The sequence below is a fragment of the Mesoplodon mirus genome (assembly GCF_964341445.2).
Source record: "Mesoplodon mirus genome assembly, chromosome: 2".
Lineage (NCBI taxonomy): Eukaryota > Metazoa > Chordata > Mammalia > Artiodactyla > Ziphiidae > Mesoplodon > Mesoplodon mirus.
Window position 1 is genome coordinate 48210251 of NC_138977.1, and position 72089 is coordinate 48282339.

Below are 72089 nucleotides of genomic sequence, written 5' to 3' on the forward strand. Positions count from 1 at the left end.
AGCAAAGGAGTTTCACTAAGCAAGTCTTTTTTCTAGGGCACAAACTGATACTTTAATGTCTATTTTGAGGGGGTGCAAAATTATTTTAATTATTATTTGTGCATATGGAAATAGGGATATATATTCTTATATGAGGCAGCAAGAAGTACAAAACATCACCTTGGATATTGCTGCCCCAAATGAATCTAATCATGAAGAAATATAAGCCAAATCTAAGTTGAGGAAATTTTGTTTCAGAATAAAGAAAACTAAAGACATATGACAACTAAATGCAATATGTAATCCTAGATTTGGATCCTAGAATAGTTGTATCTTTCTCTGTCTCTGTCCACCAATCCATTCGTCATTCATCTATCTATACATCCATGTATCCGTCTATCTATCCAACTATTCATCTATGTAAAGAATATCACTGGGACAATTGTCATAAAATGGATAAAGTTTGCAGATTAAATAATAGTATTGTATCATCTTAATTTCCTAGTTTTGATCATTGTAACGGCTTAGAGGAGAATTTTCTTGTTCTTAGGAAATAGAATTCTTTATACTCTTCTTACAACTTTTCTGTAAGTTTAAAGTTATTTCATATATAAAATAGATAACCAACAAGGACCTACTGTGTAGCACAGGGAACTATATTCAGTATTTTGTAATAACCTATATGGGAAAAGAATCTGAAAAAGAATGCACACACACACACACACACACTCATATATATATGTAAAACCGAATCACTTTGCTGTATACCTGAAACTAACACAACATTGTAAATCAACTATACTTCAATTAAAATATAAATGAATTAATTTTTTAAAAAATCCTGCATGGGTTCCACGAGCTGCAGCATTTGATTAATGTGTGAACATATTTCTAAAAACAAACTTGAATGAAAATTTCAAGACTGTGAAACGTTTTCAAGAATGGAAAAAGAAATTTAAAAAAACAACAAAACAAGTGGTAGTTTCTTAAAATTTGTGCCTAAATAAACCATATAAATAAATTTTTCATACTCTGTTCCATTAAAAAAGTTATTTCAAAATAAAAATATTATACAAATTAGGGTTATAAATACAAATAATCAGATTGAGAGATACGTACTGTGATGGACTGAATGCTTGTGTTCTGCCCCCAAAATTCATATGCTGAAACCTAAGCCCCAATGTAATGGTATTTGGAGCTGGGACCTTTGAGAGGTGATTAGGTCATGAGGGTGGAGCCTTCATGAATGGGATTACAGGCATACCTTGGAGATATATGAGTTCTGTTCTAGAAACCCCCAATAAAGTGAATATCTCAACAAAGCAAGTACACACTATTTTTGGATTCCTAGTGCATATAAAAAGTATGTTCACACTGTACTGTAGTCTATTAAGTGTTCAACAGCATTATGTCTAAAAAAACAATGTAAATACCTTATATTAAAAACACTTTATTGCTAAAAATGCTAATCTGAGCCTTCAGTGAGTCCTAATCTTTTTGCTGGTGGAGGGTCTTGCCTTGATGCTGACGGCTGCTCACTGATGAGGGTGGTGGTTGCTGAAGGTTGGGGTAGCCATGACAGCTTCATAAAATAACAATGAAGTCTGCATCATGAATTGACTCTTCCTTTAACAGTTTCTCTGTAGCATACAATGCTAGTTGACAGCATTTTACCCACAGTAGAACTTCTTTTCAAAATAGAAGTCAGTCTTTTCAAACCCTGCCGCTGCTTTATCAGCTGAGTTTACATAAAATTCTAAATCCTTAGTTGTCATTTCAACAATTTTCAGTGCATCTTCAGCAGGAGTAGATTCCATCTCAAGAAGCCATTTTCTTTGTTCATTCATGAGAAGCAACTCCTCATTCATTAAAATTTTATCATGCAATTGCAGCGATTTAGTCACGTCTTCAGGCTTTGCTTCTTAGTCTAGTTCTCTTGCTATTTCCACCACATCTCCACTGAAATCTTGAGCTCCATGAAGTCATCCATGAGGGCTGGAATCAACTTCTTCTAAACTCCTATTATTGTTGATAGTTTGATCTCTTCCCATGAATCGTGAAAATTCTTAATGGCATCTAGAATGGTGAATTTTTTCCAGAAGGTTTTCAATTGACTTTGCCCAAATCCACCAGAGGAATCACCGTCTATGACAGCTATAGCCTTATGATATATATTTCTTATAGAATAAGACTTGAAAGTTGAAATAACTCCTTGATCCTTGGGCTGCAGAATGTATATCGTGTTAGCAGGCATGAAAAACAACATTAATCATAATCATACATGTCCATCAGAGCTCTCAGGTGACTGGGTGCATTGTCAATGAGCATTAATGTTTTGAAAAGAATCTTTTTTCCTGAGCAGTGGGTCTCAACAGTGGGCTTAAAATATTCAGTAAACCATGTTGGTAAATGTATGTATTGTCATCCAGGCTTTCTTGTTCCATTTATAGAGCATAGGCAGAGTAGATTTAGCATAATTCTTAAGGGCTCTAGGATTTTCAGAATGGTACATGAGCCTTTGCTTCAACTTAGTCACCAGCTGATTAGCCCTGAGAGTCAAAAGAGTCAGCCTGTCCTTTGAAACTTTAAAGCCAGGCATTGACTTCTCTCTAACTCTAAAGGTCTTAGATGGCATCTTCTTCCAATAGAAGGCTGTCTCATCTACTTTTAAAAATCTGTTGTTTAGTGTAACCACCTTCATTAATTATCTTAGATGGATCTTCTGGATAAGTTGCTGCAGCTTCTACATCAGCACCTGTTGCTTTACTTTGCAATTTTATCCTATGGAGACGGCTTCTTTTGTTAAACTTCATGAACAAACCTCTGCTAGCTTCAGACCTTTCCTCTGCAGCTTCTTCACCTCTCTCAGCTTTCACAGAAGTGAGGACAGTTAGAGCCTTGCTCTGGATAGGCTTTGGCTTAAGGGAATGTTGTAGCTGGTTTGATCATCTACCCAGACCACTAAAACTTTCTCCATATCAGCAATAAAGCTGTCTTGCTTTCTTGTCATTTGTGTGTTCACTGGAGGAGCACTTTTAATTTCCTTCAAGAACTTTTTCTTTACATTCACAACTGGGCTAAGTGTTTGGCACAAGAGGCCCAGCTTTCAAGCTACCTTGGCTTTCAACATGCCTTCTTCACTAAGCTTAATCATGCCTAGTTTATGATTTAAAGTAAGAGATGTGAGACTCTTCACTTGAAGGCTTAGAGGTCATTGCAGGATTATTAATTGACCTAATTTCAAAGTTGCTGTGTCTCAGGGAAAAGGGAGGCCCAGGAGAGGGAGAGAGATGGGGGAATAGCTGGTCGGTGGAGCAGTCAGAACACACACATTTATTGATTGAGCTCACCATTTTATATGTACATGGTTTGTGGTGCCCCAAAACAACTACAATAATTACATCAAAGATCACTGATCACAGATCACCATAACAAATCGAATAATAATGAAAAAGTTGGAAATATTACCAGAATTACCAAAATATGGTACAGAGGCACAAAGTGAGCAATTGCTTTTGGAAAAATGGCGTCAGAAGACTTGCTTGATACAGGGTTGCCCCAGACCTTTGATTTGTAAAAAAAGTAATGTCTGCAAAACACAATAAGGCAAAACACAATAAAATGAGTTATGCCTGTAGAGCCCTTATAAAAAAGACCCTAGAGACCTCTCTCACCCGTTCTGCCATATGAGGACACAGTGAGAAGAAGGCTGCCTATAACCTGGAAGTGGGTTCTCACCAGACACCCTATCTGCTGGCACCTTTGTCTCGGACTTCCCAGCCTCCAGAACTCTGAGAAATAAATGTTTCTTGTTTAACCCACCTAGCCTATGGTATTTTTGTTACAGCAGCCCTAATAGGTTAAGACATGTACATTAAACAAAATGGTTTTATACCAAATCAGTTAAACTTTAAGCATGCTGAAAATTTTTTGAGACCTAGGAGTGTTTGTTTGGGTTAGTTTCAAAGTGCAGGGGGACATACTGGATTTTGTGTAATTTCCAGTGACATAGTGCAAAGATGAGGTCCCACACACCTTTAGTGTTGCAACAATATAAAAAGCCTCAGGAGCACTCCAGCCAACACAATTCCTCAGAGACAGCCAAGCACACCAGTGTCTGGGGCTGCAAGACACTGGAAAGAAAGGATCCAGTGTAAACATGACTTCCAAGCTGACCATAGCTCTGTTTCTTTCTTGGCAGTTCCATGCTTTCTGTAGCACCGTGTGAAGGTAGGCAGATCCTTCTGATCACTAGAGCTTTCTTTTGTATAACTATGATCCTCAGAAAGCAAGGGGCTTTAAATCTGATCAAAATTGCTTTAAGTACAAACATTTATTTTTATTCAAACAAACAAAAAAAATCATTTAACGTTGACAGGGCTGCAAAATGACTTCCATGGACCCTAGACAATTTTACCTTTGTGGGGTTCTCCCATCATAATAATATCAATATTAAAAATTGTTTTTGATATAACTTTAAATACTTCACCTTTTTTTCTGCTTCAGGGAAAATTTAATAGATTTTTGTGGGTCCAAAAAATTTCACCTTTTTCTGCTGTGAGAAAAAAATAACACTTTTTTTGACTCTAAATCTTTGTTTCTTTTTTAATTTTAAAAGAAATCAAAATATTTTCAAAGTTCCCTAAAATTATTGTGGGCCCTAGACACTGTGTCTACTATGCTTAATGTACAAGTCAGCTCTGATTGAATTAGATTTTGAAATATTTAGGCTGTATCTCTATTCTTCTAAGGAAGGTGTAATATTTGAATTGATATAAACATTTCATTGCTAAAAATATATGTCTGAATATTAGTTGAATTTTATAGACCTATGTATCACTATATATACCTAAATCCATTTATAATTTATATTATATTCCACTGGGAGCCACAGTTGATAAATATTGTCCATTAACATCAAACCAGGTAACCCATATATTTTTACTTAGCAATCTGTTAACAAAGGTTCAGACAACTATCATTTCCTATCTGTTTTGAAGACCCTATGATGGATCCTAGACCCTTCTGAGATCCTGTTCTATAACAAATAATATCTTGTTTTTAACATGCGGTTTCTGCACTTGAATTTTTTCTTTTATTAGCATTAAAGAATTTTTCTTAAACATAACACATCTCTGTGAAATAGTATATGTTTCTATTAATTCTTTCTAAAGGTGACTTCTTTGTTGATGAGATCATAGCTGACCTGTAAATACCATTATGGTGTCACAGAGGATTCTGCAAAATCAAGTAGAAGAAAAATTGTCATACGGAGGTTCAACATTAATTTTGAAAACTACAAATATTAATCTTCATACAGAAAGTTATTCAAAGTAGTCAGTGAAAATCATTTTTTAAAAAAGGAAATGGATGTCAAGGCCTGGCCAAAAAGTAATCTTTTATTTGTAGCAATCTGTTTCTTAAAATTAAGACTTTTTTTGTGGACCTCGAAATCATCATATTAGAGTTTAAAGAGTATGTAGCAGAGTTATGACTTTTAATGAAACTGGTACCTGTTCCCTTATTGTTTTCACTGCTTCCATTGTGTCAAGTATGAGTGCAGTGTTTCAATGCCAGTGGGTGCTGACACATTCCCCTCCTTTCTATCCAAAATGTAGCAAAGAATGAAGAAAGATTCAGAATAGATCACACTATAAAAGTTGAGAAATCATGTATTTTAAAGTGCTGAGTTATCTTCTTCTGCAAATGTAGAATATCTAGGTGCTGGGTGTTCAGTGGTAAACAAAAATGAGAAATATCTCTGTCTTGATGAAACTTAATGTGGTACTGATGTCTGTTTAGTTTTGGCTCCAGTGTTGCCTTATTTCTGAATCCTAGAAGAGTAGTTTCATTTATTTAATATAAGCAGATTCCAAAACACAGCCTGGGGAGTGGGTTAACCTCCATCCTGTAGAGTTAACATAATTGGAGAAGCAGGACAAAATTTCTGAAATAATTATTAAGTTTGAATTGGGAATTAGTGTGATCAAAGCAACTTTAGGTGCATGCTGGCTAACCCTAGCAATCTGACTCCAGGTAATCTGGGAATTCCTTTCCCTGTGACTGCTGGGTCCAGTGGCCTTTGGCAATATAAGTGAAGTGCTGCCGTGGCTTCCAGAAAATTGTGAAGAAATCCTGTTGGCACCATTTCAGTTCACCGCTGAACTCAAAGGACCAAGATTTCAATAACAAAGGAATATCTAAAACAGGTAAATAATTCATCCTCCAAATCTTTTTTTTAAGCTCATTCACAAAGACCTGTATCTCTGCCTAGACCTTCAGCAAAAGTGGGTGCAGACAGTTATACAGATAGTTTTGAGGAGGTGAGCTGATTTTTCTCAGTTAAAATTCTTTATCATACAACTAATAAGGAAAATTCAGAAAACTCAGCTCCTCAGTTATCTGATGGAATCTTACTAACTCCACCCCTCCTTTTTTTGCTGCTGCTTAAAAGTTTTCTTTCATGTATTTGCCTCTTCAATAATAGAAAAAAAAATAGCAGCAATAGCAATTTTGCTTTTTTAATAACTGAAAATGTAGAACAAATCAGTAAACCTAAAACTATTAATTTCTCAAAATAAAGAGAAAAGCACAACAAAAAATTCCTTTACCCTTTTTTTAAATTAATTAATTAATTTATATATTTTTGGCTGTGTTGGGTCTTCATTGCTGCGCATGGACTTTCTCTAGTTACAGGGAGCGGGGGCTACTCTTCGTTGCGGTGCGTGGGCTTCTCCTTGCGGCGGATTCTCTGTTATGGAGCACAGGCTCTAGACTTCAGTAGTTGTGGCGCACAGGCTTAGTTGCCCTGAGGCATGTGGGATCTTCCCAGACGAGGGCTCGAACTCGTGTCCCCTCCATTGGCAGGAGGATTCTTAACCACTGCCCCACCAGGCAAGTCTAAGTTCCTTTACTCTTAATTCACTGTTTTCTATTGATAGCTTTGAGGAATGAGAAAAAAATGATAAAAAAAATTAAAGGATAATTCTTCCATGGTTTCCAAAAATTTCTCAGTGAATATGCTCATGAAATTCAAGTAAATAAAATCAGAGCTCTAGCCAATTCTGTTCGATCCCCACCCACATTACCCTATCCTCACTACTTCAGTACTCACTGTATTTAGTCTTTCAGGGCTTTCTCTGGCCACTGGAGTCCACTATAACAGCAGAACCAAAGGCTGGAAATACTGGGAAATTAATGCCCCTGGAAGCAGCCTTTAACTAATGACTCACTAGAGTAGTGTGTAGATAACCCAACTCCCTCACCCCTCAGGTGGGATAGCTCTGAAACATGCTATATGTGGTTTCCAGTGAAGTTCCAATTAACCCATAGCAGTAACTGACACTTTATTGGTTGCCTTCTCTTTCCTTTGCTATTATCCCCGTCACCAACTGCTCTTGTTTACTGGGATCACTTCCAAAATAAACTACTGACACTTGAATCCATACCTGAGTGACAGCTTTTAGGGATAACTAGACGGAGACAGTAGCTTTGAATGCTCTGCGGGGCTGGAAACCAACCACTGTGTTTAGTTTCTCCTGAATTTCTAAAGTGGGATAAAAATATGCCACTTTGGGCTTCTCTGGTGGCGCAGTGGTTGAGAGTCCGCCTGCCAATGCAGGGGACACGTGTTCATGCCCTGGTCTGGGAAGATCCCACATGCCGCAGAGCAGCTGGGCCCATGAGCCATGGCCACTGAGCCTGTGCTCTGCAATGGGAGAGGCCACAACAGTGAGAGGCCCGCCTACCGCAAAAAAAAAAAAAAAAGAAAAAAGAAATGCCACTTTGTATCACACAAGAGAATTGTGAGGACATGTAAATATTCTTTAAGTTTTTAAATAGTCATATAAAATATTATTTTCAAATGTAACTTAGCTCAAATACAATATAACATATGTACTTAGATTGTAGGGTTAACTAAAGGTAATATAGACAATTATAAAGAAAAAATATTAATAGGATAATATAATGGCCCAGCAGAACATTTATATTTCTTTTAGATTCTTAATGATGTTCCATTAGAGAGCTTTTGATGCTGCTGCTCTCATCTTTTCTCTGCTGGTACCCTGCTTATCCTGGTTTCATTTTTACTCAGTTATAGCTTGAACCATGAGACTCTTGTTTTAGAGCAATACCCCTATAATAGTTTCATTATATTGAAACACAAAATAGCAAGGATTCACTTGACATTGTGTTCAGTGTCATTGTTTATTGGTCAAAAGTATTTATTCTCTACCATAGGTTGTCATTATTTTATTCAGATAAATGTCATTTGTCAACATCAAGTTTTATTTTTTTAATTTTTTTTTTTTTTTTTTTTTTTTTTTTTGCGGTACGCAGGCCTCTCACCGCTGTGGCCTCTCCCGTTGCAGAGCACAGGCTTCGGACGCGCAGGCTCAGAGACCATGGTTCGCGGGCCCAGCCGCTCCACAGCATGTGGGGTCTTCCCAGACCGGGGTACAAATCCGTGTCCCCTGCATCGGCAGGCATACTCTCAACCACTGCGCCACCAGGGAAGCCCTAAGTATTCTTACATATGTACAGACATACAGATATATAGAACTACATGTATATCAAGGCAGATTAGAGTTGATGGGAGTAGTTTGGTGCAATAGTTAGGGGAAAGACTAGAAACTGTGAATAAAGGTAAAGCAGATTAAAGAGTATTCCTGTTAAGACTTAGTACAGTCAGAGATACTTTGGGTACATCTGAAATGTCTCCAACAGGTTAATTTAAAACACGATGAAAATTTCATTTTTCCACAATGAGTTTTCAGCTTATTCAGTTAATTAGTGATAACAAAGCAAGAAGAAAGACAAACTACTACAAAATGTGGGAGAACAAATATTGACAATTCACAGGGAAGTAAAACTTAATGTAAGCCAATATGCATGTGAGAAGATGTTAATGCTCATTGCCCATCAGGGAAATGCAAATTAAACCACAATGAAGTACTAAAAAATCATATATATCGAATAACTCTGAGCATTAGTATATGGAGAAATGGGAGCTCATACAGTGCCCAAAGGGGAATGTAACTTTATATATCCACTTTGGAGATGATGAAGTAGCTTTCTAAATTACTTTCTATCTGCAACAGAGCATCTGGATATATAGACAGGGTATAGCTGATGGAGAGTGAGGTGTACTGGGTTTCAGGGGAACTGTCCAAGGCAGTAAGAAGGGGGATCATCGGAACTTATCTGTAAATAAGTGCCTATGAATACCTACTTTCAAAGCACTTTTTAAAAGATTGTAGAAGCTAGAAGTTGCAATTGGGAGTGTGATAATGTCCCTGGTAGAAGTTTTGAGGTCTCCAAAACAAGGTATACTTTGGAGAAGATAAAATTCCTTGAATAAATTGTAGGATTAAAGAAAGAGATAGACGTGGTTACTCTGGTCATATAGATCTAAAATTTATAGTAGGAAGAAGGGGCATTGACTATTTTTATTCTCTTTAAAGTCCAGGTATATTAGTGCCACAACATGCCAATGAAAATTAATTACCTCATAGAATATAGAGATGGGGAAAAAAATAAAGCATGCTCCTTTTCTCTCCTGGGCATCATTATAGAAAACCCCATGAGTTGGATCTAAATAGATTTTATTTAAGAGAAGCTCAAGTATTTGGGAAATAGAAAGGTAAACTAGAGGGGAAGATTTGTGCTAGGGTTGAGGTATATTCTCTAGATGGAAAGAATACTGGATATATATATATATAAGGGAAGCAAGAAATGGTAACATTGAGTAACTGAAGGCTATTAAACAATCTTGGAGAATTATTTTTGGTAAAGACCAAGGGTCTAAGAACATCTATTAATGAACAGTTGACCAGTATAATTATTATGGTATCTCATCATGAGAATACGTTTCAAGTTGTCATAGTGCAAAAGAATCCTGGGAAAAATGTGGCTGACTGTGGGTTTCCATACTTCTATTGGTCAACTAAGGCTGGCTGACAAATACTTAGTTTCCATACCCTGTTAGGAACAGTTCAGCTTGTTGTGAAGCCAGGGTTTCATAGTTAGATTGTGAGATGATAATACCAGGTACCAAAAGCTGTTAAAAATAAGAAAGAAACCCCACTTTTTCCCTTTCAAAAACATTTTTATGAGTTTTAATAGATGCTTCTGGGCTTATCTGAGAAGTCCCAGTAGGATTCAGTACCTAAAGAGAAGATGGTCTGTGTTGAAACTCACTTGGAAGAGCTATCTTAACTCTGGCATTGGGTGGTAGCAGAGGCAGCTGATGCCTTCCTTTTCAGATGCAGCACCAGAAACAAACACTTTCATGAAAGCAATCACTTTTTAGGAGTCCAGGGGTCAATGGTGCAATCTGTGGTGTCCCTGTCCAATAAGGAAGAGTTGTATTTGTCAGCCTCATTCTGTTGTGAAATTCAGGTGAGTTTTTTTTCCAGCTATGGGTCCTCTGGGCCAGACTTTCTGGCACCTGAGGAAATTCTCTGAGCTAATCAATCTCTCTCTCTCACTTTCTCCAGCTTTAATGAGGCATACTTTTCCTACAAAAACTGCACATATTTAAAATGCAGAATTTAATGATCTTTGATATACATGTATGTCTATGAAACCATCACCAGATTGTTGCATTACCAGAAACTATTCTTCTTGGTAATAAATATATCCATTATCCTCAAAAGTTTCATCACCCTCCTGCCACTTGTAATCTCTCCTTCCAACCCTACCTCTCAAGTCCCCGGGAAAACACTGGTCTGCTCAGAGACTCCCAGGAAGAGTGGTCCTAGGGATTAAGGTGAAGCTGCAAGCCTTTATCTGTTCTAGCTCAAAAGTCATGTCATATCACTTGTACCACATCCTATTTATTAAACAAGTCGCTAACATCAACTCAGTTTCAGAGGGTAATTAGATTCTACCTTTCAATGGAAGGAGTAACAGAAAATTCTCAGCCATCTTTAAATTATCACAATAGGACTGAAAACCACTGTGAATAGCCTAGCCTTCTCATTTTATAGATAGAGATACCAAAGCATAGAGTTTTGATGTGACATCAATTTTGAGTAAACACAATTAACTCTAAAACTCCAAATGTGATTCTCAGGACTGAAAACTTTATGTAAAAACTTTGTTAGATACCTGCCACATTGCTTTTGGCCTCTCAATAAAAAATACCTTTAGCTGTCTGCTTACAACTTCTCAGGAGAAAGCCTTCCAATTCCTATCTACTTCTCATGTGGGCTAGAAAAAAGAAAAACCTAAATCTTCAAGGTGCATGAAAAACATTCACAGACCCCATTTTAAAAAAAAGAGGGTGTGATCATTGCAAATACTCTGCATTATGTGGTTTCTGCCATTTTTCAATCTCACAATTTCATATTGCAAAACTGTTCAGGGTATTACCAAGAAAGAAGAGCTGCACTTCAAAACATCCGAAAAAGATTTAGATCATTAGAGAAAGTATGATCACAGACTGACTTTTCAGGAAGCAGATTCTGATGAAAAAGTTTTGGAGATCCATTGAACAGCAACGTGCATACAGTTAACACTACTGTAAGGTACACTTAAACATGGTTAGGTAGTAAATTTGATATCATGTGCTTTTTCTCACAATAAAAAAACCAGGAGGCAAATTCTGAGATGATTTTGGAGTTCAAGACATTTATTAAGGATCAAAACCTAAGAAAAGAAGTGTGAGGAAGCTGAATTAGGCAGAGGAGAATAGTCGAATTGCTTTGCAAACCTTACATAGACATAGACAACCCAGCAGGGCAAGCCCCAGAGCAAGTATTGTCATCCCACCTAGAGCTGAAATGACCCACCTTTGCACTCTCACTGAGCTACTGGATGCAGGCAGCTCCAGGAAGGCCACGACCTTGGTCAAAGCAGCTCCCTGCAGCAGAAACAGCAAGTTCTTTTATAAAGGGGCATCTGGGCAGTGGAACTCCATGTCTACTGCCATCACTGGAGATAGGAAATTCAGACAACATAGGGGGAAATTAATAATTCTACTTTTGAAGATGTTGTCTGCAATTCCTGAGAAAAAATATAGGACACATGATTCAATGACAATTCCAGTACACTGAAAATAGAAATCAAGAGTATTTAGTACTAATTTTAACTAGAAAATATGTGCTCCTTTGTTTCACACACACACACACACACACACAGATCATCTTTTAGCATGACAGAAAGGGCAAAAATAGAATCTTAGGTGTATAAGTATAGGGCATGTAATTATTTATGCTTTTTAATTTCTATTCTGTTGAGTTTATTCATAATATTATCAGTTCATTGGTTTTCTTCCAGGATTTTTGCATTTTTCTGTTATTTTGTGCATTTATAAATACAGAGCCTGTAATCCAAACTATGCTAATTAAATGCAATTTGAAGCTTTAAAATGTTACTAAAGGGTAATATGTTGATTTACTTCTTAATACTTTTATGTCATTTTTGCACTTTCATAAAGAACAACTTTTTTCCCACATCTTCAGCCAGAGTATTTTGAGGCTTCCTAAGATCTCTCTTGCTCTCTTCAAGAACTTACACAAATTATTTATTCTCTCTAAACCTCAGTTGCATCAACTGTAAGATGGAGATATGATGGCACTTACTTCATAGGATTGTTGTGAGCATAAAATGATATAATATATGTAGATGGCTTATGGCAGTGGCTGGCACATAGAAATAAGTCAATATGTGTAACTGACTATAGCATAACACTGGTAATCATTATGTCATTAGTAAAAATCAACCATTACCATATGAAACCCTTTTGCAAAATATATTTGTTGAAAGGTAACAATTTAGTAATTGAACCCAAAATTCCGATCCCAGGGTTCAGTCTCCAGGACTTTTCTAAATCTGTCACAAGGTGGCCCCAAATCCATATCCTTCATGGCTCTGCATTCATGGAAAATGAATCAAACAACAAGAAGATATTGCAGCAAAAATCCATGGTAATAATAATCCAAAGTGTAGGTGGTCCACCTAATAATCAATTGTCCATTGTCTGGAAGAAGATAGAAAAGCAAGCCTTATATGTTTGAAATGAACAAGGAGGCTGTTAAATGATTTTTTTCAAGGTTAGTCTCAATAAAAGTGGTTAATATATCATCCTTGACATCGAACACTTCAAGTAGTATATGGCCTAATATGCTTTGTTGAGAAAAATCTCTGATCTTTACCTTCTTCCTCTTTTATAAATTGGTTAGTTAGCAATTATTTATTTTTTGGTTTTTATCTGAACACTTGTAAAGCAGTTTCAGAACCATTTCCTCTTTATTTTCTTCTACCTGAAACAGAGAGAAAAACTATAAATTATAAATCCTATAAGATCCTGTCAGGAAAGCCTCAGATTAAACATTTTACAAGATCATGACTAATTCATTACTTCTTCCTCTTATTTCTGAATCCTTGAAGTCTCAAAACCTTCCTTCCAGACAGTGAAAAATGCTTTCCAGGCTAGGTAATGTAATTCTAGAAGAAATGCTTGGCAATTGATTGCAACTGGTAGGTGATACTTGAATAAATGGTAAAAGAATTAATACCATGGGACTGAGCATTTAAGAGCCACCATATTGTAGTATACTGGTTACGAGTCTTAGCATAAGAGTCAGAAGTTTGGTATTCCAGTTTAACCCAATAGTGGAGTAGCTTGGATAAGTCACTTCAAGATTATCAAACTTTCTTCATGGAGGTTTTTGTGAGAATTGAATGTGTGTGTAAATTGCTGAATATTCTGCTTGGAACACAGTAAGGACATAATAGTACCTTTTATTACCATCACTGCTTTCACTCATGATACCATGGGATAAAGGAAAGTATTAACTGAATCTTCAATGGAAAGATCCAAACACATCCCTGCTGACATTTTCCAACTGATTCTGAATTGAGCTTCAAAACCCAGCTCTAACTGACACACCATCTTCCATGTTGGTTGGTTTGTTTTTGCAGAGCAAGAGGGGGTCAGCAGTATGGGCAGTCCAGCACTGCTTGGAAGAGGGCAGCCTGGAATTTAGTAAGGTGGTCTGAGTATACACTTTAGCCAAAAATACAGAAAATTATATTTTTTCAGTGAGCTCATAGACTTTTCAAAGTAACTGAGAGAGACCTGACTTGATGTGCACACTCTACTACATATTTGATTTTTATCTCAGGAAAAGAAGCAGAAATAAGATAAAATAGTTGAACTTAGTAATCTACAGACGTCTTTCCTGCATCTATCTTTGTAAGTAAGAAGGTAATTTAGACAGTCTAATTGTAGTGTAGATAAATTACAATTCATAATCAAATGTGACTCACTGTATGCCCAGGATTTCCAACTAAATGTTTTATGTGAATTGTTAAAATTCTATTTTTGCTTGCCTTATGGCAAGGGCTTGCAGGTAGCCATCAATACTAAGACCTTAGACAGCATTTGTAACACTAGATGGAGGACACGCGTCTGATATTCTCCCTACACTTTCGAGAAGGCTATTCAGCGCTTGTTTCCCAAGATAAATGTGTTAAGACATGGCCACTTTCATCAAGAATGTACTTGTAATAGATAACTAATAAGATCCTGCTGTATAGCACAGGGAACTCTACTTCACTGTACAGTAGAAACTAACACAACATTGTAAAACAACTATACCCCAATAAAAAAAAAAGAAAAAAAATGCAAATTCATTCTTCATTGTGCATTGTATTAAATTAAAAGCAAATCAAGAAAAAAAATGTACTCCTAAAACATTTCAAGATGGATTCAAATGCAATATTCATACATAATCTTTTGAAACTTACCAAAAATTAAATTACACTTTTAAAGACCAATTTTAAAATTGGAACAAAGGTTAGCATAACTAGCTATATAAATTATACACACACATCAGGCACTCTGTTGCATATTTCATCCAATTTTAAAAACAATTTTATAAGTATTATCTCCATTTGTTCTGAACCATCAATTTCTTCTGTGCATTTCTTAATGTATTGCATGATAATTACAAAAGATTAATATTTGGGGATATGTATCCTAATGTTTTTAATATACTGGTAATTAAGGATGAGAAGAGGGATATGCTTAAACGCTCGTGTGTGTGTGTGCATCGTAATATATAGAGTTTTACTTTTACAGATCTTTTTAATTAACCTCTTTCTCTCTTTTCCAGGTGGGGACCAAACTCGACGGGGAAAACTGGGATGAGTTGATAGGGCGGAGTTTTGTCGCCTTCGTACTAACCTGGACATATTGTGAGTTCACTAGGCAAAATTACCAAGGCATGATTGTTAAACAATTTTTCTTTTTGTCACCTTCCTACTTTCATTCCCAAGCCTTTTTGCTTCCTCCTTGTCCTTGCATCTTGGCACCTAGAACTTTGTCAGAGCTCTCTGACAAATCAAAGCCTGCTCTCCAGAGCCTCTGCCTCTCCTTCCAAATAAAGATAACCCTTACCACCACCCGTCCCCATTTCCACCCCCACCTCAGTGTTGCAGATAAAATAAGTCACTGATCTGGTTATAGTGCTTGATGCTAAGAAAACTGAACGGGCCATAGCTTTTATCAACGAACTTTAAAGAGAATATGCAGAACTAAAAGCGATCTCTAATAGAAAAATATATGGGGGTTAATTTTCATTGCAGACTACCTCTTTTTTTAAAATTTTTGGCCGCAGTGGGTCTTCATTGCCGCGCGCTGGCTTTCTCTAGTTGCGGTGAGTGGGGGGAGGGGGGGCTACTCTAAATTGTGGTGCACCGGTTTCTCATTAGGGTGGCTTCTCTCGTTGCGGAGCACGGGCTCTAGCATGAGCTTCAGTAGTTGTAGCACGTTGTCTCAGTAGTTGTGGCGCACAGGCTTAGCTGCTCCACGGCATGTGGGATCTTCCCGGACCAGAGCTCGAACGCGTGTCCTCTGCATTGGCAGGCAGATTCTTAACAACTGCGCCACCAGGGAAGTCCTGCAGGCTACCTCTTAAGAACAACTTAACAGTGCACAAACAGAAGCCGCCTCCCACCCCACACGCACACTCCCATGCTGAAAGTAAAATGACAGGAAAGGAACTTTTCCAACATGTACAATCCTTTGCTTCCACACGTCTCCTCTCTTGCCCACTCTATATTTTCATACGCAGAGCTTTAGTGCTGGAGAGGTTTATATGTATGTTCTAACAGTGCACTCTTAAATGCCATGCTTCACTTACTAGAAATGTCCTGTAGATTGATGCATTGTTTTATCCAAAGGAATGCATCCTTGCTGTTAGAAAGCAATCTGGTATTGATTTGGTCAGGATGAGGTTCAGAAAGCGATGTAAGGAACTAACATGCTATTCAGTATTTTAAATGATTTTGTTTCTCTCAGTTATAAATAATTTAATCGCCCTGCATCAGAATTCAACTGTTAAATAGAAGGATGAAAGATCACTCTTACTTCTTTTGTAGTCAAAGTATATTTCCAACCACATCAAGATAAAACAACTAATAGAAACACTTTAGATTTTAAACACGCGAAAGTGCAGTGGAATTAGGGCCATTTCTAATTTAAGCTTCTAAGAGGCTCCTAGAACTATTATTAATTCTGTTTTCTTTAGTCTGAGATACGGGTAAAAGCTGGGTAGCTCCATTACAGATGGAAAAACTGCCCAGAGAGGGTAGGAGATTTCTCAACATAATAAGTAGAATCGTAAAAAGGACTCAAGGGCCTCTGACTCAACAGTCCAGTGTTTTCTAAAGGCAGACCACACTTAGATGTTTAGATTCATTGCCAAATACCTACAAACACAACTAACCACAGGGACTGTGAGATCAGGCCACTTGGGAAAAATACATCAGAACTGTAACCTCTTGAGCAAGTGTAAAACATACCCCAGAAGTATGGTGGTGTCTCAGCTTTGTTCACTGTAACATAAAATTAGGGGAGGTGAGGGACAGAACATCTGGGGCTGCACTATCACCATCCTGTGACCAAACTACGATCAGTGTCTATGGGCAACTGGCTATTTCCTAAAAGAGAAGACAACATAGGATCAAAGAAAGGCAAACCAAAGAACTTTAATGTGGATAACTGGATAATGGAAAGCTAAATATTTTTACAATCCATAGAACTCCCAGAAAGAGATGTATTTCTGTAGAAAAAAGAATATTTTTGCATCTCTCTCTTTAAAAAAAAAAAAAAAGAATTGCTATAATTTTTGCTTTCCTAAAATCAGAATCTGAAACGAGGCCTTGGGTGCTGGTAGTTCATCTGTGAAGGGATCCAGGACACCAGAATAAGGAAGTAGAGAAGTGGACCAGGGAACGGTGGAAAGCCAGTGTAAGTAAGTATGCCTCACTGAATTGCTGCTATGGGCAACAGGGAGGGTCTCCATTCCCCTGGAACTTCCAGGAAGTAGACAGAATGCCTCCTAGAATATTCTCCCTTAAAGGCGTGGAGTCTGGAGTATATAACATCAGTTCTCCTCACCCAGTGGTTGAGGATGGCCCTCAGGGGCATTAACTCCTACCCCCTACTTGTAGCTCTTCTTGTGCACTAGTGAGACACACTCCCACTACCTTGGGGAAAGCTGTGAAAGCAGAATGCAGAAAAATGCCTGCTCTTGAGATGGGAAGCTACCAGTGCAAGATGCACCTGAGATTATTGTATAGAACTCTTCTCCACTGTTGTGACTGAAATCAGAAGAACTTTTAGGGGTATGTGATGTGGAAAACAATAAATGCATGTTGAAGGCTGCCTCTTGTACTACTCAGATGCACTGGAGCTCCAAACTGAGTTCACTTGGTCAACTGAGTCTTATTGGAATAAGCTACACTCCCCATGACTGCCTCTGGTCCTAGGTAATTATTGATATTAGTCATCTCCTTCCTTCACATTCATTCTAGACTTTCATTATCCTTGGTCTGAAATTGAGCTGATTCCATTTGCTCACCTGGTAGAGGGAACTAGACCTTCATCCCTGAGGGGTTTGAGCTTTTGGTTGTCTTTGCCTTATCTGGCCAGTTTTTGAAATTGCCTATTTCCCATTTTCCCATGGCATAGAGACACCACAAGTCCCCATAAGTGTCCTAACTCCTCATGATAATCAGGGTCAATTATTTCAATCAGGAAGTTAACCCATTTATTTATCTGCTGGTCCACAAGGCCAAAGTGACCAGGCAGCAGTTGTAGTTTTAGATTCAGTGGAACACAATTTTTGTGCCTTGGTACCAACATTTTTCTCCTTGGAACCAGAATCTTTGAGTTGTCAGAGTTTAGCATCATGAGTTCTGGAAGCACAAAACCTGCAAGTGGGTAGCTGAACATGGTGGTTAGAGAGATCGGTACTACTGCTACCCTTTGTTTCCCAGATCTGCATATATATTCTAGCACCATTTACAATGGCCATTATTTGATCCTTTTCTGAACGTTCTGAGTTGCTTCTGTCCCATAATGTCTTTGCAGAAATGTCTATTTCCTGTTTTGGACCCCATATTATTAAACCATGATAATTCTTATACTAGAGCTTACACATTTATTTTTAAAAAATCAAACTTCAATTATTGAGTTGTCTTTATTCCATATCCTTTGAAGATTTTGCTGTCCTTCAATATGATCTGCAACATATTGCACAATGCCTATTGTCTTGGAAAACAGTTGTGATTTTGCATGTCTTTCTCTAACACAAGCTCTCTATGTTCTCTTTGGAGAAAGAGGCCTCTGCCACAGGGAGTATTCTCAGCATTGTGTGACAATGTAAGGAATGCCAGCAGTAAGTGTCAATTCCTATTTGGAGTACAAGCTGGAAACACATCTTCATTTCACAGTGTCACATTCTTTCTGTGAGTTACCATTAAACACCCCCTCAAAGCATTAGTTAGGGTTGTTACTATTTGATCTCCTTCATGTCTCAAAAAACTTGAGCAACACTAGTGCAGATTCTATGCATTTATATTCTTCAGAAACTGTTATCTCTTTACAGACAGCAGATAAAAACACGTAATTACTATTTGACAGTATTTCTTATCTTATAAAATCATGTATGGGACTGATTATAAATTTACAGACAACACTTTTAAGCTTAGTTTAAAGCCACAATATGAAGAAGTTTTTGTATTTTATTACAAAGAACAAAGTGATTGATATTGTCGGAAAGCAATGGGAAGGGAGAAAGTAGAGACAGAATTGAAGGTATGTGCCCCTCGGCTCTCCACCTAAGAGGTTTTGTTCCTTTTGAGGGGCAGCTGGAATAATGGGGGAAAGAGGTTGTAAACAAGATCAGGAGAATGGAACTGAGATTGACTTGATCTCAAAGAAACATCTGGCTATTTGAGCAGCTATTTTCATTTGTTATTCTCTGTTTTATCAGAACATTACCAGGTTTTCACTTTGAACAAGCCAAAGCTCATTATCCTAATTCTCTCTGAACATTTTTTCTATTTTGGCAAGTTTTTCTATTGGCAAGTTTCTACTGCCAATAGCCAGGTTCAAAGCATTGAATATTGGAGTAGCTCTATAGGTCGCCATGTTTGTCCAACAGAAAGAACTTCCATGTGATTGTACACCTTTCATCATCAAATTCAAAATAAGGGCTACCTCTGGAGGTGCAATCAGGGAGAGTCCACAGGGGCTTCAACTACAGTAGTAATTTTTTCATTCCCAAAGGGGAAGAACTATTTACTAGATTATTTTTACACTGTTCTTAATTTCCAAAATATTTTACAATAAAAATGTTTAAGCTACTCAATTTAAAAAAAGGATTATATACTTCTTCATTGTTATTTACCTGTCAATACTGAGAATGTCTTATTAGCTCTACATCCACCTATAAATGGTAATCAGTAAAACAATACAATAGTTCTTGCAGCGATTTCATGCAAGTTCTTTTGTTCATTTACTTAACAGGAAAGAATAACTACATGATTGAGAACAGGTGATGAATATTCTTCGAAAAGAAGCCTTTGCAGAATATATGACCTCTCTTTAAGCTTCTGCCTAGCTAAGACGCTACACCATATTTTTCTTCACAGAATAGATGTACACATCTCCCTTCCAAAGTATGTCATTAACCTACCTTTGGCTTACCCTCGGTATTTTACTTTTTTCTTCTCCTTATTTACTAGTAGTTGGATTTGTATTTTTAGATTGCCAGGAAACTGGTGTTTATATTCAATATGATATTGTCTTTATTAATATACTTATAAACTTAACAGTCAACTTGACTTGCCACCAGTCATATCCTATAAATCATAATCCTTTGCTCAAATGTGTAGGACTGTCTAATTCCATTATCTCTGAGCATTCACTTTAGAAAGTGAAACTGATGCTCTATAATGTGTTATAGTCCTTCCTACCTACTAAGCTTCTTCTTTTGAAGTTCTCAGGAGGGTGATGCATTAATTTTGGAGCATTCTAACATAAACCGTGTAACAGATATGTTATATAATATCACTCCCAGCATCCTCAATCTTTCTATTATGGTGTTGAAATCAATATTTGACTAACATTTATTTAAAAGTTATGTAAGGCCCTTAAAACAGTTAAAGAGATAAAAACATTAACAGTTCCTGCAAATAGCAATCAAAATTGCTCTCTAAAAAAGGTTGCATGATTATTTCCAAGGAAATGTTTATTGGTAACCATTAGCATAGGCAGTTGCATCTTTAAATAAGTGTCATCTTGTATTACTGTAGAGTAAAATTTAAAGGAAATTATGGGCTTTTCAAACTACTCCATGTCCCCATTGGAATATAAAAACACATTCCTGAACAACCATAGCACTTCCAGAAGCCAATAAAATGATGACTCAGAAGGTGAAATACTTTAGACCACAAACCACTTACATATGAATATTTTAAAATTATGTAAAAGTCCTATTTTAAAAGCATTCATATAATCAAGAAAATAAATGTATTGTGCAAAAGTCATTTAACCCCGACTCTTCCCTGAAATGTCTGAAGGCAATTCATTGATTTCATGAAATACTGTTCTAAAGGAGATTTTTAGATTTCTGACAGATTTATTATAATGACTTTAAACATTCTTTGGGGTTCACTTTCTTTGATGTCTTAATGCAGAAAATAATTACATATAAGGACTTTTTGCTAGTATGCATTCTATTACATTGCTTGCAGTTCTCTGATGAGCAAATCCTAGTGTATCTCACTTCAGCCATATTAGTGGCCACTTAAAAAGTCTCTGAAGATTGTGGCCTGGTCCCCAGTTATTTCTATGGTCTAATATCTGGTCCAAATTTTTATACATTTGATTCTGTTAATTACATGGACAGAGGACTTGAGTGAAGAGCAACACCAGATGAAAAGAATGGACTATGTTGTTGATTCAGTGGACTCAGCAGAAGGTGATGAAAACACTGAAATGGCAGCAGAGATGCAAAAACAGCAATCTACAGCACTCCATGTACCTCTCTCTATTGAGTTGTTACTCAATACAAACTGATGAATATCTTACTATGAAACTGTGATCTTCAAGTGTGAAAATATGTATTATGGATGACAAAGATACACTTAGTTCATTCTTTTGTAACCACTGAAATCTTAAATAAAATTAATTTCTGCACTGAACACGGTACTGATTTTCATCCACGGAGGCAGATAGATTCACTTTAGAATATATATATTTTATGTTTTCTATAAACCAGGCAAAAACTGGGAATACAAAGATCTGTTTTTTGTCCTTGAAGAGTTCACAGTCTAGAGCGAGAGACACACTTTATAAGACAAATACTAATAGAGTTGCATGGAGCTCCAAAGCATATTTCATACTTCAAACTACATTTTATACTTAGTAACCTCACTATCTAAAACAGAGAAAAGTTAATGTACAAATTAATTTTGGGTAAAATAATATTATCCAACTCTAAAGGCTGTTGTGAGGATTAACTGTGTTATTATAGGTAAAGTGCTCAAAATAATGCTCGGCACCTGTTAAATATTGGCAATTATTTGTACTTGTTGTCATTATGGAAACTCCACATTTCCTTTTGTTCTTCAGTTCCTGTACAATAGTAGCTACCATTTAATGCATGCCTACTATATACCACAGATCTTACCCCAAGTAATATATATATATATATGTGTGTGTGTGTATATATATATATATATATATATATATATATATATTTTTTTTTTTTTTTTGCGGTACGTGGGCCTCTCACTGTTGTGGCCTCTCCCATTGCGGAACACAGGCTCTGGACGCGCAGGCTCAGCAGCCATGGCTCATGGGCCCAGCCGCTCCGTGGCATGTGGGATCTTCTTGGACCGGGGCACGAACCCATGTCCCCTGCATCGGCAGGCGGACTCTCAACCACTGAACCACCAGGGAAGCCCCCCCAAGTAACTCTCTGAAATAACTGCTATAGCTTCTCATTTATAAATGGAAAATTCAACATTCAGAAATTAAGTAATTTTCCCAATTTCAGCTCTAATAAGTCCAGAGCTAAAATTCAGTCTATAATTTTCTACTAAACCACACAGCCCCATGGATAGAGATCGTTAATGAAGAATTGGGATTAAACTGCTTAGTTCTCTGAGAGGTTGGCTCTTTTGATCCACCCTTTGCTCCCTTTTGGAGTAAAGACAGACACTGAGAGAACTATTATAACTTATAGGGAACTGGAAAAATATACAAAGTCAATCCAATGCATTTTTCTAACGTTTCCTCCCTTTTTACAGCTGGCCTGTAGAGAAGATGGAGTTTGTGGTCCTTGATGAGGGGAGAAGAAGTATTTGAGCATTATACTTCCCACAGTCAATGGTTTGTAGAAAAATCTATATTTCTAGGTCTATCATGTCATATTCATAGAACATTATTAATAATCTCAAATCATCCAAAAGCAGTGAGCAATCAGGAGAGAACTGGATGAATATGATCCATGAGGAATGGGGATGAATGAAGCTGTAGGGAAGAGGCATGCTTTGCTTCGGCAGGGCCTACACCTATGGCCCTGACCAGCCTACTCTTTGCCTGGTTCCTCCCTATGTCCTTCTCAAAGTAAACTAAGTAAGCAAGGTAACTAAGTGTGCTTAAATTGGGTTTTTAACAGTACTCAACTGCCTTATTGAATGGGCATCTTGTTTCTTTTCTTTGTTTTAAAACTTAAATATGTGTGTGTGCGTATGGACATACTCTTTTTTTTTAAGGTAATAAATGGTTAAAATTTATTAGATGGTTAACTATGTGCCCGGACTGTTCTATGCACTTTACACTATTTCATTTAATCCTTAAAACATTTCTATGAGTTAGGTATTATTATTAACCCATTTTCACAGATGAGGAAACAGACCCAAGATAACAAGGCTGGTACAATATATGAGATCATAAAGCAGGTAAAAATGAGAAGCCAGAGAGCCAAATGCAGACTTTGAGTTTTTATGTGTTATGTTAGACTGTTTTCCATGTTCCTTAGAAAATTTGGAAAATAATTGAGAAATAAATGTCACTCATAATTGCATTGCCAAAAGATAGCTCTTATCTATATTTTTACAGTTTTGTGCACATAAAAATATTATGTGAAAGGTTTCATATTTTCACTTGATATATCATAATGCACAATTTAAGATATTTTAAATTGTTTGAACATTATGACTTTTTTATTTTCCATGGTATATCATCATTTATTTAACAATTTCCATGTTTTTAAGAATTTATATGGCTCATTTTTTTTTTTTTTTTTTTTTTTTTTTTTTTTGTGGTACGCGGGCGTCTCACTGTTGTGGCCTCTCCCGTTGTGGAGCACAGGCTCCGGACGCGCAGGCTCAGCGGCCATGGCTCACAGGTCCAGTCGCTCTGCGGCCTGTGGGATCTTCCCAGACCAGGGCATGAACCCGTGTCCCCTGCATCGGCAGGCGGACTCTCAACCACTGCGCCACCAGGGAAGCCCAAATTTCAACTTTTAATGAACCGACTGGGAAGAGCTTTGCAATGAGTTGCAAAGATGATGGCCCTGGGAACCTGCAGAAGATCATTAGCGACCAACTGTATTGTCCATGACAGCTTTCTGTTTAGATGAGATATTAGTACCAGCCTTATAGAGATAGAGATCAGAAGGAGAGAATCCTGTGAATCAAGCTGAGGACTAGGAGATAAGAACCAGAAAACCTGGGTTCTAATCCTAGCCTTGACAGTGACTTTACATATTTGGACAATTACTTTAACTTTTGTTTCTTAATAGCAAGTGCTAACTATGAGGGAACTTACATTGCAATAACAAATACTAACTACAAGAAAAATTACAAAACAATTCATTGAGGTAAAATTCTTTATCTGAAGATGTGGAAATAGAAGTCACTGTTCACCTTGCAGTCCATATCATCTTTTAAGTGTGTGTGTTTTAGTATTAATATTTACAAATTTTAATGAAATAATGGAAAAATAGTTGCTATATTCCAACATATAACAGTTGAAATTATTCCAAAATGATGGCCAAGTGGTGGAGGCATTAACAGAGATCAAAGCCTCATAAAGATATTAATTGGCCAGATTGCAACTCTTAGGTTTCATTTCCCAAAAGAAAGAAAATACAGACTCATTTTGTTAATCACATGTTGACAGATTTTTGGAACCATAGGAAAGGGAATAGTCTTATTCAAAACACTGTTAAATATTTATCTCTAATCCTGAGTGACATTTCTTTTTTTTTTTTTTAATTTTTTTTATTTATTTATTCATGGCTATGTTGGGTCTTCGTTTCTGTGCGAGGGCTTTCTCTAGTTGCAGCAAGTGGGGGCCACTCCTCATCGCGGTGCGCGGACCTCTCACTATCTCGGCCTCTCTTGTTGCGGAGCACAGGCTCCAGACGCACAGGCTCAGTAATTGTGGCTCACGGGGCCAGTTGCTCCGCGGCATGTGGGATCCTCCCAGACCAGGGCTCGAACCCGTGTCCCCTGCATTGGCAGGCAGACTCTCAACCACTGCGCCACCAGGGAAGCCCCCTGAGTGACATTTCTTAACAAAGAAAGTATACTGGCTGAGGCACAAGTGGTCAGGGAACACAGCAGAGAAGTAATGGGATATTCTAGGGACAGACAGCCAAGAGCTTAGAAGATTTATAAATTCACTGAAACAAATATGGCTTGATTGTCTATGACTAAAAACTTGAACTTAGATAGGAAAAACTAGAAAATAAAATGGAATAAAATGTGGAATGTATTTTAAATCCACACAGGCTAAGTAAAATATAAACCCCATTTTGTAATGAGATTTGATAGCAGGAAGTTCCTTGGAAACTACTGCATTATACAACTTTCCAAAGAAGCATGTTATTATTGATAGAGGGGATCTGTTCACTTCTAGCATGGTAATTAATTATTTATTCTAATGTAAGAGAGAAAAATAGACCTATGTTAATAGATTTCCAGGGATCTAGTAAATCAGTACTTGAAAAACTATATGGAAAAGGAAATCTACATCTTTTTGCTTGGCAGAAAAACAAGGTAGTAAAATTTTAGGCGGCAGGCCCAGATTTGCATTTTCTGTCATCAGTTTAAAATTTATAAGTGGGTTATATTCTAAAAGTTTTAATCCAAGTTAGTTGGTTAGTATTTGAAACGTTTTTCCTCTAGAAATAATGTCCTGGATGATGGATTAATTCACAGAATTACCCTGGTCCTGACACACCCTCAGCACACACACACACACACACACACACACATTTCTATCAGTTTCATTTTACTCATTTGAAGATGGAAATAATAACTTCCTCATAGGGTAGTTTGTTGTCAGCCTTAAGTAAGGTAAGGTAAGCTAAAATTCTTTTTACATTGCAATATCCTACAAAATATTAATTATTAATGTACTCTAGTACTATATGGTTTAGCTCCTCTTTAGATTAAATCACCCTTTGTAAACAAGGTCGATAACTAAATGCTATTTATAATGTTTCTATAGAGGAAAGTGCTTTGTGTATCAAGAAGAGGCTGCAGCAGATCAAGAAATATGGAGTCCCCAGCTGTGGTGCTGCCAGCCAGCCATCTGGCCAACAGAAATATTTCTTCACTGCTTCCCCTCCTTTTCCCAGCTGTAGTGATGGCTATTTCCCAGAAAGCAACAAACAGCTATTCTCATTCCTCTGGTGGGCCCATATCCTGTGTTTACCATATTATCCTCCCTTTTTTCATAATTGCCTTGCCTCTATTCTCTAGTTGTTTCATGCATATGAGATTTGTTTCTTTTATTAGATTCTAAACTGTTGGGAAGCCAGACCTGTATTTTGCACCTGTAGACTCAGGGTACGTAGTAGAGAACAGGAGGGCACTTTCCAGGTAAAGTTAATGCTATTACAAAGCTAGAAGGTGAAAATAGCCCTGTTGCCTCCAAGAAGTATTATATAGATTGAAGGAAAGGCAGTAAGATCCAAACAACATGGAGGAGTGGTCATGACTACATAAGATTTATGAGCTGTGGCCAAGCCTGAAGATATTTGAGAAGGAAATCACTTGATAAAAATGTTTAATAAAAGCAGTTTCTCAAGAAACAGAGAAGTTCTATATACCAGAAGTTTAGAAACATAACTTTATTTATTTATTTGGTTGTGCCGGGTCTTAGTTGTTGCATGTGGGCTCCTTAATTGGGGCATGAGAACTCTTAGCTGCAGCATGCATGTGGGATCTAGTTCCCTGACCAGGGATCAAACCCTGGCCCCCTGCATTGGGAACGTGGAGTCATAGACACTGCGCCACCAGGGAAGCCCCTAGAAAATGATTTTTTAATGGGAAAAGAAGATGGCATCTATTAGAAAAGTCATTTTCAGGAGAGTAAATTTAGGTTAATGCTATACTGAGTAAATCTAAGAAATTATATCATTCAGCCTGCAAGGTAGATGTCTAACTCATCTTCCTTGTCATTTGCACCACCTACAATAGATAGACAATTACCTCTACTTTCCTTATTTTGAGCTGTGTTGACTTAGCTAAAAGCTGAAATCACAATTACAATAGTTAACATTTTAAACACTATGTGTTTAAGACTATTTTTGTGTTTAACATTTTATTTATTTATTTATTTTTATTTATTTATGGCTGTGTTGGGTCTTCATTTCTGTGCGAGGGCTTTCTCTAGTTGTGGCAAGTGGGGGCCACTCCTCATCGCGGTGCGCGGGCCTCTCACTATCGCGGCCTCTCTTGTTGCGGAGCACAGGCTCCAGACGTGCAGGCTCAGTAATTGTGGCTCACGGGGCCAGCTGCTCCGTGGCATGTGGGATCTTCCCAGACCAGGACACGAACCCGTGTGCCCTGCATTGGCAGGCGGACTCTCAACCACTGCGCCACCAGGGAAGCCCTAACATTTTAAACACTATGTGCCAAGACTATTTCACCTGCTTTGTATGGATTATAACATTTAATCATTGCATTAATGTGATGATTTAGAAACCACTGAGGAAACTGCTGCTCAGAAATTTTAATTACCTTGCCAAGGCTATACTGCTCACCAGTAGTGGAGCCAGGGTTGGAACTCAACAATCATTATTTCTAAACCACATTTCTCAACCACTATGCCATAACACCTTCCAAATATGAAGAAAGCTTTTTCACTTAGGTGGTCTAAATCTGTGTTTTGATGTGAAAACAAATACCCCACCTCCCTCTAAATTAATGTATATGCTGTCCTCTGCTCTATATCCATTATAATCATCGCTTATACTTTCGATCCCCAACTGCCCTGTCTGTTGGCTCTTCCTTCTTTTCTTATTTTCCACACTTTATCCAGTTGAAAACACTGCGCAATGGCTAACCCACTCATTGGCGGTCTGTGGCTAATTTTGGTTATGTGTTAGTGGGAGACAGACAGCAAGAGGGCTGGCAAGTGAAGGGGTTGGGTTGGTTTCATTCTTCTTTTGTCCTTCTCTGAAACCCGTAACTCATGATCCAAAACAGTGTCTATCTTCTGCCTGGCTTCTCACCAAGACTGGCTTTGAGGCTAGACATACCTAGGTTGAGGTCAGGGTGTGTGATTTTTCATCTCTCGCAGCAGATGTAAGAAGAAGCTCAAAAACGATAGGGAATGCAACTTCTACTATGTGCTTACCCTGCACCAGTCTAGCTACTCTATGTAAATTGTTTCCTATGATCTTCATAACAACCTTTGGAGGGGGGAAGTACTCTAATTATTTCAGGAGGAAACAGGGTGGTCCTAGTTTTAGAAAAATGCCCACATTCACACCACTTTAAACAACAGAACAAGCATCAGGTTTACCTGACTCCAAAGCCTGTGCTCTTTGCATCCCAGGGGCTGGGAGTTATCCAAGAGTAAAGAGTTATGGGATTACCAGCTCCCTGCATGAATACTTCTTGATAATAAAAACTATCCTTTTGGGAGACCTTCAAGATGGCGGAGGAGTAAGACATGGAGATCACCTTCCTCCCCACAGATACATCAGAAATACGTCTACATGTGGAACGACTCCTACAGAACATCTACTGAACGCTGGCAGAAGACCTCAGACTTCCAAAAAGGCAAGAAAATCCCCATGTACCTGGGTGGGGAAAGAGAAAAAAGAAAAAAAAGAGTCAAAGGAATAGGAATGGGTCCTGTGCCTCTGGGAGGGAGCTGTGAAGGAGGAAAAGTTTCCACACAGTAGGAAGTCCCCTCACTGGTGGGGACGGTGGGTGGGGAGCTTCAGAGGCACAGAGGAGAGCGCAGCAACAGGGATGCACAGGCAAAAGTGCAGAGATTCCCACACAGAGGATCGGTGCCGACCAGCAATCAGCAGCCCGAGACACTTGTCTGCTCACCTGCCATGCAGGTGGGGGCTGGGAGATGAGGCTCGGGCTTTGGAGGTCAGACCCAGGGAGAGGACTGGGGTTGGCTGCATGAACACAGCCTAAAAGGGGGCTAGTGTGACACAGCTAGCTGGGAGGGAGTCCGGAAAAAAGTCTGGACCTTCCAGAGGGGCAAGAGACCATTGTTTCAGGGTGAGTGAAGAGAGCGGCTTCCTGCTCCGTGTACCCACTGACAGCAGTGCACTACCTAAGTGAGCTCAAGAGACGGGGGTGAGCTGCAGCTATCATCTTGGAACCCAGAGGCAGACACGGACTGCTACTACTTCTGCCACTGCCACCAAGGGTCCTGTGTGCAAACATGGTCAATACCCACACCCTCCCAGGAGCCTGTGCAGCATGCCACTGCCAGAATCCCATGATCTAGGGCCAACTTCTTTGGGAGAATGCATGACGTGTCTCAGGCTGTTGCAACTACACACTGGCCTGTGCCACTTCAGGCACTCCCCGCATACAGTTATGACTACCATACCCCTCCCTATCCCCAGCCTGAATGAGCAAGAGAGCTGTAATCAGCTACTGCTTTGACCCCCTCCTGTCTGGGTGGGGAACAGATGCCTGAGGGCAGCCTACATGCAGAGGTGGGACCAAAACCAAAGCTGAACCCCAGAAGCTGTGTGAACAAGGAAGAGGAAGGGAAATCTCTCTGAGCAGCCTCAGGAGCAGCAGATTAAATCCCCAAAACCGGCTTGGTAAACCCTGTATCTGTGGAAAACCTGAATAGACAACGAGTGTTCCCAAAATTGAGGTGGTGGACTTTGGGGGCAACTGTGGACTTAGGGTTTGCTTTCTATGTTTGACTTGCTTTTGGTTTTATGTTTCTCTTAGTTTAGATTTTAGTGTTTGTTTTCATTTGTGGTTTTGTTTATTGGTTTGGTTGCTTTCTTCCTTTATTAAAAAAGCATTTTTTTCCTCTTTTTGTGACTGTGTGTGTGTATGTTTCTTTGTATGATTTTGCGTGCTTAGTTTTGTTTTTACCATTTGTTTTGGGTTCTGCCTGTTCATTTTTTTGTTGTTTGTTTGTTTGTTTTCTTCCTTTTCTTCTGTGACATGCAGCTGGCACTGTCTTGGTGCTCTGGCCAGGTGATGGACCTGAGCCTCCTAGGTGGGAAAGCTAAGTTCAGGACATTAGATCACCAGAGACCTCCCAGTCCCAAGTAATATTAATCGGTGAGAGCTCTCCCATAGATCTCCATCTCAACACTAAGACGCAGCTTAACCCAACGGCCAGCAAGCTCCAGTGCTGGACACCTAACGCCAAACAAGACAGGAACACAACACCACCCATTAGCAGACAGGCTGCCTAAAGTCATAGTAAGTTCACAGACACCCTAAAACACACCACCAGACATGGCTCTGCCCAACTGAGGGACAACATCCAGCTCCACCCACTAGAACACAAGCACTAGTGCCCCTCAACAGGAAGCATACACAAGCCACTGAACCAACCTCACTCACTGGGTGCAGACACCAGACATAAGAGGAACTACAAACCTGCAGCCTGTGAAAAGGAGACCCCAAACACAGTAAGTTCAACAAAATGAGAAGATAGAGAATTATGCAACAGGTGAAGGAGCAAGGTAAAAACCCACTACACCAAACAAGTGAAGAGGAAATAGGCAGTCTATCTGAAAAAGAATTCAGAGTAATGATAGTAAAGTTGATCCAAAATCTCAGAAATAGAATGTAGAAAATACAAAAAACATTTAACAAGGACCTAGAAGAACTAAAGAGCAAACAATGATGAACAACACAATAAATGAAATTATAAATACTCTAGAAGGAATCAGTAGCAGAATAACTGAGGCAGAAGAATGGATAAGTGACCTGGAAGATAGAATAGTGGAAATAAATACCACAGAGCAGAAAAAGAAAAAAGAATGAAAAGAACTGAAGACAGTCTCAGAGACTTCTGGGACAACATTAAATGCAACAACATTCGAATTATAGGGGTCCTAGAAGAAGAAGAGAAAAAGAAAAGTCTGAGAAAGTATTTGAAGAGATTATAGTGGAAAACTTCCCTAACATGGGAAAAGAAATAGTTAATCAAGTCCAGGAATCACAGAATCCCATACAGGATAAACCCAAGGAGAAAAACAAGACACATATTAATCAAACTATCAAAAATTGAATACAAAGAAAAACATATTAAAAGCAGCAAGGGAAAAGCAACAAGTAACATACAAGGGAATCCCCAAAATGTTAACAGCTGATCTTTCAGCCAAAACTCTGCAAGTCAGAAGGGAATGGCAAGACATATTTAAAGTGGTGAAAGGAAAAGACCTACAACCAAGGTTACTCTACCCAGCAAGGATCTCATTCAGATTCAACGGAGAAATTGAAAACTTTATAGAGAAGCAAAGTTAAGAGAATTCATCACCACTAAACCAGATTTACAACAAATTCTAAAGGAACTTCTCTAGGCAGGAAACAAAGGAGAAGGAAAAGACCTACAAAAACGAACCCAAAACAATTAAGAAAATGGTAATAGGAACATACATATCAATAATTACCTTAAATGTAAATGGATTAACTGCTCCAACCAAAAGACACAGACTGGCTGGATGGATACAGAAACAAGACCCATATATATATTGTCTACAAGACACCCACTTCAGACTTAGGAACACATACAGACTGAAAGTCAGTGGATGGAAAAAGATGTTTCATGCAAATGGAAATCAAAAGAAAGCTGGAGTAACAATACTTGTATCAGACAAAATAGACTTTAAACTAAAGACCATAACAGAGACAAAGAAGGACACTACATAATGATCAAGGGATCAATCCAAGAAGAAGATATAACAATTGTAAATATTTATGCACACAACATAGGATCAACTCAATACATAAGGCAAATGCTAACAGCCATAAAAGGGGAAGTCGACAGTAACACAATCATAGTATGGGACTCCCCTCTTACACCATTGGTGTAACTCCCCTCTTACACCAATGGACACATCATGCAAAGTGAAAATAAAAAAGGAAACACAAGCTTTTTTTGTTTTTGTTTTTGTTATATGGTACGCAGACCTCTCACTGTTGTGGCCTCTCCTGTTGCGGAACACAGGATCCGGACGCGCAGGCTCAGCGGCCATGGCTCACGGGTCCAGCCGCTCTGTGGCATGTGGGATCCTCCTGGACTGGGGCACAAACCCGTGTCCCCTGCATCGGCAGGCGAACTCTGAACCACTGCATCACCAGGGAAGCGCCCACTAGCCACATTTTAGGTGCCATCAGTCACATGCAGTGCAGTGCAGATTTATAGAATATAATATTTTATGGAATATCTCCATCATGACAATAAATTTTATTGGACAACATTGTTCTAGAAATGTAATTTTTTTAATCTCAAGATACTTTTGAATTGTTAAAATTTATTGAGGACCCCAAAGAGTTTTCTTTAAAATATGAGTTATAACCATTGATATTTACTATATTAGAAATTAAGACAGAAAATTCAAAATACCAACTCATATCCCATTAGCCATCAGAGCAATGACATCATCACACATCACTCGGTCACCGAAACCTTCCCTGTTCACTCAGAGAGAGTCAGGGCAGGGTAGGGGAAGGCAGGCAACATCTTAAGGTTGTGAAATGTTTTGACCTCACCTTGAGACCTGGAAGTGTCTCAAGATCTTCTAAGGACCCCCAGATCACACTTTGAAAACCACTGGTCTAGACCTCACTCTAGTGACCCTACTCTGTCACTACCTATTTCTTATTTTGCCCAATCAAAGATCAGTGTTCTGCCAAATGTTAAATGTTTGGCAAAGGAAAATAAAAATAGTCTGAATCCTTTTGTCAAAGCCAGGCTTCTTTGAGGGGAAGGAAATGAAGACCCTTTCACCCAGAGACTATTTCTGGCTAAATTGAGTAGCCTAACAGCCTACTCCAATGAATGCATTAGCTGGGATTTGAAGTGATTTCTCTGCTTTGGCTCCAATAGATTTTCCCAAACATGTATGAAAATCACAATGGCTAAGGCTGCACAGCCTCAGGCAGCAACTTGATATTTACATTTCGAATTCTCCCAGTATCTTTTGTGTTCACCATCGTGTCACCATGTTAGAAAGGGTCTGTTAAAAGATAGTTATGATTTTGCAAATGTATACAATTATGTAACTATTATGTTGAACACCTGAAACTAATTTAATGTTATATGTAAATTGCTCAATTTAAAAGACTGCTATGCAGTACAAATGGTAAGTTCAAAAAGCATCAAAGTCCTGACTCTGACCTAAACACCTTAAAATTATTTCAGAACATTTGATTTTAGACCGAGTAGTCACAGGTCCTTTCCACCTTGTCCTAAAAGTGTGAAAACGTTCCAAAATACTATACAACATCCTGAACTTCAGAGTCGCTTCTTTCTCTGTCAATGTACTATTTCTAAAAGTAAAATTGATTTGTTGATAAAGCACATTGTAACAGGTTAACCATAATAGAATATTCAAATATGCTTTTAGTAAAAATATGGCTCTTTTCTAGGAATTTGTAAATGTCCATTCTGGTAATTATCTGAATTTGAATGATTTTAATGACAAAAACTGAAGAAAGATTCCATAGATTTCATTACTCTCTGTGACCCAATTTACCCCTTGCTAGGGTATCTTTTTATGTAGGTGCATGATGTTTGAGAGATATAGTGAATGAGATAGGAATGCAAGAATTCCCACTGCAGTGGTTAAAGGTAGACCCAACTTGGTAAAACACTTCATCAAAGGAAATTGTTGCCTCTTCTCTTCTGATATTCTTTGCTAGTCATTGGCAAGAGAAGTAACTCACAAATGATCTCTTTACTCTGTGAATGACAAAGTCCTATTTCCTCTTCTTCTTTCTAGACCATATCAGTTCACCCTTCAAACCCACAAAAAAAATTTTTTCTAGGTGAACCAAGTGTATATCTTGAGCCAGTGTGACCCTTGAGGCCTCCAAAGCAAGATTCCTGAGTGATCCTATTTGGTTGAGCTGCTGGATTGATCTTCATTCATTCCAAGTTCTTTCAGTATTTGAACCAGGTCTACAGCTGAAGGCAGTGATATGAGGAAGACCTTTGTCATATATAACCCAAAGAGAAAGAAGTCACCTCTGCAGACTCATAACAGTCTGACTCCTTCTCTACAGTAAGTCTGGCCTTAGAAAAAAAAACAGGAATGGGTACAATTATTCCATTATTGATCTGGACTCAGTGAGTTGTTTCTCCAGCTTTGCTTTGGAAATGTCTCACTGATAAAAATCTCACAAATACATAATCTGTAATTGTGTTGGAAACACACTGGGCTTGGCATCATGTGGTAATTTGATCATCTTGATTTGAAAAGAAGAGGCTTTGTAAAATAAGTTACCTATATTTAATAATTGTATCATTGCAATTTGTAATGCCTATGTAGCATGTTGTAATGGATTAGATCTATCTAGAAGTACTGAAAGTCTTCCAGAGAAGTCTAAAGTAGTATTTTTAAAATCATTGTAAGCAGAGTTGACCTTAAGCTAAATTATGTATTCATTGAGCACTGAGTCTCACTTTTGTTTCTTCATTCTTGCTCTCTTTCTAGTTGATGATCATAACCTCTCTTTCAGTTAGAGAGCTATACCAACCTCCTTCCTTTAGGGCCAGTGCCTTTCTCTTGAAAGGATGTAAGATCAAAGTGTGGTACAAACTGGTTTGACCATCTCTGTCTGCATTGTTCTAAATTCACTAGCTCAAAATGTTATTCTATCCTTTTGAGGAAGTTCATGTTTTATCATACTTCTGATCTTTAGGGATGGAACCTCTACAACCTGTGACAGGTGCAGAGACAGTGATAGTACCCAGTATAGATGTGCCTCAGAATTGTCTGCCCTAGGGACAGAAGGGGGAGAATTTACCCACCAGTATTCCCCAGTATGCACTTGTGGCACCAAAGGGGTCAACTGCCTTTCACTTCTGGGTACCCCTGTGCCGGAGAAGTTCCAGGATATAAATCGAGAGACATGGTGTCTAGCCAAGGCCAAGTGCTGTCAGGTTATACCTGCATAGAGCTGTTTGCTGCATAAATGGCTGGGCCAGGGGATGTAGGGCAAGACACAACCTAATAAAATAATTACAAATTGTATAAGTAATATGCAAGTTTGTGGAATGTATGGGGATAGTTTCACTCAGTGCAAAAAAACAAAAGTAAGAATTGTGGCTGAACTTTTATGGCAAAAAATATAATTTATTTGTTTTGATACAGAATGTATACAAGGAAATAAGATGAGCATGGAGCTGGGCAAGATTCCTCCTGCCCAATGTCCTGGCTGTCCTCACATCTCAACTTCTTGATATTCCTGCATAACTACCTTTGGTCCCAGTTTGTTGGTCTCTGAGAATGTGGCCAAGCAAAGTAGGTTGTTGTTTTATTGGTAAAGTTCCTTATCCTCTTAATTTGATGGCTCACAGTAAGTCAATATGTGGCCTTTGCTGGGCCTTTAGGTAATACTCTGTCATCTCATAGACTGCAGCTCCCTTCCCTTTAGTTAGTTCGGATCAGTGCCTGGGTTGCTTCTCTGCTGGCTAGTGGCAATGAGAGGACAGCCAAGCTCATCACAGGCCAGAGATAAAGCTTTGGATAGCACTGTTGATGGGAGGAAGCTAAGACAAGCCAGAGAAGAGGGAAAAGAAAGGAGTGGTCCCCCTCCTCAGCAGATAAGAAATATTTGATATGGGCTGGTTGTCTGACTGTGTCAGACAGGGTGAGGAAGGGACGGTTATGGGATGAATTGAATTTCCCAATGACATCTTGAACAGGCAGGCTTTATCATCATTTCTGTATTCTAATACAGAGGCCTGCCTGTTCACTAGAGCCAAGGGCAGGTAGAATAGTTGTTCTTTTAGGGAACTTACAAATAGTACCTCGTTAAAACTTCCTGAATTATGAGTCTTGATCCAATTTAGAAAATGTACAGTAGAAAAGAGACCAAAATATCACCCTTACTAATAATAAAGCTGATGTTAGAGACTGTGGTTTATTTCTGTGGGTAGGTGAACTTTGTAACACAGATCCAAGGAATTAGGCTGATGTACCTACCCAGTCACAAACTGGGTTAGAAAATCTCAGACTTCCTCTGTGGGATAACTTTCGTACATGGCATAGCAGATCTCTTCCTTTAGGTGGGCAGGTGGCTTCCCTGAGAAAGGCGAGAGGGAGATGTTATGTCATACAAATGCTGTTAAGTTATTGCAAACTCACCCGTTTAAATAAGTCAGTTTTCCTCTTGGAAGCAGAGAGATCAGACTAGTTTACTTTCTAATACCCCCTCTTTTCCATAGGTAGATACATCATGAGAGGGTATAAGCAAGTTTACAGATAAAATACCTGCTTTTTCTGAGCTGTACAACTTATAGCTCAAACAGCACAACCTCCTGTGATCTGTTTTTCTGTGGGTAGGTTTGGTGCCATATTCTTTACCTTCACATTATGATTCATTCTCTTCCTGTAGATTGTGACTCCGCTGGGTCAGTATTGAGACTGATAAAGAAAGGATAACAAGGAAACTAACATTTATGAAGAACATACTTTTTTATTTAGAATATTACATAAACTTAGTTGATAAAGCAGCAGGGTTTTTTTAATTGGAGTATAGTTAATTTGAAGAAAGTATTTTTATAACCATTTGTTTACTGAATGAAAAAATGGAGCTTTAAAGATGTTAAGATCTATACTATACTCCAATTATTCTAAGAAGCATATTATACCACTTTTTACCATTCCTGAAACCACAATATGCTTACCACTAATGGGAAACATAGATTATTTGACTGATTTTTTCCTTTCTAAATGGTATGTACAATAATGATGTTTTATAATCCATGGTATCTCAGATTCAACAAGTAGGTAGAAAAGGGCAAGCCTAGAATTTGCCCCCTGGGTTGTGTGATTTCAAATTTTAGATGATTTTCTGGCAACAACAATTTTTCTTAGAAATATACAAGCAATTAAGGCAACACATGATTCACAGTCTTTCCCCACATCATTTCATGTATTGTCATGCAGTTTGACATTCAGTCTTGCTTGACCCCGTCTGTATAGAATTATGCTCCTTGGAAGCCAATTCCTTCTTTCCCTGTGAACTGAGGCTTCTTAGTGGGTCTGTGAAGTAGGCTGATGAAACATGTTTGTTATCAGGAATTGAACTAATGGTGATTGAATGTTCTAGCAGCTGGGTCTTGTTAGAAGAAGAGTAGACTGGGCTATCACATTATTTTATGTAAACTCTACTTAAGTGGAATATGAGGGAAAAGACGGGAACTTTTTTTATTGCTCAAGACTATTTGGTGTTGCAATTGAGAAATGTGGGAAATAACTGAAGTGATTGTATTATGGTTGGTTTCTCAAGCAATACTTTGAAATCTTTTTCAATTAAATAAATCAAGTGTTTGCTTTGTGCAAAGCATGAACTATTTGCTTCAGGGGATAAGACATGCCACCTGCCATTAAGAATCTGCATGATATAAAAAGGGAACTGCTGGATGCACTCATGACTAATAGATAGATGAGTAACAGAGGGTCAGAGATATGATATGGGATTTTGAAGGAGGAAGAAATCACGTGTATGAGGCAATCAAGAAGGACACTGTGGAAGCAATGGTGGAGCTTTGAAAACTTGGGTAAAATTTTCTCTAGTAGCTATGGGAGTGAGCCTTCTGGTTTCCAATAATAGCAGCCTAGGTTATTTGGATCACAATCCCACAGAAAACAAATAAAAATTGTAGATAAAACATTTTTAAAAATCTTTTAAAAGTTGATTAGTCAAAAAAGAGAGAATTATTAGATCAAAATTTGAAGAACATCAGGAACTCAGATAAATAAATGGAGCATGAAAAACCTCTTTTTCTCTAAGGAGATTTGTTAATTCCCCCAAATCTGAACTTATTTTGATCACTTACATCTAATGTCCAGTCTAATAAAAGACTGCCTTCAATAAGTTCACAACCTAGGAGACAGCACAGACAAGATAAAGAAGAACCAGGTGTAAACTAGACTTCAACCATATTTCACATTGGATGATGAAGCCCAGGTAATAACCTCAAACTTTAAGATTTAAGGTGGTCCTGGATTGGTAGAAATTTGGAGCACAAATCAGTTTGGAGAAAGACAATGAGCAGCATATGGGTGTGCACCATCAAGTTCAGTATACTTTATTTGCTGCTGGTAAGAATAAGACCACATCAGTGCAGAAACTGAGAATGTGTAAAGGTGTGAGTGTGAGAGAGAGAGAGAGAGAGTGTGTGTGTGTGTGTGTGTGTGTGTGTACCTGTTGGTGACACTACTTTACTTGTAGCTATTACCACTTTTTTTTTCAGGCTGGTACCTTTAATGATGAAGAATCTGCCTACACTTGTAATTTTCTCAACTTAAGATACTGGGTGAATATTTAAGTAAAAAATACCCAGTTTAATGTTTTACCTGTATCACATGTCTTTCCTGCCATGAAATAGTTTCTTTTATTCTAATAGTACTGAGTACTGAGCCATTACAAAGAATTTCTATCTTCAAAATACATTAATCATGGATCAGTGCCCTTTGAGAATTTGTAATCAATAAAGCAACTTTTCTGAGTGTATGGCAGATATTTTCCTTGTTATTTGGAATGTTATCAGGTGTCACATATTTGGTGCATTCATGTTGGAACCATTAGTTATTTGAAATACAAGTATAAAATATGAAGTTTTTAGTCTCTATTGCTGGATCATCTTCAATATTCTTTTTTTTTTTTTTTTGGCCATGCCACACATGGGATCTTAGTTCCCCATCCAGGGATTGAACCCAGGCCCACAGCAGTGAAAGCGCTGAGTCTTAACCACTGGACTGTCAGAGAATTCCCAATCTTCTATGTGCTGACCCCTAAATGCTGGCAGGTACTCAAGTCCCTCCTGTGTGACCTCTTCTCAATTTCATCTACAATCATGACTTATGTTAACTGATCTCCTTCCATGGCTTTTATTACTACTTGTATGCAAAACTTGCATGTCCAAAGAAAGAACTTGAGTTATTCTCCAACACAAACGTACTTATTCCTCATCTTTCTTTTGTAAATGGCACCACCATTCACTTAATTACTAGGACCAAAACTGTGCTGCCTGTTTGGATGCTTCACTTTTCTTGCTTTACACACTGCATCAAATCCATCAGCAAATCCTGTAAACTCTATCTTCAGAATGAACCACTCATTCAGTATTCTCACTTCCCCTACTCTTACCTCCTTGGTCCAAGCCACCATCACTCTCTCACATGAACTACCAAGCTTGTCCCTTTGCCTGCATTGTTGCTCCCCATCCTCACTGCCTATTCCCTACACTTTAGCCAGGGTGCTATTTTACAAGGAAACAAAACATTTCATTCTCTTGCACTCAGGCCTTCAATGGCTTCTTACCTCCACTACGTGGAAAATGGAAAATAGTTTCCATGGCTGCAAAGTCCTTTATTTTATTCCCTGGCTACCTCTTCAGCTTCATTTCCGAGACCCTTCCACTCATTTATTCCACTATTTCAACCCTTTTTTCATTATTCTTTCTAGAACTCGCTACTCAAGTTTCATTTCAGGAATTTTATTCTTGCTCTTCCATCTGCCAGGAATGTTCTTCCACCAGAAATTCACATGACTTGCTCCCTCATTTTATTCACTTTTCTGTTCAAATGTCCCCTCCTCCGAATAGCCTTTCTGGAACATCCTAGCAATTTCCTTGACTGTTTATTTTTCTTCCTTGCCCCATTTCATTTTTCTGATGTAAATATCAGAATAATCCTAATATAACTTGATATTATGTGATATATTTGTTTGTTTGTTTGCTATGGTCTTTTCTCTCCCAGTATACATAAGCTCCATGAAGTCAGAGCTTTGCTATATCCTCAGTTTCTAGAAATAGTCCAGGTAAATGGAAGCACTCAACACATATCTGTTGATTTATTGAATGAGTGAATGAAAATATACTGGTTAAACTTAAATAAAATGGTTCTTTGTTCATTCCACATAATTAGACTATTAAATCTCTACACCCCATTGTAACTGTTTGTGGGGATAATAACTACCTACTCCATAAGATTGTTGTGGAGATTAAATAACATGATACAAAAAATGTTATAAGGTACCTGGCATATAGTAAGTGTTCAATAAGTATTATCTACTGCCATTAATATTACTGTTACTTTATCATTTTTTCATTTTTTCATTGAAGTATAGTTGATTTAGAATGTTGTGTTAGTTTCTGGAGTAGAGCAAAGTGATTCAGTTATACATATATATATATTCTTCTCCATATTCTTTGCCATTATAGGTTATTACAAGATACTGAATATAGTTCCTTGTGCTATACAGTAGGACTTTGTTGTTTATCTATTTTATACATAGTAGTTTGTATCTGCTAATCCCAAACTCCTAATTTATCCCTCCCCCACCCCCTTTCACCTTTGGTAACTATGAGTCTGTTTCTGCTCTGTAAATATGTTCATTTTTATCATATTTTAGATTTCACATATAAGTGACATCATATGGTATTTTTCTTTCTCTGTCTGACTTACTTCACTTAGTGTGATAATCTCTAAGTCCATCCATGTTGCTGCAGATGGCATTATTTCATTCTTTTTTATGGCTGAGTAGTATTCCATTGTGTGTGTATCATATATTACATACATATAGATAGATAGATAGATAGATATAGATATAGATAGATAGATAGATAGATAGATATAAAACCTCACATCTTCTTTATCCATTCATCTGTCGATGATCCATTTAGGTTGCTTAATATTGTTGTTACTTTAAATTTAGAGTTTCCTGCTACAAATTTAAAAAATCTAAAAAAAAAATTAGAGTTTCCTTCTATATTTATTTTAACCAATAATGGGCTGCTTTCATTCTCTGTATCTGGAATATGGAAGCACTCATTAAAAGTTACTATATTTACTCTATCTGATATAGACTGTTCTGTCCTCAATTTGCACAGATGTGTGAGGCTACAAAAATGAACATGCAAGGTGTAATTATACAAAGGGTTCTTAATAATTATGAGGAAAATTACCATTTTTCCATCACTTTAAAAATTTTTGTCAACACATTAAAATTCATCTTAATGTCAGCTGTAAATGTATAGGGAAATGAAAAAAATAGAAAAATAAAATTTATTTACTACATTAATTTTTAAGGTTATAAACATTGAGTATGAAAGTGTTTTATTTATTTGTAAAAAAAAAAAACAAAACGACTCATTAAATAGTGTTTGCCTTCTTCTCACTGTATGACCTTGGCTATGGCCTGAGCATCTTTTCTATGTGTTGGCTGTTAGACTTCTTTCTAACTTTGGATCAGCATTTTACATTTTATCCTTTGTACTATCATTGTCATGAAAGTTACATATGTCTGAATTTATGTAAATGTGCAGGGTTTTTTATTTGTTTTTGTTCTTTTTTTTTTTTTTTTTTTTTTTTTTTGCCAAAGTCAATTCCTCTGGCATATTCCTATCCTTTTCATCACAACCACTCTCCTATCAAGGTGGATAAGTTCACCTTGGGTGAATTCCTCTGGCGACATAGCTAGAGTGTCTTCAAAGGTAGTAGCATCAGCACAGTCATGACATCAGTTATTTTTTCTATAACTACATTTATGTTTGACTTGAATTTCACATCCAGACTTACCACTTTTCATTTATTTGCTGCACTTTCTTCTTTGCTGGCCACGTTCCCTCTTTCAATGATCCTTTTGTAGAATATCTTGTGGGTTTAACACTGAGAGGACAGGGAAGTACCATGACTACAGTCCTGGCTGTATGTGAACAGCAGATGTGCTGTGACCAATCACTGACAGACTTTGTAAGAAGTACCATGATTGGTCACTGATATGATGCTCATCTGTTATTTACATAGTGATTTGTGAGCTGAGTAAATAGCAGCAAAGTTTGCACCTCATGCAATTACTCATGGTTAATATAACTGAAATTTGACATGTATTGGGATATTGGAGTTATTTAACTAAACTATACTAGCTGAAATTTGTGCACATTGGAACTGGAATCATGCAAAGCAAGGGCTGCCAGTATATTAGGCTAATACGAGTTGCTGCATTGTTTGCCAGAATTATAAGTAAAAAGACCTTCCACTGGTATATCCATTTCATTCTTCGTTGTCTAGAAGTTGTGTTAGCATAACTGTGAAAGAGCTATTTGTGGTGCTTTCTTTTCTTACCTTTAATGTATTACATAAAGATAAAAAATTCTCACTCACTGGAGTTTTAAAGAGGCAAGGGACTTGTGTAATTTCTTTATGAGCCTATCTAGACCCCTATGAAACCCTTGGGAATATTCACCAGGATGTCTAATACTGGGATTTTGTAAAATGTAAATTAGCTGTTAAAGAGTTGGGTATTGGGTATTTTTAAAATTTTTGTCAATTGAAGTATAGTTAATTTACAATGTTGCATTAGTTTCCAGTGTACAGCAAAGTGATTCAGTTATACATGTATATATGCATATAATATATTATATATAATATTCTTTTCCATTATAGTTTATTATAAGATATTGAATATAGTTCCCTGTGCTATACAGTAGGACCTTTTTGTAGAGATTATTATACTAAGTGAAGTAAGTCAGTCAGAGAAAGGCAAATGTCATATAATATCACTTACATGTGGAATCTAAAAAAAAAGATAAAAATGAACTTATTTACAAAACAAAAACAGACTCAGAGACATAGAAAGCAAACTTATGGTTACCAAAGGGAAAAGGGGGTAGGGAAGGGATAAATGAGGAGTCTGGGATTAGCAGATACCAACTACTATGTATAAAATGGGTATTGGGTATTGACTGGGTACTGATTCTCCATATTTTAAGGCAGTGTTTCTCAATGTTGTTTTTGTTATTATTATTGTTATTATTATTAACCTCTCTCCTGCAAAGAGACTTTTTAAACATGATTTTCCTAATCAATCACCACTCCTCTATGACATTTTATTTATTTATTTAATTTTTTTGCTTTATAACAAATTTAATCAGTTATACACATACATATGTTCCCATATCCCCTCCCTTTTGCGTCTCCCTCCCACCCTCCCTATCCCACCCCTCCAGGCGGTCACAAAGCACCGAGCTGATCTCCCTGTGATATGCGGCTGCTTCCCACTAGCTATCTACCTTACGTTTGGTAGTGTATATATGTCCATGCCGCTCTTTCACTTTGTCACAGCTTACCCTTCCCCCTCCCCATATCCTCAAGTCCATTCTCTAGTAGGTCTGTGTCTTTATTCCTGTCTTACCCCTATGTTCTTCATGACATTTTTTTTTCTTAAATTCCATATATATGTGTCAGCATACAGTATTTGTCTTTCTCTTTCTGACTTACTTCACTCTGTATGACAGACTCTAGGTCCATCCACCTCATTACAAATAGCTCAATTTCGTTTCTTTTTATGGCTGAGTAATATTCCATTGTATATATGTGCCACATCTTCTTTACGCATTCATCCAATGATGGACACTTAGGTTGTTTCCATCTCCGGGTTATTGTAAATAGGGATGCTATGAACATTTTGGTACATGTCTCTTTTTGAATTATGGTTTTCTCAGGGTATATGCCCAGTAGTGGGATTGCTGGGTCATATGGTAGTTCTATTTGTAGTTTTTTAAGGAACCTCCATACCGTTCTCCATAGTGGCTGTACCAATTCACATTCCCACCAGCAGTGCAGGAGTGTTCCTTTTTTTCCACACCCTCTCCAGCATTTATTGTTTCTAGATTTTTTGTTGATGGCCATTCTGACTGGTGTGAGATGATATCTCATTGTAGTTTTGATTTGAATTTCTCTAATGAGTAAAGATGTTGAGCATCCTTTCATGTGTTTGCTGGCAGTCTGTATATCTTCTGTGGAGAAATGTCTATTTAGGTCTTCTGCCCATTTTTGGATTGGGTTGTTTGTTTTTTTGTTATTGAGTTGCATGAGCTGCTTATAAATTTTGGAGATTAATCCTTTGTCAGTTGCTTCATTTGCAAATATTTTCTCCCATTCTGAGGGTTGTCTTTTGGTCTTGTTTATGGTTTCCTTTGCTGTGCAAAAGCTTTTAAGTTTCATTAGGTCCCATGTGTTTATTTTTGTCTTTATTTCCATTTCTTTAGGAGGTGGGTCAAAAAGGATCTTGCTGTGATTTATGTCATAGAGTGTTCTGCCTATGTTTTCCTCTAAGAGTTTGATAGTGTCTGGCCTTACATTTAGGTCTTTAATCCATTTTGAGCTTATTTTTGTGTGTGGTGTTAGGGAGTGATCTAATCTCATACTTTTACATGTCCCTATCCAGTTTTCCCAGCACCACTTATTGAAGAGGCTATCCTTTCTCCACTGTACATTCCTGCCTCCTTTATCAAAGATAAGGTGACCATATGTGTGTGGGTTTATCTCTGGGCTTTCTATCCTGTTCCATTGATCTATCTTTCTGTTTTTGTGCCAGTACCATACTGTCTTGATTACTGTAGCTTTGTAGTATAGTCTGAAGTCAGGGAGCCTGATTCCTCCAGCTCCATTTTTCGTTCTCAAGATTGCTTTGGCTATTCGGGGTCTTTTGTGTTTCCATACAAATTGTGAAATTTTTTGTTCTAGTTCTGTGAAAAATGCCCGTGGTAGTTTCATAGGGATTACACTGAATCTGTAGATTGCTTTGGGTAGTAGAGTCATTTTCACAATGTTGATTCTTCCAATCCAAGAACATGGTACAACTCTCCATCTATTTGTATCATCTTTAATTTCTTTCATCAGTGTCTTATAATTTTCTGCATACAGGTCTTTTGTCTCCTTAGGTAGGTTTATTCCTAGATATTTTATTCTTTTTGTTGCAATGGTAAATGGGAGTGTTTCCTTGATTTCATTTTCAGATTTTTCATCATTAGTATATAGGAATGCCAGAGATATCTGTGCATTAATTTTGCATCCTGCAACTTTACCAAATTCATTGATTAGCTCTAGTAGTTTTCTGGTAGCATCTTTAGGATTCTCTATGTATAGTATCATGTTATCTGCAAACAGTGACAGCTTTACTTCTTCTTTTCCGATTTGGATTCCATTTATTTCCTTTTCTTCTCTGATTGCTGTGGCTAAAACTTCCAAAACTATGTTGAATAAGAGTGGTGAGAGTGGGCAACCTTGTCTTGTTCCTGATCTTAGTGGAAATGGTTTCAGTTTTTCACCATTGAGGACGATGCTGGCTGTGGATTTGTCACATATGGCCTTTATTATGTTGAGGAAAGTTCCCTCTATGCCTACTTTCTGCAGGGTTTTTATCATAAATGGGTGTTGAATTTTGTCGAAAGCTTTCTCTGCATCTATTGAGATGATCATATGGTTTTTCTCCTTCAATTTGTTAATATGGTGTGTCACGTTGATTGATTTGCGTATATTGAAGAATCCTTGCATTCCTGGAATAAACCCCACTTGATCATGGTGTATGATCCTTTTAATGTGCTGTTGGATTCTGTTTGCTAGTATTTTGTTGAGGATTTTTGCATCTATGTTCATCAGTGATATTGGCCTGTAGTTTTCTTTTTTTGTGACATCCTTTTCTGGTTTTGGTATCAAGGTGATGGTGGCCTCGTAGAATGAGTTTGGGAATGTTCCTCCCTCTGCTATATTTTGGAAGAGTTTGTGAAGGATAGGTGTTAGCTCTTCTCTAAATGCTTGATAGAATTCGCCTGTGAAGCCATCAGGTCCTGGGCTTTTGTTTGTTGGAAGATTTTTTATCACAGTTTCAATTTCAGTGCTTGTGATTGGTCTGTTCATATTTTCTATTTCTTCCTGATTCAGTCTTGGCAGGTTGTGCATTTCTAAGAATTTGTCTATTTCTTCCAGGTTGTCCATTTTATTGGCATAGAGTTGCTTGTAGTAATCTCTCATGATCTTTTGTATTTCTGCAGTGTCAGTTGTTACTTCTCCTTTTTCATTTCTAATTCTATTGATTTGAGTCTTCTCCTTTTTTTCTTGATCAGTCTGGCTAATGGTTTATCAATTTTGATTATCTTCTCAAAGAACCAGCTTTTAGTTTTACTGATCTTTGCTATCAATTCCTTCATTTCTTTTTCACTTATTTCTGATCTGATCTTTATGATTTCTTTCCTTCTGCTAACTTTGGGATGTTTTTGTCTTCTTTCTCTAATTGCTTTAGGTGCAAGGTTAGGTTGTTTATTCGAGATGTTTCCTGTTTCTTAAGGTGGGATTGTATTGCTATAAACTTCCCTCTTAGACCTGCTTTTGCTGCATCCCATAGGTTTTGGGTCGTCGTGTCTCCATTGTCATTTGTTTCTAGGTATTTTTTAATTTCCTCTTTGATTTCTTCAGTGATCACTTTGTTATTGAGTAGTGTATTGTTTAGCCTCCACGTGTTTGTATTTTTTACAGCTCTTTTCCTGTAATTGATATCTAGTCTCATAGCATTGTGGTCAGAAAAGATACTTGATACAATTTCAATTTTCTTAAATTTACCAAGGCTTGACTTGTGACCCAAGTTATGATCTATCCTGGAGAATGTTCCATGAGCACTTGAGAAAAATGTGTATTCTGTTGTTTTTGGATGGAATGTCCTATAAATATCAATTAAGTCCATCTTGTTTCATGTATCATTTAAAGCTTGTGTTTCCTTATTTATTTTCATTTTGGATGATCTGTTCATTGATGAAAGTGGGGTGTTAAAGTCCCCTACTATGAGTGTGTTACTGTCGATTTCCCCTTTTATGGCTGTTAGTATTTGCCTTATGTATAGAGGTGCTCCTATGTTGGGTGCATAAATATTTACAATTGTTATATCTTCTTCTTGGATCGATCCCTTGATCATTATGTAGTGTCCTTCTTTGTCTCTTCTAGTGGTCTTTATTTTAAAGTCTATTTTGTCTGATATGAGAATTGCTACTCCAGCTTTCTTTTGGTTTCCATTTGCATGGAATATCTTTTTCCGTCCCCTTACTTTCAGTCTGTATGTGTCTCTAGGTCTGAAGTGGGTCTCTTGTAGACAGCATATATATGGGTCTTGTTTTTGTATCCATTCAGCCAATCTGTGTCTTTTGGTGGGAGCATTTAGTCCATTTACATTTAAGGTAATTATTGATATGTATGTTCCTGTTCCCATTTTCTTAATTGTTTTGGGTTCGTTATTGTAGGTCTTTTACTTCTCTTGTGTTTCTTGCCTAGAGAAGTTCCTTTAGCATTTGTTGTAAAGCTGGTTTGGTGGTGCTGAACTCTCTCAGCTTTTGCTTGTCTGTAAACGTTTTAATTTCTCCATCAAATCTGAATGAGATCCTTGCTGGGTAGAGTAATCTTGATTGCAGTTTTTTCTCCTTCATCACTTTAATTATGTCCTGCCACTCCCTTCTGGCTTGTAGAGTTTCTACTGAGAGATCAGCTGTTATCCTGATGGGGATTCCCTTGTGTGTTATTTGTTGTCTTTGCGTTGCTGCTTTTAATATGATTTGTGTTTAATTTTTGACAGTTTGATTATTATGTTTCTTGGCGTATTTCTCCTTGGATTTATTCTGTATGGGACTCTCTGTGCCTCCTGGACTTGATTAACTATTTCCTTTCCCATATTAGGGAAGTTTTCAACTATAATCTCTTCAAATATTTTCTCAGTCCCTTTCTTTTTCTCTTCTTCTTCTGGAACCCCTATAATTCGAATGTTGGTGCATTTAATGTTGCCTGAGAGGTCTCTGAGACTGTCCTCTGTTCTTTTCATTCTTTTTTCTTTATTTTGCTCTGCAGCAGTTATTTCCACTATTTTATCTTCCACCTCACTTTTCTGTTCTTCTGCCTCAGTTATTCTGCTATTGATCCCATCTAGAGTATTTTTTATTTCATTTATTGTGTTTTTAATCGATGCTTGATTCATCTTTAGTTCTTCTAGGTCCTTGTTAACTGTTTCTTGCATTTTGTCTATTCTATTTCCAAGATTTTGGATCTTGGAAATAGAATCTTGGATCATCTTTACCATCATTATTCTGAATTCTTTTTCAGGTAGACTGCCTATTACCTCTTCATTTGTTAGGTCTGGTGGGTTTTTATCCTGCTCCTTCTCCTGCTGTGTGTTTTTTTGTCTTCTCATTTTGCTTATGTTACTGTGTTTGGGGTCTCCTTTTTGCAGGCTGCAGGTTTGTAGTTCCTGTTGTTTTTGCTGTCTGTCCCCAGTGGCTAAGGTTGGTTTAGTGGGTTGTGTAGGCTTCCTGGTGGAGGGGACTAGTGCCTGTGTTTTGGTGGATGAGTCTGGATCTTGTCTTTCTGGTGGGCAGGTCCATGTCTGGTGGTGTGTTTTGGGGTGTCTGCAGACTTTTTATGATTTTAGGCCACCTCTCTGCTAATGGGTGGGGTTGTGTTCCTGTCTTGCTAGTTGTTTGGCATAGTGTGTCCAGCACTGTAGCTTGCTGGTCATTGAGTGAAGCTGGGTGCTGGTGTTGAGATGGAGATCTCTGGAAGATTTTCGCCGTTTGATATTATGTGGAGCTGGGAGGTCTCTTGTGGACCAGTGTCCTGAAGTTGGCTCTCCCACCTCAGAGGCACAGCACTGACTCCTGGCTCCTCAATTTGGGATGATTTGTTGTCTATTCATGTATTCCACAGATGCAGGGTACATCAAGTTGATTGTGGAGCTTTAATCCGCTGTTTCTGAGGCTGCTGGGAGAGGTTTCCCTTTCTCTTCTTTGTTCTCACAGCTCCTGGGTCTCAGCTTTGGATTTGGCCCCGCCTCTCCTCTATGACATTTTAAAACGACAGATATGTCTGTTCATGTACTGTGGCCCTTTGGAAAGTCATGAACCGATGTATTATCTAAGACTATTCTACTCTCCAAGCATCAGCGTTTTGTCTCTTTAACGGTACTATCACCCTCATTGAGGTTGCATTTCTTAATGTAACTCCAGGTTGTTATACTCAGTTCCCATTAGAAACATCTATAAATTTTAACTCATATAAAGGAGATAAGTTGGAAATAGCAAAGTCAGATGGGGTGACATCCTATTACTTAAGCAAACAAGTTGGGACCACAGCTTCATGAAATACAGACTCGAGCCAGACCCCTATCTGCCCAATAGAATAAGGTCAACCTTCCCCCTCATTCTCCACCTTCTTGCAAATTTCTTCCCCGTTGCCTTATCATAATGTCTGTAATTCTACTGCTGTCTTCAGTGGGAGTGGGGGGCTAGGTTTACTTGATTTCCAAAGGCAACTCACTAGTAAAGGCCTACTTCCTCTAACTCCAACTTACCTTTCGAGCCTGAGCTTCTTTGTGGCCTCCTCTCTAAACAATTCTTCCCCACCCACCCGGCCCTGGCTCTCTGGGTCACTTGCAGCCACTCTCATCAGGCTCATTACCCCTCCTCCTCTGTCTGAGCCTCCACTATATGTCCAGCTCCTTGTAAAGTATCTTAGAAAGTTATGTGGAACAACAAAAGAGAGAACAAGATAAGGGGACCAAGGGTGCTAGACAGGGTAGGTAGCAATTGTAAATAGGCTGTTGGGTCGACTTAATTGAGAAGTTAACATTTGAACAAAGACTTGAAGGAGTGATAGAGTTATCCATGGGGATATCTGAAGGTAGTATACTCCAGGCAGAGTAAACAACAAGTACAGAGTCCCTAAAGAAGGCATGTGTATAAATTGTTCAAGGATCATCAACCAGGTCCATGTGGCTGGAGAGATTGGGCAAGGGGGACTTAGTAGGAGATAAGGTCTTATTTTTAGTGAGGGTATTATGGACTGAATGTATTGCCACCCTACCCCCCCCAAAAAAAAAATTCATGTTGAATCCCTAACCTCTGATGTGACTGTGTTTGGAGATAGTACCTTTACAGAAGTAATTAGGGTTAATTGAGGTCAAAAGGGTAGGACTCTCATCCAATAGGGTTAGCATCTCTATAAGACGAGATACGAGAGGACTCATTTCTCTCTCTCTCTCTCCCTGCCACGTGTGTATGCAGCAAGAAGGTGGCCATCAACAAGCCAGGAAGAGCACTCTCACCAGAAACTGACCATGCTAGCACTCTGATCCAGCCTCCAGAACTGTGAGAAAATGAACTTCTGTTGTTTGAGCCACCCAGTCTATGTTATTTTGTTATGGTAGACTAAAACAGAATGAGGTGGAGGTAATGGGGAGGGGCAGATAACATAAGGCTTTTTGGCTGTTGTTAGAATTTTGGCTTTTCTCTAAGTGAGATGAAAAATGATTGAAAAGTTTTGAGTCAAAGAATGACAATCTGATTTATGTTTTTAAGACAGTTATGGCTGCTGTTTTGAAATAGACTGTGGGAGTGAGGGAGACAAGTATAGAAACAGGAGGTCTGTTTGGAGATTGGGGCATCTCAAGGGGCGAGAAGATGCTAGATCCAATCAGAGAGGTAGTAATTGAGGTGGTGAGAAGTGGTCAGATTCCATATATATTTTAAAGGTAGATTCCACAGGATTTTCTGACAAAAAAATAATATGCAATGTGTGGGTCAAGAGAAGTCAAGAAAAACTCCAAGATTTTTGGTCTGAACAATTGGAAGGGTGAAGTTGCCATCAACTATAATGGAGAGAGTTTGCAGGTAGATCAGTTCGTTGGAGATGATGAAATGTTCAGTTTTGGATGTGTTAACTTTGAGATGTCCATAAAGTGGACATGTTCAGTAGGAGAACTCCAGACTGAACTAAAGTCTGGAGTTCAGCAGAGGGTTCAAGCGTGGACTCTAAGTTTGAGAGTCATTGGCACATAGATGACATTTAAAGTCATGAGACTGGATGAAATCACTAAGGTCTGTTTTTTCCTCTCTTTCTCTACTTTCAATTTCCTCTCTTCCTCCTCTACTCATTGTGCTACTTCTGCATTTTCTAGGATCAGAACAGGGGTAGAGGGATATAGTGGAAAAGGGCAAAACTTTATTATTTTTTGCTTAACTGGTACTGTTTGCAGTTTTTTCTTGGAAGACAGTGGCTGGTTATGCATTATTTTATAGCAGGCTACACATGTTAGCTTTTTATGGATGTGTTGGTTAGTTCTCCAAATACGCTTACACAAAATACTCTGCAACTTTTCATTTCCTGATTAGGGGTGGGGTAGTGTGCGACGGGATGCAGGGCCTACCAAACTTCTTATAAACCCCTCCCTCCAACTTCTGCTCCCAAAGCACTATACTTCCAACTTCTTTCTGCTGTTGTTTCCTTGATCTAACAGGAGACCCCATTATAGTGTCCCTTAAAGAAGACTTATGCCATTATATTTATAACTAAAATATATATACTTGGGAAAAGAGACTGAAATGAGATACACTAAAATGATGGCAGTAATTACATCAATATAGTGAGACTTGGGTAATTACTTTCTCATCAGTTATCCAAAATATATTATAATGTGGTTAAGTAAATATATTTTTCAGTGAAAAAGTTATGTATATAGCATTTTTGTATATAAGTATGTATAGTATATTTTGTATACAAGTATGTATATCATATTTTTGTCTTAAATATATATGTATATAAATATATATAAATATGTAAAGACAGATATTTCTATACATATATATTTAAGACAAAAATACTACATTATAGTTTTTACTGAGTATATATACATACACAAAGACACACACACACACTACTAAGGAAACATTTAATGAACTAACTATACTAAAAATAACACTTTTTAAAAACTGAAATAAAATAAAAATACAAGTGGAAAGTAAAAAATAAATATTTTACAATTTATTCTGAAGAAAAATGTTTATTTTCTCAATGTATAAATACCATTTTTAAAAAATGATAAGGCCCATGAACAATAGAAAAATTTCCCAGAAAGTAAAATATAAATGGCTGGGGAAAAAAGAAAAGAAATGCAAAGAAGTCCTATATCACTCAGAATTAGAGAAATACAGACTCAAACAATGAAATGGCATTTTTCACCTATCAGTCTGGCAAAGGTCAAAATTTTGATATGAGCATGATTACCAGGATGTTGAGAAATAGATATTTTTCATAGTTTAACAGGCAGTTCACTACTGCAAATTCTTTGAAACGGTTTTGGTGATGCTTATCAAAATGTAAAATGTACATACCCTTTTTTTGTTTGTTTTTTTGCGGGGGGGATTTTTTTTTAACACCTTTATTGGAGTATAATTGCTTAACAATGGTGTGTTACGTTCTGCTTTATAACAAAGTGAATCAGTTATACGTATACATATGTCCCCATATCTCTTCCCTCTTGCATCTCCCTCCCTCCCACCCTCCCTATCCCACCACTCCAGGTGGTCACAAAGCACCAAGCTGATCTCCCTGTGCTATGCAGCTGCTTCCCACTAGCTATCTATTTTACGTTTGGTAGTGTATATATGTCCATGCCACTCTCTCACTTTGTCAGAGCTTACCCTTCCCCCCCCATACACTCAAGTCCATTCTCTAGTAGGTCTGTGTCTTTATTCCCATCTTGCCTCTAGGTTCTTCATGACCAATCTTTTTTTCTTAGATTCCATATATATGTGTTAGCATATGGTAATTGTTTTTTTCTTTCTGACTTACTTCACTCTGTATGACAGACTCTAGGTCCATCCATCTCACTACAAATAACTCAATTTTGTTTCTTTTTATGGCTGAGTAATATTCCATTGTATATATGTGCCACATCTTCTTTATCCATTCATCTGTTGATGGACACATAGGTTGCTTCCTTGTCCTGGCTATAGTAAAGAGAGCTAAAATGAACATTGTGGCACATGACTCTTTTTGAATGATGGTTTTCTCAGGGTATATGCCCAGTAGTGGGATTGCTGGGTTGTATGGTAGTGCTATTTTTAGTTTTTTAAGGAACCTCCAAACTGTACTCCATAGTGGCTATATCAATTTACATTCCCACCAACAGTGTAAGAGGGTTCCCTTTTCTCCACACCCTCTCCAGAATTTATTGTTTGTAGATTTTTTGATGATGGCCATTTTGACTGGTGTGAGGTGATATCTCATTGTACTTTTGATTTGCATTTCTCTAATGATTAATGATGTTGAGCATTCTTTCATGTGTTTGTTGGCAATCTGTATATCTTCTTTGGAGAAATGTCTATTTAGGTCTTCCACCCATTTTTGGATTGGGTTGTTTGTTTTTCTGATATTGACCTGCATGAACTGCTGGTAAATTTTGGAGATTAATCCTTTGTCACTTGCTTCATCTGCAAATATTTTCTCCCATTCTGTGGGTTGTCTTTTCATCTTGTTTATGGTTTCCTTTCCTGTGCAAAAGCTTTGAAGTTTCATTAGGTTTCATTTGTTTATTTAAGTTTTTATTTCCATTTCTCTAAGAAGTGGGTCAAAAAGGATCTTGCCGTGATTTATGTCATAGAGTGTTCTGCCTATGTTTTCTTCTAACAGTTTTACAGTGTCTGGCCTCACATTTAGGTCTTTAATCCATTTTGAGTTTATTTTTGTGTATGGTGTTAGGGAGTGTTCTACTTTCATACTTTTACATGTACCTGTCCAGTTTTCCCAGAACAATTTATCGAAGAGGATGTCTTTTCTCCACTGTATATTCTTGGCTCCTTTATCAAAGACAAGGTGACTATATGTGTGTGGGTTTATCTCTTGGCTTTCTATCCTGTCCCATTGATCTATATTTCTGTTTTTGTGCCAGTACCATACTGTCTTGATTACTATAGCTTTGTAGTATAGTCTGAACACTGGGAGCCTGATTCCTCCAGCTCCGTTTTTCTTTATCAAGATTGCTTTGGCTATTAGGGGTCTTTGGGTTTCCATACAGATTGTGAAAGTTTTTGTTTAGTTCTGTGAAAAATGCCAGTGGTAGTTTGATAGGGATTGCATTGAATCTGTAGATTGCTTTGGGTAGTAGAGTCATTTTCACAATGTTGATTCTTCCAACCCAAGAACATGGTATATCTCTCACTCTATTTGTATCATCTTTAATTTCTTTCATCAGTGTCTTATAACTTTCTGCATACAGGTCTTTTGTCACCTTAGGTAGGTTTATTCCTAGATATTTTATTCTTTTTGTTGCAATGGTAAATGGGAGTGTTTCCTTGATTTCATTTTCAGATTTTTCATCATTAGCATATAGGAATGCTAGAGATTTCTGTGCATTAATTTTGTATCCTGCTACTTTACCAAATTCATTGATTAGCTCTAGTAGTTTTCTGGTAGCATCTTTAGGATTCTCTATGTATAGTCTCATGTCATCTGCAGTGACAGCTTTACTTCTTCTGTTCTGCTTTGGATTCCTTTTGTTTCTTTTTCTTCTCTGACTGCTGTGGCTAAAACTTCCAAGACTATGTAGAATAATAGTGGTGAGAGTGGGCAACCTTGTCGTGTTCCTGATCTTACTGCAAATGGTTTCAATTTTTCACCATTGAGAACGATGCTGGCTGTGGGTTTGTCATATATGGGCTTTAGTATGTTGAGGAAACTTCCCTCTATGCCTACTTTCTGGAGGGTTTTTATCATAAATAGGTGTTGAATTTTGTTGAAAGTTTTCTCTACATCTACTGAGATGATCATATGGTTTGTCTCCTTCAATTTGTCAATATGGTATATCACATTGATTGATTTGAATATATTGAAGAATCCTTGCAATCCTGGGATTAACCCCACTTGATCACAGTGTATGATCCTTTTAATGTGCCATTGGATTCTGTTTGCTAGTATTTTGTTGAGGATTTTTGCATCTACATTCATATTGGCCTGTAGTTTTCTATTTTTGTGACTTTTTTTTTTTTTTTTTTTTGCTGTACACGGGCCTTTCACTGTTCTGGCCTCTCCCATTGCAGAGCACAGGCTCCGGATGCACAGGCTCAGCAGCCATGCCTCAGGGGCCCAGCCGCTCCGCGGCACGTGGGATCCTCCCGGACCGGGGCATGAACCTGCATGCCCTGCATCGGCAGGCGCACTTTCAACCACTGCGTCACCAAGGAAGCCCCCTATTTTTGTGACATCTTTGTCTGGTTTTAGTATCAGGGTGATGGTGGCCTCGTAGAATGAGTTTGGGAGTGTCCCTCCCTCTGCTATATTTTGGAAGAGTTTGAGAAGGATAGGTGTTAGCTCTTCTCTAAATGTTTGATAGCATTCTCCTGTGAAGCCGTCTGTTCCTGGGTGTTTGTTTGTTGGAAGATTTTTAATCACAGTTTCAATTTCAGTGCTTGTGATTGGTCTGTTCATATTTTCTATTTCTTCCTGGTTCAGTCTCAGAAGGTTGTGCATTTCTAAGAATTTGTCCATTTCTTCCAGGTTGTCCATTTTATTGGCATAGAGCTGCTTGTAGTAATCTCTCATGATCCTTTGTATTTCTGCAGTGCCAGTTGTTATTTCTTTTTCATTTCTAATTCTGTTGACTTGAGTCTTCTCCCTTTTTTTCCTGATGAGACTGGCTAATGGTTTATCAGACTTTTTATCTTCTCAAAGAACCAGCTTATAGTTTTATTGATCTTTGCTATCATTTTCTTCATTTCTTTTTATTTATTTATGATCTGATCTTTATGATTTCTTTCCTTCTGCTAACTTTGGGAGTTTTTTGTTCTTCTTTCTCTAATTGCTTTAGGTGTAAGGTTAGGTTGTTTATTTGACATGTTTCTTAAGATACTATTTTATTACTATAAACTTCCCTTTTCGAACTGCTTTTGCTGCATCCCATTGGTTTTGGGTCATTGTGTTTTCATTGTCACTTGTTTCTAGGTATTTTTTGATTTCCTCTTTGATTTCTTCAGTGATCTCTTGGTTATTAAGTAGTGTATTGTTTAGCCTCCATGAGTTTGTATTTTTTAGATTTTTTTTCAGTAATTTATATCTAGTCTCATAGCGTTGTGGTGGGAAAAGATACTTGATGCGATTTAAATTTTCTTAAATTTACCAAGGCTTGATTTGGGACCCAAGATATGATCTATCCTGGAGAATGTTCCATGGGCAGTTGAGCAGAATGTGTATTCTGTTGTTTTTGGATGGAATGTCCTATAAATATCAATTAAGTCCATCTTGTTTAATGTATCATTTAAAGCTTGTGTTTCCTTATTTATTTTCATTTTTGATGATGTATCCATTGGTGCAAGTGGGGTGTTAATGTCCCCTACAATGATTGTGTTACTGTCGATTTCCCCTTTTATGGCTGTTAGTATTTGCCTTAGGTATTGAGGTGCTCCGATATTGGGTGCATAAATATTTACAATTGTTATATTTTCTTCTTGGATTGATCCCTTGATCATTATGTACTGCCCTTTTTGTCTCTTGTAATAGTCTTCATTTCAAAGTCTATTTTGTCTGATGTGAGAATTGCTACTCCAGTTTTCTTTTGAGTTCCATTTGCAAGGAATATCTTTTTCCATCCCCTCACTTTCAGTCTGTATGTGTCCCTAGGTTTGAAGTGGGTCTCTTGTAGACAGCATATATTGGGTCTTGTTTTTGTATCCATTCAGCCAGTCTATGTCTTTTGGTTGGAACATTTAATCCATTTACATTTAAGGTAATTATTGATATGTATTTTCCTATTACCATTTTCTTAATTGTTTTGGGTTTGTTATTGTAGGTCTTTTCCTTCTCTTGTGTTTCCTGCCTAGAGAAGTTCCTTTAGCATTTGTTGCAAAGCTGGTTTGGTGGTGCTGAATTCTCTTAGCTTTTGCTTATCTGTAAAGGTTTTAGTTTCTCCATCAAATCTGAATGAGATCCTTGCTGGGTAGAGTAATCTTGGTTGTAGGTTTTTCTCCTTCATCACTTTAAATATGTCCTGCCACTCCCTTCTGGCTTGCAGAGCTTCTGCTGAAAGATCAGCTGTTAACCTTATAGGGATTCCCTTGTGTGTTACTTTTTTTTCTCTTGCTGCTTTTAATATTTTTACTTTGTATTTAATTTTTGATATTAATATGTGTCTTGATGTGTTTCTCCTTGGATTTATCCTATATGGGACTCTCTGTGCTTCCTTGACTTGATTAACTATTTCCTTTTTCATATTAGGGAAGTTTTCAACTATAATCTCTTCAAATATTTTCTCAGTCATTTTCTTTTTCTCTTCTTCTTCTGGGACCCCTATAATTTGAATGTTGCTTTGTTTAATGTTGTCCCGGAGGTCTCTGAGACTGTCCTCAATTCTTTTCATTCTCTTTTCTTTATTCTGCTCTGCAGTAGTTATTTCCACTATTTTATCTTCCACGTCACTTATCCGTTCTTCTGCCTCAGCTATTCTGTTATTGATCCCTTCTAGAGAATTTTTAATTTCATTTATTGTGTCGTTCATCACTGTTTGTTTGCCCTTTAGTTCTTCTAGGTCCTTGTTAAACGTTTGTTGTATTTTCTCTATTTCCAAGATTTTGGATCTTCTTTACTATCATTATTCTGAATCCTTTTTCAGGTAGACTGCCTATTTCCTCCTCATTTGTTAGGTCTGGTGGGTTTCTGCATTGCTCCTTCATCTGCTGTGTGTTTTTCTGTCTTCTTATTTTGCTCAACTTACTGTGTTTGGGGTCTCCTTTTCACAGGCTGCAGGTTCGTACTTCCGTTGTTTTTGATGTCTGTCCCCAGTGTCTAAGTTTGGTTCAGTGGGTTGTGTAGGCTTCCTGATGGAGGCGACTGGTGCCTGTGTTCTGGTCGGTGAGGGTGGATCTTGTCTTTCTGGTGGGAAAGTCCACATCTGGTGGTGTGTTTTGGGGTGCCTGTGGCCTTATTATGATTTTACCCAGCCTCTCTGCTAATGGATGGGGTTATGTTTCTGTCTTGCTAGTTTTTTGGCATAGGGTGTCATGCACTGTAGCTTGCTGGTCGTTGAGTGAAGCTGGGTCTTGGTGTTGAGATGGAGATCTCTGTAAGATTTTGCCGTTTGATATTACTTGCAGCTGGGAGGTCTCTTGTGGACCAGTGTCCTGAACTTGGCTCTCCCACCTCAGAGGCACAGCCCTGAAGCCTGGCTGGAGCACCAAGAGTCTTTCATCTGCACGGCTCAGAATAAAAGGGAGATAAAGAAAGAAAGAAAGAAAGAAAGAAAGAAAGAAAGAAAGAGAGAGAGAGAGAAAGAAGGAAAGAAAGAGAGAGAGAGAGAGATGAAGAAATAAATAAAATAAAGTAAAATAAAATAAAATAAAGTTATTAAAATAAAAAACGCAAAAAACGGACAGACAGAACCCTAGGACAAATGGTAAAAGCAAAGCTATACAGACAAAATCACACACAGAAGCATACACATACACACTCACAAAAAGAGAATAAGGGGAAAAAAGTATATATATATCTTTGCTCCCAAAGTCCACCTCCTCAATTTGGGATGATTCGTTGTCTATTCAGGTATTCCACAGAGGCAGGGTACATCAAGTTGATTGTGGAGATTTAATCTGCTGCTCCTGAGGCTGCTGGGAGAGATTTCCCTTTCTCTTCTTTGTTCGCACAGCTCCCGGGGTTCAGCTTTGGATTTGGCCCTGCCTCTGCGTGTAGGTTGCCTGAGGGTGTCTGTTCTTCGCTCAGACAGGACGGGGTTAAAGGAGCCGCTGATTCGGGGGCTCTGGCTCACTCAGGCCGTGGGGGGAGGGAGGGGTACAGAGTGCGGGGCGAGCCTGTGGCGGCAGAGGCCGGCGTGAAGTTGCAACAGCCTGAGGCCTGCTGTCTGTTCTCCCGGGTAAGTTGTCCCTGGATCACGGGACCCTGACAGTGGCGGGCTGCACAGGCTCCCTGGGAGGGGAGGTGTGGAGAGTGACCTGTGCTCGCGCACAGGCTTCTTGGTGGCGGCAGCAGCAGCCTTAGCGTCTCATGCCCGTCTCTGGGGTCCACGCTGATAGCTGCGGCTCGCGCCTGTCTCAGGAGCTCCTTTAAGCGACGCTGTTCATCTCTTCTCCTCGTGCACCAGGAAACAAAGAGGCAAGAAGAAGTCTCCTGCCTCTTCGGCAGCTCCAGACCTTTCCCCGGACTCCCTCCCGGCTAGCCGTGGCGCACTAACCCCTTTAAGCTGTGTTCACGCAGCCAACCCCAGTCCTCCCCCTGCGCTCGGACTGACACCTGAAACCCGAGCTTCAGCTCCCAGCCCCGCCTTCCCCGGCGGGCGAGCAGACAAGCCTCTCGGGCTGGTGAGTGCTGGTCGGCACCGATCCTCTGTGCGGGAATCTCCCCGCTTTGCCCTCCGCACCCCTGTTGCTGCACTCTCCTCCACGGCTCCGAAGCTTTCCCCCTCCGCCACCCGCAGTCTCCGCCCACGAAGGGGCTTCTAGTGTGTGGAAACCTTTCCTCCTTCACGGCTCCCTCCCACTGGTGCAGGTCCCGTCCCTATCTTCTTGTCTCTGTTTATTCTTTTTTCTTTTGCCCTACCCAGGTACGTGGGGGAGTTCCTTGCCTTTTGGGAGGTCTGAGGTCTTCTGCCAGCGTTCAGTAGGTGTTCTGTAGGAGCTGTTCCACATGTAGATGTATTTCTGATGTATCTGTGGGGAGGAAGGTGATCTCCGCATCTCACTCTTCCGCCATCTTGAAGCTCCTCCTGCACATACCCTTTTTGACTCAGAAATTCCTGTTCTCTGAATTTATCCTATAGATTAACTTGTATAACACGTACACACACATAATACATAAACGTTCACTGCAACATGATTTACCATATTAAAAAAATACCTATATGTCCATCAGAATGGACTGGTAAGCTAACAATGGTACGAACCTGCAATAAAACATTCTGTCTCCACTGACTAAATAAGTAAATAGATACACTGAAATGAAACAATGCTTCCAATTTTGTCATCAGATATGCTGGTGCATGCAGAGAACATTTCTGGGAATATATACCCACCAAAATTGCTAAAAACAATACCTCTAGGGACGGAAACCAGACAACTCAAAAAAATTAATTTTTTCCCTTAAAAAAACTATTTAACCCTTACACTGCTTGAATTTTTACCATGTACATGTTTTCTTTCAGTAAATGTAACACATGTACCTATTTGCTGATGTGTAAGTTTTGGCCCATGGATAAGGAATAGCAAATTGAATAAAATGATGTTACGGTAGGAGTGTGGATTTTTTTTTTTTGACCAGATGGCCCCAGGAGTATCATGATTTGAATGACTCCAAGAGAACTGGGTCAGAGCTGTGTCCATTTAATGTGTTTTGAGGCAAATATTAAGAATAATAGATAATTTTCATAGAGAACCTGATTAACGGTCTTCCTTAATTATTAATCTGCCTTATAGATTAGGGATCCTTCCCACCTGGTGAGATTTGCATTTTAGAAAAATCTCTTTGCACTGAATAAGACTGATAGGGACAGAGACAGTCTGGAGTCATGGAGACCAGTTAGGAGCTATTTTAGTGATACAGGTGAAAATTTGAGATAGCCAGAACTAAGGCAGTTCCAGAGGAAAGAGAGAGGAGGGCTAAGTGAGTGTTAGAAAGGGTGCAGAAATGGCAGCACCTAGTGCCTGGCTAGTTGTGAGGCAGAGAGAGAAGGTCAGTATATGATGAACCTCAGTCCCTGGCTTAGGCAGCTGGATGAACTATAGTGTAATAAAATGGAAAAACAGGAAAACAGCAGATTTGGGGATGATAATGAATACATCTTCTTCTCCTTGAGCTTCCTCACCTATGGGGTTGGGCACAGTCATGGGTAAATGTGTTTCAGGGTGCAGGGTGGTGGTGAGAGATGGGGGGACAATTCATTTCAGTAGTAACAATGATTGAGTCTCAAGGAGAGAGAAAAATCTCTATGTGAATGATGAGTTCTGGAAAGAGACTTGACTAAATTAAAGTGGTAACATATTTTTGTTGGCACCAAGAAGAAAATGGCATCGGTCCAGACCAAGATTATAGTATCTGAAGATCCAGTGAAGGGAGGCTTGTAGAGCTGGCAAGGAGTAGCAGTCAGGATGTCTTAGACGGCCTGATGAATTACATGTCATGGGAAAGAAATGCACCTCACCCAGGAATACACAGAGGGTCTCTTTCTGAAGGTTTTTTGTCTCAGCATTCCATAGAATCTGGGTGTAACCAGGGTGGAGCCAGCCCTGCTAGGTTAAACAGAAGTAATGGTGGTAACTGGGGATAAAAATCAAGATTCCTGGCTTCATGCCTGAGCTCTGCCACTAGCTGGTTTTTTCATCCTTGGCATGTCATTTAAGTTTGTTGCTGATTTAAAAGCTTCCTCTATAAAATGAGGTAAAATGTAAAGCAATTGTAATTTTGACTGCTTATAGAGACAAGGAGCACCAGCCTTGAGGAGTATGAGGACGAATCCTGGAGGAAGTTATATACAAACTAAGATCATTCTTCAGATTTTAGTTCCTTTAACTGTTAGGTCAGATGAAGGGTAAGGAGGCAGGACAAGGGAAACTGGCCCAAGTAGAGGGAAGAGTATGAATAAAAGCTTTAAGCCAAGAAATGGAATATTACCTTCAGAAAGACTATGAGTAATTTGATATGACTTCTGGAGCATAAATAAGTGAAAGACATTTACTTCTATGGTCCTTTTAATCACCCTCTAAAGTAGATATAAATGTTGACATTTTATGGAAGAAGAAACTGAAATTTAGAACGTTTCTTGCCTAAAATCACATAACGTTTAAATGGTAGAACTAGTAGGGTCTGTCTGCTCCAAATCCTGTTTTAACTATTAATTTTTACCACTTCTCCACATTAACACATTAAGATGGATGGAGTTGAGGGGAGTAGTAATGAAGGCATACTTTTCTCAATAATCCAGCATTACATTTTGAAAGATGCTTTGAACCTAAAGAAAAAAAAAATCATAGTGAAAAAAATGTAAAATGTGTGAGTCATGAGGTAGATAGGGTTTGAACCACAAACATTAGGAAGGAAAAAAATTCTATTAATATTTGTCAAATGAATACATGAATCACTAACCCTGTATTCTCCTTAGTAGTTCACCAAACCCTGTAGAAACCGTCTCACCTTTAGTCATAATGAACACAAGCCACATTTGGTGACCTTGATTCTTCACTGCAAATGTGCAGAAAAAAAACACAGCAATTTGATACTCTTCTACAACTAATTTATCCAGAGCAATTCCATTTTAGAAAATCATGTTGTTCCAGAGACCCACCACAGATTCGACTTTCCTTGAGTCTTTGTTCTAGAGCACTTGCGACATTGTAGGTCATGCTTACTTATTCTAAGGTCTTTTCTTTGTGTTCCAGATCTTGCAGGTTCACTACGAGGTAGTTGGGTGTGAATGTTACTCTTCTATCTTGCTTAGAATCTATTGGGCTCCCTGAATATGGTGGTTTCATCTGTCCTAGAAAATTCTCAGTCATTATCCTTTCCAATATTACTTTTTACCCATTCTCCCTCATCTTACAGTCTGGAATCCCTTTCAGAAATAAGTTAGATATTCTCATACTATGCTTGAAGTCTCTTAACCTCCTTTTTGTATATCCTATATTTTTATCTCTCTGTTGTGTCCTAGATGCATATAAAATAATTGTCTCTCTAGCTGAAGCTAACCTACTGTTTAAGCTATCCAATGAGATTTTACTGTATGTAATCATATTTTTATTTCTAGAAGTTCCTTTCTTTTAAATCTGCTATTCCTCTCCCTATTATCTATTTGTCCCTGCCTGCCCTCCCCACCCCTGAATCTGCTTGGTTTCCTAATATTTTATTATTTTCTTATGTTCCAATGCCTTCTTTAATGTCTAATGATTTGAAACATACTTATTCATTATGGTCTCACTTGTTGATTTTAACACTTTCAATTTTAGGGATGTTCTATATAGTGGGTCTTAACGGGTCTTAGGCTATTCTGTCAAACAAACAAAAAAGTTCTGGAAGCCGAAGTGCCACACTCAGTTTTGAGAAGAGTGCTCTCTGAGTTGTAGAGAAGCCCCACTGAGTTGTCTGCCAGCTACTCTGGAAATTACCTGTGTCATCCTGGTTGCCTCCTGGCAGCCATGTCTCTGTGGTGTGTTCTTACACTCCTGTCCACAGGAGGCTAGACTAATGAGTGGGTGCGAGTCTCAAACTGTGCCGACTAGATCCTTTTCTCTTGAAACTTGGAATTTTATATTCCAAACTATTCTTAGTCTTGTACTCGTGGTCCTGAAATAGTTCTTTCACCAAGCTCAATCTCAGAGCTAGTCATTAGTATACAGCTTAATAATATGATTATTATTTTTGCCATGATTCGCAGCAGTAAAACTCGCCATCTGCTTTGGACAGTTTAGAGACTTGATCCATATAATTGTGGGTAAGACAATGTGTATAGGTACCATGAAACTGGTTTTATTAAATACTAACTGGGAAGTGATTTTACAATTTTAATAATAAGGATAATGCTTTATGATTGCTCATGCTTACTTTCAAAGCAACTTTAATTTTAATATTTCCTCTCAACTGTTTTGCCAGTGATGGAGATACTTTGTTTTGTTTTTGCTGTGTTTTCACACTTACAACAGAGTAGAGAAGTTCAGACACTTGCTCAGAATCATAGAGCCCAGAATCACCACTGGACTTTTTGCGTAGGGCTCTTTCAATATGTGCATATTACCTCTCTAAAGAGCAATAGTTTCTCCTGAGGAAGTGTGTTTTTTTCTTTCTGTCTGTTTTTGTTTTTCCCACACATCCAGTGGTATAATCCTTTGGAGGTAACCGCCCAATTCATAAAAACTCTCACTTCTCTGGGAACTGTTTCTTCATTCCACAGTGGTGGGTCCCAGGTGGCCTTATATGCACCATGTAACCACGGTCCCTTGGCCATAGTTTGTTGGACCTGAATCAATATGGTCTTCCCTCTCAGGAACTGGAAATTGAATCTTAGGGAAAGCAAGTTGCTTTTTGTGGATGACTTGCGACTGAGGACAGAATGGCAGATAGAAAGAATGAGAAAGAGAGAAATTTCAGGCAGGAAGACAGAGGCAAAGACACAGCAGATGAGAGACTTCCCTGGTGGTCCAGTGGTTAAAACTCTGCCCTTCCAATGCAGGGGGTGCAGGTTCAATCCATGGTTGGGGAGCTAAGATGCCACATGCCTCATGGTGCAGCCAAAAATAAAGAAGACACAACAGATGACAAAAGAAAGTTCTGAGGGTTCCAATTCAGATAAAGAGTCTCTTTCTGCTATGGACTAAATGTTTGTGTCCCTCAAAAATTCATATGTTGAAACCCTAATTCCAATATGATGCTACTTGGAGGAGGGGGTTTTGAGACGTAATTAGGTCATAAGAGTGGAGGCTTTATGAATGAAATTAGTGCCCTTATAAGAAAAGGCCAGAGAGCTAGTTTTCTCTTTTTCCACCATGTGAAGACACAGGAAGAAGGTGATCATCTGTAAACCAGGAAGAGGGTCTTCACCAAGAACCTGACCATATTAGCACCCTGACCTTGAACTGTGGGAAATAAATGTTGTTTAAGCCACCCAGTCCATGGTAATTTGTTATAGCAGCCCCAGCTGACTAAGACACTTTCTGAAGCAGCATTCTTATTCATTGGCTCCATGAGAACATCACTCATCGGTTGACACATTTTTTTTTTTCTTTCTGAGGCAGCATCCTTGCAATCTTCCCTGGTTCTTGATGGTCTTAAGATCCTTCCCTCTTTTCATCCCAGAGGACAACTTTACCATTTCCTAGGATGGATCAGTTCTACTCTTGGTTGATGTAATTAGGCTGATGATCTATTAAGTTTGCTTTATTTAAAAATAAATTATTAAAATTTAAGACAATTCTGTTATACAACTGTATGACACCCCCTAAATGCATACTTACTTCAGACATTATAATAAAGGAAAATTCCCCTAAAATAAGAATTTCAGTTTTGAAGACTGTAGGTAAACAACCTTACTTTATTCTGAGATCCAAAGTCATAGGTGACTAAAATAGGGAGGAGGTTTACAGCCTTTGGGATGCAAAAGGTTGAGCATCGAGAGACCACAGTGATGATAAGTTAATAAAGAAACATACTGATGTCATTAAAGATGATATAAAAGGAAGAGGTAGAGAGAAAAACAGTGATAAAATGCCAGAGTCAACTAGGAAGTTAAGTGGACTAAGGATGGTAGGCGACATCATGGAGAAGGTAGAATCTGTTAAGACATATTGAGCCTAACAGGGAACTCTTTCACCTACTGTGTGAGTTCAGGAGATTATCCTTCCTACGTAATGGAAATTTTATTACCTCTCCTCCCATTACTCCTCTCACAAGTAGCCAATCACCTGCCTGAAAACAATGTTTAAGTCGCCAGAATGAGTAGAGGGAGAAAGCAATTCAATCCACTCCTAAATTAGCATAAATCGGTGTTATTTTCATAGAAAACTCTGGAGGATGTCCAAGTTCATTATGATACCAAGAGCTCTTGAGACCCATAGAATGTAATGTTCCTTGTGTGGTCATCAGTTAGGGGCCCTACAATACAAGGAGAGTGAAATGTAACTATACACATACACAGTATTACCCACTGGTGGTCCCTTGTAAGAAAAAAAGTACCTAAATAGTAAAGAAAACTCCTATGTATTTAGTAAGTTAAAAAACAATAATGGCCATAATTAAACATTTTACATGTTTTATCTCTACTTCTCCAATGATAGAACAAAGTAAGAACAAGTGAAAGCATGTAAATCTCAATGTTAAGTGAATTATTGAAAATGACATAACTTAGAGCTGAGGATGTGGAACACTAAACCATAGCTATAGGATTAAAAAACCCAACTTCGTCTCACCACCTTACACCACTCAACTGCCAAGGTGACTTTCAGGTAAATCACAACTTCCACATACCATTAATTTATTTTCCTTTTTATTTTTAAATTAAAAACCCACAGAATTTAGCTTTTCTATTAAAAATGGTCACCATTATAAGTTTTTCCATTATAAGTGGTCTTACCCACTGCTATGACTTAAGAATTTTTTAAAAAACCTAGTTTGGGTGTTTTATTCAGAAGTTAATCCAAATACACTCCCATTATCACCTGCATGTCTTTATCCCATATCATCTGCCTATATCTTCTCCATCCACCAATACGAAAATTCTATTTGGAGTTTAGTTTCTAGATGTGCCAAAAATAGTTTTTTTCAAAGTGGGAGAATTTTTTTCTTCTTAAAATTTCTTTCATCAAATGGGCCTATTGCTTGCCTGGTTGGTTTCTGTAAGAGAGCTTCTAGTAATTTTAAATCACTTTTATATTCAATGGAGATATTTATAAATAGGTCAACTTGGATATCATGTTAAATAGGTTTGAACCAATTGTTCTCAAACTCGGGAGTGCATCAGAATTACCTGGAAGGCTTGTTAAAACATAGACTCTTGGGCTCATCCCCAGAGTTTCTGAAATGAGGCCTGTGAATTAGGATTTCTAACAAGTTGCCAGGTGATGATAATTCTGCTGGTCTTGGGACTACACTTTTGGATTTTCTGGTATAGACTTATTCTAGCCTTACTGTAATTTTATTCTGATCTGTGGCAGAGTCTGCATATATTTCTAAATATATACTTAATTAAAAGAAAATTATATCTGTCCATAATCTTTTTGATAATAGTCATCGCACACTCAATGTCAGGACCTAAACAAATTAATTTTCCATCTTTCAATGTGACTCTGAAAAGAAAAGTGTTTTGGTTAAATAATAACTATTTAACTTTATAACACTTTAAATTTATTCATTACATTTCTGTAACATGAAATTCATATGCTTAAAATGAACACACAGATTTCTCAAGCTAAATTAATCTATTATTATTTAGAATATGACTTTTAGTCATATCAGTGTACATAACAAACTTTTAAAAAAATCAACTAGAAGATAAATTTCTTAGACTCTTTTGAGATATCAGCTGATAATCAGTGAAAATTTTTTGGACTTAGATGTACAAGATATAGTGCCAGACTCTGGAAAATCTGCATATGGAGGGTATATTCCAGGCTGTCAGTTATCAACCACTTACTATGTACTCTTTATCATTATACCTCTGCTAATTTGGTTAACTTTTAGGACCTCATTAAAGCCTCATTTATTATCAGGAGAGAGACGGAGAGCATCAATTAGTTATTTAAATTAATTCTGTAGTTTTCAACTGCATTTCACAGGACAGCAAAGCTTTACCCCTCTGAGGTTCATTGAATGAGGACCAGATCATAATAAAAATTATAATGATAATAACATAATTATAATTCCTTAGTAAATTACCAATACAAGGATAGACATAAAACATCACACATAACAGTGAAAACTTGAAAATATTCCCAAGACAAGGGTGCCTGCTATCACCACAGCCATCTCAGCAAAACTAGAAAGAGTCATAAGGTCTCCAAAGGAGAAAACTAAACTGCCATTATTCCCAAATGATGTGACTACATGAGTAAAGTGTTGATGGTTAAAAAATCAATACAAAATTTTATGTCTAAATGCTAATAACAACTGAAATGTGAAATTTTATAAGGCTATCCTTTACAATAGGATCAAAAAGAAGTAGCATTGTGGATCAGTGAGAAAATGATGATATTTTAATAAGTAGTGCTGACACACTTGATGAACCACATAGAAAAATAAAATAAAATTGGATAATTCCCTCACATCATATGCAAAAATCAATTCCAGGTGGATTAAAGCCTTAAATACAAAGGAAAAAACTATAAAAAATTTTAGAAGACAATACAGAAGAATATTTTAGGAACTCTGTGAAGTTTTTTTGAAATAAGACACTAAAAGTGCTAACCAGAAGTGAGAATACTGTTAATCTCAAGTACATTAAAAACATAACTTTATATTAATTGAAAAGACACCACAGAAAGAATGAAAATATGAACCACAGATTGGAAAATGAGCTTTGCTATCCATAAATATGATGAGGGTTTAATATCCAGAATGTGTAAAGAACACCTGTAAGGCAATAGGGAAAATATAGTATTCACATTGGAAAAGCAAAGAGAATTAATAGGAATTCACAAAAGAGGGAACCAAAATGCTCATAAATATATGAAAAATATTCATCCTCATTAATAATAGAAAAATGGAAATTAAAAGAACAATTAAAAGTACCATTACATACCCTGCAGGTTAACAATACCAGGTGTTGACCAGTATATGAAGTAACAGATGATTTCATGTAGGAAGGAATGTCAGCTGGCACAATTACTTTGTAATGCAGTGTGGCATTTACCTAGTAAGGTTGAAGATGTGCAAACCCTAAACCCAGCAGGTAATTCCTAGGGAAACTCTCATATACCTGACGCAGGAGACATACAAAAAATATTGATAATGTAAAAAATCTGTGCACCAATGGTGGATTAGGTAACTAAATTGCATTTATTGATTTAATATTCCTATAATAAAATACTAAGTAGCACTTAAATTGAATGAACTACAGCTAAACACATCAAAATTCATGTACTGCAGAATAAAATGTTGAATAATAGAAGCAAGTCACAGAAGAATACATTTAGCAAGATTCCATTGACCTGGAGTTCAAAAGCAGGCTGTCTTAGTCCATTCCAGTTGCTATAGCATAAATACCATAGGCTGGGTGGCTTAAACAACAAAGACTTACTTTGCACGGTTCTGGAGACTGGGAAATCCAAGATCAAAGTGCTGGCACATTTGGTGTCTGGTGAGGACTCACTTTCTGGTTTATACGGCCATTTTCTTGCTGTGTCCTCACATGGTAGAAGTGTGAGAGAGCTCTCTGGGGTCTCTTTTATAAGAGCACAAATTCCACTGATGAGGGCTCTAATTAACCAGCTCCCAAAGGCCCCAACACAATGGGGATTAGTATTTCAACATATAAATTTAGCAGGGAGGAACACATTTAGTCCGTAACACAGGCGAAATAAGTAATAATTATTTTAAGCTTCATAGGTGATAAAACTTTTTTTTTTTTAATCAAGAAACAGGGGACTTGCCCAGTGGTCCAGTGGTTAAGACTCTGCACTTCCACTGCAAGGGGTGCAGGTTCGATCCCTGGTTGGGGAACTAAGATCCCACATGCCGCAAGACGTGGCCAAAATAAATAAATAAATAATAAAAAGATTTTAAAAAATATCAAGAAACAACACAGTTCAAAATAGTACTTACTTCTTGGAGGGGGGTGAATATATGATTTGGGAGGTGTATTAGTTTGTCAGGGTGGTCATAACAATATACCATAGACTGGGTGGCTTAAACAACAGAAATGTATTGTCTTATGATTATGGAGGCTGGAAGTTTAAGATCAAATGTTGGCAGACCTGGTTTCTTCTGAGGCCTCTTGCCTTGGCTCACAGATGACCTCATTCTCACTGTGTCCTCATAGGACATTTTCTCTGTGCGTGCACATTCTTGGTGTCTCTCCCTCTTCTTAGAAGGACACCAGTCATATTGGATTAGGGCCAACATTATGACCTCATTCAACCTTAATTTTTTTTTTTTTTTTTTTTTTTTTTTTTTTTTGCGGTACGCGGGTCTCTCACTGTTGTGGCCTCTCCCGTTGCGGAGCACAGGCTCCAGACGCGCAGGCTCAACGGCCATGGCTCATGGGCCCAGCCGCTCTGCTGCATGTGGGATCTTCCTGGACCGGGGCACGAACCTGCGTCCCCTGCATCGGCAGGCGGACTCTCAACCACTGCACCACCAGGGAAGCCCGAACCTTAATTATTTTTTTAAGGTCTTACCTCCAAACAGTCATATTTCTAAGGTATTGAAAGTTAGGACTTCAACATATGAATTTAGGGAGAACAATTCAGCCCATAATAGAAGTTTCACATGAGGGATGCCCTGATATACTGATTATATTCCAGATTTTTGCCTGGGCAGCAAGTAAGTGGGTTTTTATTCTATTACTGATCTTTGAACTGTTTGTATATGTATTCATACACTCTTTTGTATGTGTGCTAGGTGGAATCCTAAGAAGGCTCACCAGGTTTCCCTCCCTAATCCCCAGGAGTGTGAACATGATGAGATATTACACTCATGGTTATGTCACATTACATGGCAAAAGGGATTTTGCAGATGTAATTAATTCAGTTAGCTAAATTAAACCAAAGAGTAATTATCCAGGTGGGCCTAGAGTAACTGCGTGGTTCCTAAAAGTTCTCTGCTGGCAACAGAAGGGGAAATCGGGGAGATTTAAAGCATGAGATCCATTCAATGCAAGGAATATATAAAAGCAACCTCTAGGAACTGAGAGTAGCCCTGAGCCAACAACAAGTAGGAATAGGATACCTCAATCTTACAACGGCAAAGAACTGAATGTAGCCAACAACATAAATACTCTTGAGAACGGATTCATCTCCAGAGCCTCCGATGAAACTTCAGCCCAGCTGACACCTGGACTTTTGTCTTGGAAACCCTAAGCAGTTCTCACTATAATAATAATAATAATAATAATAATAATAATAATAATAATAATAATAATTGTGATGTGATAGAGGGGTTAACTAATACCATGGTGGTAATCATATTGCAAAATATAAATGTATCAAACAAACATGGTGTACACCTTAATCTTATACAATGTTATATGTATATCTCAATTAAAAAAAGAAAAGCAGATAATCTAGTCAAGCCACCTGGACTGCTGACCTATAGAACTGTGAGATAATAGATAGGTTTATTTTAAGCCACTAAATTGCAGAAATTTGTTACTTAGCAATGAACAGCTAAAACAGTACGTATAATATAGTTCACAACAAGCTGTTTCAATAAAATGCAGAAGGATTCTCCACAGCCTCTAAGCTCTGTATTTGTAGGCTGTTGCTTCAGAAAGTTGTCAAGTCAGCCTCTAGTGTCACTAGGCCATATTGAACTTATTTTGTATCCAAGTATGTAACAGAGAGATTTCCAGACAATCAAGAATTATCCATGATTCCTTACTGAGGGCCATATATCCTTGTTTACTGTATGTGTTTATTGAATTCAAGGTTTAATCAGAGCAATTCATTTCCTAACCATGTTCCCATTTGAGAACATTTTGTTTTTTGGAAAGAGTAAAGTATGTTTTCAGAAATGAGAGCATAAACACTGGGCAGTTGTCTTCCTATACGCTGCAGGGATAATGCTCAGCAGTTCCTGTATTCTCAGTCTAGCACATTTTGTAAGAAAATGGCAGCTTTGAAAAGCTCAGTACTGCAAAAGACCTGAATAGACATTTTTCCAAAGAAAATATATAAATGGTCAACAGATACATGAAAAAATGCTCAACATTACTAGTCATTAGGGAAATGCAAATCAAAACTGCAATGAGGGCTTCCCTGGTGGCACAGAGGTTGAGAGTCCGCCTGCCGATGCAGGGGACATGGGTTCGTGCCCCAGTCCAGGAGGATCCCACATGCCGCAGAGCGGCTGGGCCGGTGAGCCATGGCTGCTGAGCCTGCGCATCCGGAGCCTGTGCTCCACAACAGGAGAGGCCACAGCGGTGAGAGGCCCACGTACCGCAAAAAAAAAAAAAACAAAAACAAACAAAAAAAAAACTGCGATGAGATATCACCTCACACCTATTAGAATGGCCATAATGAAAAAGATAAGAGCTAACAAATGCTAGTGAGCATGTGGAGAAAAGGGAACTCTTGTGCACTTCTTGTGGGATTGTAAATTGGTGTGGCCACTATGGAAAACAGTATATGAAGGACCCTCAAAAAATTAAAAATACAGCCACCATATGATCCAGCAATTTCTCTTCCGGGAATATATGCAAAGGAAATGAAAACACTAACTCAGAAGGAAGTTTCATGTTCACAGAAGCATTATTTACAATAGCCAAGACATGGAAACAACCTAAGTGTCCAGACAGGGATGATATATACACACATATATATATGCAATGGAATATTATTTAGCCATAAATAATGGAGAAGTCCTGCCATTTATGACAACAGAGATGGACCTTAAGGGCATTACACTAAATGAAATAAGTCCAAGAAAGACAAATACTGTACGATTTCACTCATATATAAAATCTAAACAAAATAATAGAAAAAAATCACATTTGTGGTTACCAGAAGCAGGGAATTGGGGAAGGGGGAATTAGACGAAAGTGGTCAAAACACACAAACTTCCAGGGGCTTCCGTGGTGGCTCAGTGGTTGAGAATCTGCCTGCTAATGCAGGGGACACGGGTTTGAACCCTGGTCTGGGAAGATCCCACATGCCGTGGAGCAACTAAGCCCGTGAGCCACAACTACTGAGCCTGTGCATCTGGAACCTGTGCTCCACAACGGGAGAGGCCGCGATAGTGAGAGGCCTGCGCACTGCGATGAAGAATGGCCCCCACTTGCCACAACTAGAGAAAGCCATTGCACAGAAATGAAGACCCAACACAGCAAAAATAAATAAATTAATTAATAAAAACTCCTACCCCCAACATCTTCAAAAAAAAAGAAAAAACACAAACTTTCAGTTTTAAGGTAAATAAATACTAGGGCTATAATGTACAACATAATGACTAGAGTTAACAATGATGTATTTTATATATTTTTATATATGTATTTTATATATAAAGTTATTAAGAGAGTAGATCTTGAGTGCT

The 72089-nt window shown here is 38.1% G+C and overlaps 1 long non-coding RNA gene across 11 annotated transcripts; it reads left to right on the top strand.

Annotated features, from left to right (window-relative positions):
• The first annotated feature begins 3944 nt into the window (after nt 1-3944).
• Nucleotides 3945-25837, top strand: LOC309814102. Of its 11 annotated transcripts, none has more exons than XR_014295611.1 (8): nt 3945-4209; nt 6016-6188; nt 8352-14182; nt 15105-18674; nt 19808-19959; nt 21192-21322; nt 22597-22678; nt 25811-25837. It is a non-coding gene; the product is annotated as an uncharacterized lncRNA (long non-coding RNA). The 11 variants fall into 11 exon arrangements; XR_014295613.1 differs by having other exon boundaries at nt 15105-17763; nt 18613-18674; nt 19808-21322; XR_014295614.1 differs by having other exon boundaries at nt 15105-17246; nt 17677-18674; nt 19808-21322.
• The last annotated feature ends 46252 nt before the right edge of the window (nt 25838-72089 follow it).